This window comes from Prunus avium, chromosome 1 (genome assembly GCF_965620075.1).
Source record: "Prunus avium chromosome 1, drPruAviu1.hap1.1, whole genome shotgun sequence".
In the NCBI taxonomy this organism is placed as follows: Eukaryota; Viridiplantae; Streptophyta; class Magnoliopsida; order Rosales; family Rosaceae; genus Prunus; species Prunus avium.
In genome coordinates, this window is record NC_142284.1 from 52,775,599 (window position 1) to 52,841,712 (window position 66,114).

At 36.7% G+C, this 66,114-nt stretch overlaps 8 protein-coding genes and 1 long non-coding RNA gene across 11 annotated transcripts in view; 5 read left to right on the forward strand and 4 right to left on the reverse strand.

The window, feature by feature from the left end:
• Window positions 1-4,003: 4,003 nt before the first annotated feature.
• LOC110766292 (O-Glycosyl hydrolases family 17 protein) lies at window positions 4,004-7,348 on the forward strand. Of its 2 annotated transcripts, XM_021969593.2 has the most exons (3): window positions 5,130-5,266; window positions 5,782-5,963; window positions 6,083-7,348. In XM_021969593.2, the coding sequence occupies exons 2-3, from the start codon at window positions 5,791-5,793 to the stop codon at window positions 7,209-7,211; spliced, it is 1,302 nt and encodes a 433-aa protein (XP_021825285.1). In that variant the 5' UTR covers window positions 5,130-5,266; window positions 5,782-5,790; the 3' UTR covers window positions 7,212-7,348. The 2 variants fall into 2 exon arrangements, with proteins under 2 accessions (XP_021825284.1, XP_021825285.1); XM_021969592.2 differs by lacking the exon at window positions 5,782-5,963 and having other exon boundaries at window positions 4,004-5,266.
• A 59-nt stretch (window positions 7,349-7,407) lies between these two features.
• On the reverse strand, window positions 7,408-11,068 carry LOC110766293 (endonuclease V family protein). 2 transcript variants are annotated; one of them, XM_021969594.2, is made up of 9 exons: window positions 10,639-11,064; window positions 10,291-10,555; window positions 10,070-10,132; window positions 9,736-9,775; window positions 9,314-9,378; window positions 9,098-9,214; window positions 8,674-8,802; window positions 8,188-8,262; window positions 7,408-8,049 (listed from the first exon to the last, which is right to left on the reverse strand). In XM_021969594.2, the coding sequence occupies exons 1-8, from the start codon at window positions 10,716-10,718 to the stop codon at window positions 8,206-8,208; spliced, it is 816 nt and encodes a 271-aa protein (XP_021825286.1). In that variant the 5' UTR covers window positions 10,719-11,064; the 3' UTR covers window positions 7,408-8,049; window positions 8,188-8,205. The 2 variants fall into 2 exon arrangements, with proteins under 2 accessions (XP_021825286.1, XP_088102744.1); XM_088246618.1 differs by lacking the exon at window positions 8,674-8,802 and having other exon boundaries at window positions 10,639-11,068.
• A 1,246-nt stretch (window positions 11,069-12,314) lies between these two features.
• On the forward strand, window positions 12,315-21,839 carry DCAF1 (DDB1-CUL4 associated factor 1). Its single transcript, XM_021969553.2, has 14 exons — window positions 12,315-12,808; window positions 13,895-13,973; window positions 14,118-14,234; window positions 14,346-14,524; window positions 14,617-15,442; window positions 15,525-15,622; window positions 15,780-16,203; window positions 16,322-16,924; window positions 17,084-17,266; window positions 17,364-17,873; window positions 18,672-18,782; window positions 18,956-19,074; window positions 19,176-20,802; window positions 21,012-21,839. Exons 1-14 carry the CDS (start codon window positions 12,540-12,542, stop codon window positions 21,708-21,710), a joined length of 5,844 nt encoding a protein of 1,947 aa, XP_021825245.1. The 5' UTR covers window positions 12,315-12,539; the 3' UTR covers window positions 21,711-21,839.
• An 839-nt stretch (window positions 21,840-22,678) lies between these two features.
• On the reverse strand, window positions 22,679-26,056 carry LOC110766301 (Class II aminoacyl-tRNA and biotin synthetases superfamily protein). Its single transcript, XM_021969599.2, has 10 exons — window positions 25,466-26,056; window positions 25,278-25,385; window positions 25,034-25,147; window positions 24,624-24,914; window positions 24,425-24,535; window positions 24,181-24,234; window positions 23,531-23,610; window positions 23,302-23,417; window positions 23,103-23,217; window positions 22,679-22,925 (listed from the first exon to the last, which is right to left on the reverse strand). Exons 1-10 carry the CDS (start codon window positions 25,970-25,972, stop codon window positions 22,799-22,801), a joined length of 1,623 nt encoding a protein of 540 aa, XP_021825291.2. The 5' UTR covers window positions 25,973-26,056; the 3' UTR covers window positions 22,679-22,798.
• A 1,126-nt stretch (window positions 26,057-27,182) lies between these two features.
• On the forward strand, window positions 27,183-28,673 carry NAGK (N-acetyl-l-glutamate kinase). The gene has a single exon (XM_021969619.2). The coding sequence runs from the start codon at window positions 27,567-27,569 to the stop codon at window positions 28,551-28,553; it is 987 nt and encodes a 328-aa protein (XP_021825311.1). The 5' UTR covers window positions 27,183-27,566; the 3' UTR covers window positions 28,554-28,673.
• Window positions 27,492-33,093, reverse strand: LOC110766267 (DDT domain-containing protein DDR4). Its single transcript, XM_021969557.2, has 11 exons — window positions 32,719-33,093; window positions 32,518-32,628; window positions 31,588-31,674; window positions 31,452-31,489; window positions 31,279-31,360; window positions 30,953-31,059; window positions 30,714-30,873; window positions 30,539-30,631; window positions 30,293-30,416; window positions 29,946-29,988; window positions 27,492-29,631 (listed from the first exon to the last, which is right to left on the reverse strand). The coding sequence occupies exons 1-11, from the start codon at window positions 32,902-32,904 to the stop codon at window positions 29,058-29,060; spliced, it is 1,605 nt and encodes a 534-aa protein (XP_021825249.1). The 5' UTR covers window positions 32,905-33,093; the 3' UTR covers window positions 27,492-29,057.
• A 20,363-nt stretch (window positions 33,094-53,456) lies between these two features.
• LOC148297999 (uncharacterized) lies at window positions 53,457-54,836 on the forward strand. Its single transcript, XM_088249343.1, has one exon. It carries the CDS (start codon window positions 53,457-53,459, stop codon window positions 54,834-54,836), a length of 1,380 nt encoding a protein of 459 aa, XP_088105469.1.
• A 1,589-nt stretch (window positions 54,837-56,425) lies between these two features.
• LOC148298000 (uncharacterized) lies at window positions 56,426-56,947 on the forward strand. Its single transcript, XM_088249344.1, has one exon. It carries the CDS (start codon window positions 56,426-56,428, stop codon window positions 56,945-56,947), a length of 522 nt encoding a protein of 173 aa, XP_088105470.1.
• Window positions 56,948-64,178: 7,231 nt separating this feature from the next.
• LOC110764145 (uncharacterized) overlaps window positions 64,179-66,114 on the reverse strand; it is a 2,202-nt gene continuing 266 nt past the window's right edge. Inside the window, exons 1-3 of the long non-coding RNA XR_015832868.1 lie at window positions 65,891-66,114; window positions 64,773-64,812; window positions 64,179-64,488 (exon numbers count right to left, since the gene is read on the reverse strand). The exon at window positions 65,891-66,114 is cut by the window's right edge and continues 266 nt beyond it. This is a non-coding gene — a long non-coding RNA (uncharacterized LOC110764145). The remainder of the gene's footprint in view (window positions 64,489-64,772; window positions 64,813-65,890) is intronic.

The window sequence follows — 66,114 nt, forward strand, 5'->3', positions numbered from 1 at the left end:
TAGAAGATCCCCTTTAAGATCAAACAATTCCATCGAATTGAGTATGATTATATGTGTGATAGCATCTACTATACCAGGAATATCAATGAACCCAATTATTGAAATTGCTCAGGATAACATTTTTTAGCTTCTAGAATCTATTTCTTAGTTCAAAATCCCTCTTACTAACTGGAATCAAAGAATTAGTAGATCTGTTCTGCCCAAAATGGGAATGGGCTAGGGTTTATGAACTTATAATCTATAATCTGATGATCGAGTCGATTCCATGATTATAAGTTCATTCCATACCGGACCAAACCGGAATAGGGTTATATACATTTTAATTATGAGAAAGGGGTCATTCGAGCGTATCTAAATAGGTACTATGTTTACATATGGATCCCTACGTTGTTACATTCCATTTAGGATTAGGAATAGTCGTAATCGGACCTACTTTTTACATATCTCGCGTTATTTGAGATGAGACCCTATTCACTCACCTCTTTGGGCTTCTATTGAATCGAGAAATCGGTTTGATTGTCCATCTTTTTGATATAATAATATATTTGATAATATATATTTTATATATATAGATATATATAATATATAAGGCATCCTCCGGATAATTCAAATCAAAGCAATTGGATGTCCGACTCGGGCCTATATGACATGACTGATCAATAGAGACTCATATATTAACGACAACAGCTCACTAGATAATGTACCAAGTGGTTTTAGTATAGTCACATAATCATGACAGTGTTTTACAAGATTCTCTCTTTTATGGTATGGGGGGAGTAGGTTGTATGTCATCATCATTCCATATATGACGGTCATAGTCAATCTAAATTAAGGAGTTAGTTTCAATGTGATTATTTCTTTGTTTATTTGGTATGTTCACATTGCATTTTCATTTGGAATTTAGACAGAGTGTGACATATGAGTGCTAAATAAACAAAAAATATATATAACATTAAAACTAATTCATGTATTTGGACCGACTGTGATATGGTATGATGCACACACTACCTACCCTCTAGTAGGAAAGGGGGAAGAATTTTGTAAAATCCTGTCATGATTATCCGACTGTATTAAAACACTTGGTACATTATCTAATGAAATGCTGCCATTAATATATGAGTGTAATGGAACAACTAGAATCCGAAATAACATGTAATTGCAAACCTTAGCCATCCACGACTAATAATGGTTAGAATACATCTTCAAATACCTTATTCCATTGCTACGGCGTCAAGAAGCTAATGAATAAAATTAGCATGTGGAAATTGATGAGAAAACCTTATTCCATGGTTAGAATACATCTTCAAATACCTTATTACATCTTCAAATACCTTATTCCAACATTCCGACGGGTTAATTGATGAGAGAGATAAATTGTATGACGTAAAACTATTAAGCATATGTTTGGGTTTATTTTTGCACATATAGATTCAATTCAATTTTTATGTACAATTAGTTTTAGCATAACACATAGATACAAACAAAGAAGAAACCATATAAATTGACAAATATAATATATTATGTTTGATTAAAATCTTCTACATATTATTTATAGGTTATCTTTTATTATGTCGTCTCACAATCGAAACCCCAAGAGAACAAAGAATTTGTGGTTTTTGTTTTGTTAAGCTTTTATTTATTTATAGCGATGCATTTGAGGATAAGGCTCATTATTTCTCCATGTCTAGGCTTATATTTTCATGTTTAATGAAATTTACTGGTGTTGTCGAGTTTAGTATGTACGTTTTGCCCAGCCGACTTTCAAATTTTGAATCCGCCACTAAACTAGACAATTGTTGTGTGGAAACAATACTCTTATGCACCAAGAATAGAGGCGGTGTCAAGCATTAGCAACCAACAAGAATTCTATATGAGGACCTTATATATGGTCCTTAGGTGAGATCCTATTTCTTAACCGTTAGACAAATTGATTAGTCTAATCCAACAGTTAAGAAATGAGATCTTACCTGAGAGCCATATATAAGGCCCTCACTATAGCAACTAAGGGTCAACCAAACCAAAAGTCCATCTATAGGCCAGGTAAATTGCAAGAAATAGGCCGAATGAATCGAAAATGGATAATGCTTGGCTCCTGATATATCAGGAGCCATTCCTCCTCAACCATGACGTGGGCTCCTTCAAAAACCAACACGTGTGTCTTTTTTTTTTTTTTTTTTCCTCTTTCCTTTTCCCCAACGCGTTTACCCCAACTTTTTTGCTGGTTTCTTTTTTCTTCTCTCTCTCTCATTTCTCCATCACTTATCTCTCCCTTTCTCTCTCTCTTCACGCCGGAAACAATGGAGATCGGCGACTTTCTACCCTCCAGATCTGAGGTGAGCGAAGGCGAGGGGCTGGCTTGCTGGTCTTACAAATTCTCTAGCTTTGTAATTTTTTTGGGATGAGGTTGGTGATGAGGGTGGATTCCAATCCAAAACCAAATTTCAATTGAACCGCCGGTTTGCCGCCTCGGCGGCTAGTTTTCTCCGGCCGGAAGTCCAACAGAGAGCAGCTCATTTTCCATCTTCCCCATTTTCAACTCATTCTCCTGGATTCGGAACGGGGGTGGCGGTGGTTTGGGGAGGCTGCAGGTTTTTTTTTAGGTTAAAACCAGCAAAAAAGTTGGGGTAAAAGCGTTGGGGAAGAGGAAAGAGGGAAAAAAAAAAGAAAAAAAAAAGGCACACGTGTTGGTTTTTGAAGGAGCCCACGTCATGGTTGAGGAGGAATGGCTCCTGATATATCAGGAGCCAAGCATTGTCCATCGAAAATTACCTGCATTTGAATGTAAGCGTTTTACTATTTGGAAGTGATGGATTGAGCCTAACTTTTTTTTATTGATACGGTGGGTTGGGCCTAATCTAATAAAATAAATTGAAATAACACATAATAAAATAAAATAAAATAAAAAAGCATAACTGAGAAGTTATATAACATAATATTTTTTTTCTTTGCCAAATTCCTAACTTAATCGGCACATATAGTACCCCCTTTCTTTTTTTCTTTTTTTTTTCGTTTTCTGTAGTGACATGGGTGGGAGGTGGCGAAAACACCCAGCTTACTAGAACGCATTTGGATTGCAGAAAAGAATTTATGCGAAATTAATTCTTATGTCTTTTTATTTATTAATTATGGGAAATGATCCATTTCCCTTATTTAGTAAATCTAAAAAAATAAACAAAAAATATCATTTTATTTATTCTCTCATATTTGGCTCTTCCATAATTTTTTTTTTTTTTTTTTGCATTCTAAATTTAATGTTTTGTTTTCTGTAAACATAAAAAAAGTGCCAGCCAAATTAGGCTGGGACGTTACGTGTACCGACCGACCATGAACGTGGGAATGAATGCGGGATGCGGTAAATGCAAATGCAATCCTTGAACACGAAAAAAAAACAGCACAATGCATCCCATAATTGGCAAATTTTTTAAGTGTGGTGCCATAATCTATTGTTGGTCAAAACGCATGGTCGTATGGTGCATACCAGGATACAACTAGAAATGATAATAAACATTTTTTTTTTAAATACAAGCAATATTAATCTGAGTTATAGGAATGAGTATTTAAACTCGGTGTAAGGAGTACATGCATTCTATCCAACTCGATCAAACGATAATAAACATATAATTAGACCATAAAGTTCTTCACTTCTTTAAAAGGCAAACCAAACCACGTAGTCACCCATGGTTTTTAGTAAAATAATCAATAGATAAATAGAAAACCTTGGTCTGGGGTTTACTTGCATGATGCAGGACTTTTTATTTTAAAAGAGATCCCTTGATTTTTTTTTGACTCATCTGTGGGTGATGGATGCCAGCACCTAAAGCTAGGCTGCTATCTATGCACGGAGATTCTCTCAAATAGCAGCATGATTTTGTACAATTCAAAGTGAAAGCGACATATAGGTTAAAAGAAAATAAAGTTAAAGAAAAAGTTAGGACCATCTAGCATTGTCTACAATACAATGTCTTAAAAGGGAAGCTAGATATACTGGCAGCCACTGTACTGAACTGAAGTTACCCATCACAAGAACAAACAGACAGAGTGATCTCAACCGCTGGTCACCAAAGGTGAACTTCCTCGACTGAACCTTTGCTTTACTGTACACAATCAGCCGTGAAGTGAGAAGTCTAAAATATCCCAACTGATTCAAGACCCTTCCTTTTTTTCTGGTGCAAAGATTCAAGACACCTGTTTAATTATTCTTCTCGATCACCACGCTTATTCATAATTCCTTTTTATAATGGCCCAATCAATGAAGTACAATACTCATCCCACACCCAAACAAAAAGAAACATTCTTATTCGTCTTCTTTTTCCTCTTTCTTTGTTTGTAAGAAAGCAAGCCCTGTCGTGTTGTAACTTGCAATAACTTGCATTTTATTTATACATCACTCATTGAATTCATAATTTTTTTTTGAGGATTTTGTAGCAAATATTGGGTACTTTATGCCAAAACCAGTTTGATCATTCTCTTCCTTCCTATCAATCATTGTTTCTGCTTTGTGTAAACAACTTGTATATCCCAAATTTTAGTTGTTTAGCATTAACTCCTCTTCTGGGTCTGTGCCTTTGTGCTTTGCTTTCTTCTTCTGTATTCTTATAGTTCAATTTCGGTGCAGTCCTTGATTCTGTTCTTTCTGCTCCCCCAGTCTCTGTTTTGCTTAGTTTATATTTGATTCTGTTTTCCAGATCCCTTGTTTAAACAAAAAAATATTGTTTATTGGCTAGTAAAGAAGAATAGTTTCTTCCAAGTTTAGAACTTGGGTCGATATTTTCAAGCTTCAGCAGCTGAAAGTATCCAACTTTAGCATCAAACCCATCTGTTAAAGCCACTACTTTGCTTCAAAACCAGTTTTCAACTCGTACCCTCCTTCTTTTAAGCACCGAGAGCAAGTCTCTGCAAGTGTTTTGCTGAAGGGTTTTATGGGGTTGTTGAAAGCTGTGGGCTTTAGAGGCCTTACTGTTGCCTTGTTGTTCTTCAATCTGCTTGTGGGTTTAACGGTTGGCATTGGAGTGAACTGGGGAACTCAGTTAACACACCCTCTCCCACCAGCAACAGTGGTGAAGATGTTAAAGGACAACGGGATTCAAAAGGTTAAGCTTTTCGATGCCGATTCTTCGATATTGAATGCTCTGAGCAAGTCTGGGATTCAGGTCATGGTAGGAATTCCCAATGAAATGCTCTATGCTTTGGCTAATAGTGTGAAAGCAGCTGAGAATTGGGTTTCCAAGAATGTCTCCTCACATGTCTCCAATGGTGTAGATATTAGGTAAATAGCCCATCTTTCTCTTGTCCTTATCTATGCTATGTGCATATTTACAGATTTAAGTTTATTTTCCAAACATGTGAATGATTAAGCCTGAGCCTTAGTTTATGTATGTTTATAAGATAATTTCCTTGGTTTTAGCCTCTATGAAAATGAAGCCGTTTACGTGTGTGTGTGTGTGTGTGATCAAAAGATGTATGTATTGATAGGTAAGAGTATTGGCATAAAAACAAGTGGTTAATGAATCTATGTATTGATGTGTGTGTAGAGAGAGAGAGAGAGAGAGAGAGAGAGAGAGAGAGATTGGGAGGGTGTTATTTTGAAGCTATTCACTTCTTGGTGTACTCTGGCCAATATATGCCCAAACTGCTTATAGGAAATTCAAATTCTTCAGCTGCTATTTAATTCACTCTTCTTGATCAAAAGATGATCTGGAAAAGCGACAACCTTGTTCATTTTGTCTAGCTAGAGTCTTCTTTGATTTGACCTTGGCGTTGAGTGTGAAATTTTTTCTACAGTTTCTGATAATGCGGTTCAGTTCATTTGCATCTCCATATGAAAGTAGATCTGTATCACATGTTAGCAAACAAGCTTGTATTGAAACTTCAGCAAAGTTCCCAACTTCTTTCAAAAGTCTTTCAGAAGAGTATTCTGAAATGCTTGACATGTTATCAAAAGCAGGACTTCTGTTAACCAGAAGGTGTTCTTCTGCTTCATTGTTAGTTGTTACTGTTTTTGTCATACTAGTTTTCCAGTTCTGATCAAATGCGCAATCTACGTCTAATTTATATCTTACCTATTTCATACATTCTCTGCAAGGTATGCTGCAGTGGGAAATGAACCATTGTTGTCAACGTACAATGGAACCTTTCTTCCAACAATATTTCCTGCCCTTCAGAATGTCCAGTCAGCTCTCATAAAAGCTGGTGTGAGCAATCAGGTTAAGGTCACTATTCCCATCAACGCCGATGTCTATGACAGCAGTGGCTCGGATATGCCTTCTAATGGTGACTTCCGACCAGACACAAAGGATCTCATGGTGGAAATCGTCAAGTTCTTGAGTGACAACGGTGCTGCATTCACAGTGAATATCTATCCCTTCATAAGCCTCTACAATGATGCCAACTTCCCTGCCGACTATGCCTTTTTCAATGGATACTCAAGTTCCATTAATGACAACGGAAAAATCTACAACAACGTATTTGATGCAAACCATGACACCCTTGTATGGGCCTTACAGAAAAATGGATTTGGAAACTTGTCCATAATAGTAGGAGAGATCGGTTGGCCTACGGATGGGGACAGAAATGCAAACTTACAGTATGCTCAAAGGTTCAACCAGGGGTTTATGTCCCATATCAAGAACAATGCAGGCACCCCAATGAGACCTGGCCCTGTAGATGCCTACTTATTTAGCCTTATTGATGAAGATGCCAAGAGCATTCAGCCAGGTAACTTTGAACGCCATTGGGGGCTATTTTACGTTGATGGAACACCTAAATATCAGCTCAGTCTAGGCACGACAAGCTCGAATGGATTAGTAGCAGCAAGCGGTGTACAATATCTGGACAAGAAATGGTGTGTTCTGTCACCGTCGGCGAATCTTGACGATCCACAAGTGGCACTAAGTGTGAGCTATGCTTGTGCAAATGCTGACTGCACCAGTCTTGGATATGGAACTTCATGTGGAAATTTGGATATTCGTGGAAACATTTCCTATGCATTTAACAGTTACTATCAGATAAATAATCAACTGGACACTGCCTGTAAGTTTCCAAACCTTTCGGTCATCACCACGAGCGATCCATCATCTGGAGACTGCAAGTTTAGGATCATGATCCGATCATCTTCTTCATCTGCTTTGAATGCCGGAGCTGGTTCTGTTGAAAAGCCTAGTTGTTTAATTCTGTTTGTGTTAGTGTCTGTGTTCTTCTTTACAATTCAGTGATTTTTTAGGCTTTTTTTTTGTACATTATTAGTCTCAAATAATGTATTCACTACTCAAGGTTTTCAAGCATTGTCTGGGCTGTGTGAGCTTGATCTTTATATGGGAAGTAAATATTTACAGAGAGCAAGTTTGGACTAGGACAATTTATATACTCCAATTTCTTTATCCATAGCCTGCCTCAAAATCAGAAGGAAAATATCAATAATTGCTGACAAGCTCGCATTTCTCATTAGGTTTTAGAACAGTTTACCTAATGAAGTTTCCATTTCATATATATACAAAAAAATTGTGGCGTAATCACTGAAGCCAACAAACAAGCATAAAAAAAAGGCGCACGTAAATAATCTACCTATAAATTGATGAAACTAGCCTCGTCTCATTGGTGAATAATTCATAAAACCCCAAACGAAGGAAACAAATTACACCATCTGGTAGACTGCTAACACCAATCAAATCGAGTTTAGATAATTTGTTGACGAGGATTTCACATGGACCTCCATAATGTTACCCTCCAATTGGATTCATGTGGAATTTGGATGCTCGTGGAAACACTTCCTATGCATATACCACGGTAGCCCATCAGTTAGATATTCAACTGGGGAGTGGCTTCAAGTCCCAAACCCTTGTTAGTAAGAATAAAGAGCCATCAGCTGGAGACTGAAGTTAAGGATCGTGATCTGAACATTTTCTTCGAGAGTGGAACGCAGACCCGGGTCTCTTGAAAAGCCTGGTGGTGTAATCAAGGCCGGCCTTTTTGGGGCCGAGGAGAAGCATTAAAATGGGACCCGATGAGCATTCTAACACTGCATATATTGGTGTAGCAAAAATACAGCAGGCCCTGAAATCTCACAAATTTTGCCTTGTTAACTAACAACTGCAGTTTTCCCAATAAAACAAAGCAACACCAAAGTTGGAAATACCCTCATATGTTATGTATAATGATAAATAAATAAAAGGGTCGAAAAAGTGAACCTACCAGATTCTTGAAATTGAATCATTTGGACATTCTCGTTTGATGCTTCCGAACATAGTCTCTGGATCTTATATCAGCCTGCCTCCATATCAGAAGGAAAAATTGGAGCTTTAATATAATCTCCCCAACATTGTACATTACATTAACTAAATAAATAAAGCAATGATACTCCGTGGTTCAAACTCAGGAAATGTCAACATCGCTTAATGGCCAACAAAAGATTGTAGCAAACAGAAAGATAACACAGCAGGCCCTCCCTAGACTGCCTGTAACTTCACTTGATAGAAAATATTCATTTCACATCTAATAACTAACCGAAGAACTATATTAGAGATTAGAGACACAGGGCATCTAAGCATCGAGAGAAGGCCATTATATCCCTACTTAGTTTATACACTCAAGTTCAATTAACAGGTCCAAAATATTACTGGGGAGTGGCCATAGTGAATATGAAGCCACTCAGAGCACACGAACAGTTCAAGTTTTCACCTGCCGAATAGGCTCTGGGACACGAAATTTGCAAGTCATTTTTACAATCCTGATGGCAGTATCAAGTGCTATACGGTGACCAACTGAAATAAATATAGGCTTCAATGAGCCACCAGTAGATCTCACTGCCTGGAAAACAGAAACAGAATGGAGACACGGAATCAATTGAAACCGAGAACACAAGACAAAGTGCAAAAGAACTTCCAGCAAAGGGTGCAATTACATGTTTATTACCCACTTTTAAATCAGAGTATATGTCCATATTGTTTGGATCAACTAAAAAGTACTGCAAAATGATCTTTAACTTCCTTATATTATTGCATGCCAGCCTCTGAAGATTCCCATCACAGTTTAAATACCATACCATATTGTCAAAAGATTTAAACAGTTTTGGGAGGAGAAATGAAGCTTATAAGATGCTTACCACTCCCCATATACGCCCAGAGCATCCTTTCAAAGTAACAAAATCTTCAGCGTAGTCTTCCTTGGCTTTAAGAAGTTGCATCACACCAGATAGTGTTAGGCCATCCACATGGTGAAGCTGAATTGAATATATATCAAGAGAAATTTCAAAAAGTCAGGCAAGCAGGGACAGCCCAAATCATCAAAGTTGATGGATGTAGTTACTGTCAGTATTTACATTTTTTCCAATCCCAATAGTAGGTAGATTTGCCAGAATGCCAAGGTGACAAGCCAAGCCAAAACCTACAAAAGAAACTCTACATTTTTAAAATATTCTCCAGTTGAGTCAGGAAGCTAAATGCTTTTTAATCACAACTCAAGCTAAGGACAGAACACATCGTCTAAGTTATGAAAATGGAACTAACAGGTTCCAAAATGACCTCTTGAGAGTGTAGAAGCTTTCCAATTGTGAAGTGAGCAAAAGATTCACTAGATTCACTAGACCTAAAAGTGTAACCTACCCATATTTTCAGCAACTCCAGACCTTCAGTCCCATCATAGACCTCAAATTACATTAAAAATAAAAGTAAATAAACAGGAAAAGGCTTCATTTACAAAGGGCAAGCATCTATTCTATGGGGATTCTGTCAAAGGACTTGCCTCGAGGATGAAGTATTCCATTTCCATCTACCACTAGCAGCTGTTAGCATTAAAGATAATTATTGTTATTTACTCGAACTCTAAAATAAAGCAGAGTAAAATTACAAAACACACAGAACAGTTTGCAAGTCACCAACTTGCCAGATTTGGCATAAGGTTAATATTCTCTAATATATCTAAGGTAAGTTAAGAAAAGTTTATACGTAAATATGAAAAACCAAAATCAAATGTTAAAGCTTTCAAGAACATAAAATTATTCATGTAGCGAGATGAAGCGCAGTGAAGGGGAACCAAAAACAAATGTAGTAGGAACCAATACAAGTATTAGGATCACCTGTGGATATAAAGGATTAGCATTGGTTTTCATTTTCTCCAAAAGCTCAAGAAGCACTGGGGCCTAGATCAACATAGAAAAATCAAATACATCAAACAGTCAAATCACTGGCATATAAAATTCAAATACTTGCCCCTTTCTTGTTGCTTTTCTCAGCTTCTGTGATCAAAATATTGTTGAAACATGAACATCAAGATAAATCAAATAAAAAAAAAATGGACCTCTCTGAAAGCAAGGAAGCCAGGAAGATAAGGGACATGGAGGGTGACAATAGAGAAGTCTTCATAGACAATTTGGAGAGTTTGGAGGTCCAAAACTACAAGAACCCCGCATGCCATTGATGGGTCTTCCTTTGAATAGCTTATATCAACTCCACCCACATACTTCAACACCTCCTCCTCTTTCTCCATTGACCTTCCTGTAACAGCTAATCTCCATGTGAAATCATCTTCTGCAATCAACTTTTTCTTCAGAAAATCCTGGGTCCTGAAATTTTCACCACGATCGTGTCAAAATTGAATTGAAATGAGAATGTGTGTGTAGAAGTTGTGACTTATCGGTCTGCTTACTCTATCCAAGTTTTATGGTCTACTGAAGAAGAAGAAGGTGATGTCTCTATCGAGGCTTGTTCATGGGATTGCTCCTCCATGTGAGTATTATGGATTTGCACACAACCTTGCTGTGCGTTTATGGCTCTATGGAGCTCCACTGATCACTGGCAAGATGGAACCTTTGGACTGAGATGTGGCCTTCATTACCCAAAAGGTTTCTTGATCTACTAAAATTGAGCCCACTTAGAGATCACAATTTTTAGTTTTACCCATCGGTCAATTAACGTGGGCAAGCATAGAAAATCCACGCAAGAGAGATGGTGAGGTGTTGTGTCTAAATGTTGCTCAGCGTACATAAATTGACGGACGAATCTTCGTCTTGATGTTCTTAGAGTCCAAAGATATGTGTGTACGGTTTGTATACCCAAGTTTTGCTTCGAATATTAGATTTTGCTTCGAATATTACCCAGAATTTTATTCCGTTCAATGTTTCGTATACGGTTTGTACACCCAAGTTTGTCATTAGTGTTTTGTTTTTGACAGTCCGTATATAGGTTGGTTGCTCAGTTAGGATCGAGAATAACTGACTCCGCGATCGTTTTAAACTTGTTACTTTTCGCTTCTGTGGATATGAGACATGCACGTCACTCCCCTGAAATTGCAAGGTTGAGTTTGGTGCTCTCCGGACCTTTATATAGGAACTAGCAGGCACAAGATAAACTAGAAGATGGAGGGAAATAACTTGGATGTGAGAAAAGGAGCTTGGACTAAAGAGGAAGATGGTCTTCTGAGGCTGTGCGGATTTGTTTTTCATTGTAGTTGCAGTTTTTTGTTGTATTATTTTGCTTGTGAGAGTTAATGGTAGTTTTGCATTTGTAGTTGAGTGTTCTTGCATGTTATGTCTAGGCTCTCAGTATCTTTAACGTATTCATTCTGGCCATGTGTGGCTATGTTGGGAGTTACATTGTTGATGTCGGTGTACTCCCCCTGGACTAACCTTTGATGGTTACTATGCCACCATTTTTGTATTAACCCTAAAAATTGGGTATATTCCTTCAGGTTATGTATTAGGTGAATGATAATGGGTGATAGAGTTCAAACTTGTATAGAAATATAAGTAAAATTATGTAATTGCAATTTATTAAAATCATAAGTAAAATCCTAAGTGAATTAAAATCATAAGTAAAATCATATAATTACAAATCCGGCTGAAATCCATTACATTAAAATCATGTAATTGCAATCTATTAAAATCTCAATTGAATACACCCCCCTTAGTCCGATATGATCAATTTGACCAATTTAGCTTTTCTTTTTGTCAACTTACCCTCTCTTTTAATGGTAATTATAAAAATATTAAAAAATAAAAGGGAGTGTAAATAGAAAAAAAAATTCAGAAATTGATAATATTCAAATTCATAAAGTGTTGTGGTAAATTTTTGGTCAGTAAAAACATGTCGTAAGTGATGTGTTAAATTTTATTTTCTGTTAAAAATAATAGTAAAAGAAAGAAAATGCTCCTAGAAAAATAAAGAAATCACAAAACGGGTCAGATGACGCACGGTTCAAGTGAACGCCGGTAGGGTAGGGTTCCAAATTACCGGGTCGGGTTGTTTCCGGAACTTTCCGAGTCGACCTTTCCTTTTCGCACTCTTTTCTCCTCCACTATAAAATCGAACGCACACTACGCAAGAACAACTTTTGTTCCCCTTTCATTTTTTTTTTGTTTCCTCTCCATCTCTTTCGCTCTGCAAACTCCAAAAACCTATAAAATTATAAATAACAGAAACCCTGAAAATCCAATTCAAAAACATTAACGTAAATAAAACACACAAACACAGAAATATTCAATTTCAATTGTTAATCCCTTCGCGACTCTCTCTCTATACAAATTCATCTGTCTCTGTATTCGATAGCATATGGAGGCGGCCATGGATGAGCAGCAAACCTTAGGGCAAGGGCAAGCCCAGCCACCAGCGCCACCTCCACCGCCTCCGCCAGCGCCCGAATCCCAATCTCAAGGAGGCGAGGACGAAGACGACGATGAAGAAGAGGAGGTTAAGAATGAAGACGACGAATTGGTTGCCAAGGCCCAGAAGCTTATGGACAAGATCACTTCCGCGCCGGATAACCCTAATCCTACTGTTCTTCACGCACTTGCCTCCCTTCTTGAAACTCAAGAGTCTCGGTTCGAACCGTTTCTTCTTTTGAACTTTTGTTTTTGAAGCTTTATTATGTAAATTGATGCGAATTTATTCAAGAATTGAGTCTGAGATGCCACTCAGTGCGAGTTGTTGTTGTAATGCTGTGCTTTGTGTTTTCATCATTTGCATTTTCTTCTTATTTTTCTTTTCCTTTCAATATTGAGTTTTAAAAAAAAATTGTGACACGATTAATGACGATAAACTTACAAATTAAGAGGTTTTAGATTAATGATTTCAAAGGTATTGTGTGTGAATTTAATGGCTTTGTTGGCAATTGTATAATTATGTATTTGCTTATTGCCTTGAAATTGGTGATAATTTGAATTTTTGGAATGCTCTTGGTGACTGTCATTTACACAGTCGACGTTTCATTTCCTTGTAAGCAATACTTCTTCCGCTTTACTTAGTAATGCATGGCTTGCTGGTGGTATGATATTCTGGTAGGATTGGGTATCGATACTTGATATATAATCTTGATAGGTCATGTAGGGCAGAAGATCACAGAAAATGTAAATTTAGTTTGAAGACTTTGAGTTGCTGTAGTCAAAGTTAGGGTTTAAGGACGACATGGAATGTCATTGTAGTTATATAAAGAGGTTAGGATTTTTCAATGGCCAAGGCGATGGATGTGTTCAAGCAACTGTCTTTAGGATGCCGAGTCGATGATTTTAAATTTTTTCTGGTGTACAGGAATTATTATTCTTAGCATAGGAAAGTCAGTTGGCAGTCAGTTCACTAGATGTATTAACTTTGGGGTGTGCTTGAGTGGTTAGGTATGGATTTTGTCTGAATGGTGGCAACTTCTAATAGCTAGGTAATAATACTTCAGAATCCGAAGTTCTAATATCTTTTTTGGTGGGAATTATGATTGTTCTTGTTTATTTAGAATGCTTTGTCTGGTTATATATGTACTGTCAGGTGACTTTTCACTGTTTGTTTTGTTGCACAAGTCTGTGATCTTATATTTATACATTATTTGTGGCTGATTATTTATTTACATTGTTAAACTTTGTTCTGGTAAATAAACTCTGAACCTTACCTAAAGAAGAAAAAACTATCGTTTAATGCAGATACATGGAAGAGAATGGTCATTCATCCAGCAATGCTCGTGCTTCACATAACATCGGACGGCTAGGGAACTTAGTCCGGGTAACTGGTTTTGGCGTGTGGTTTCCTTTTGTAATTTTTATTTATTTATTTTTGGGATGGTTGCTAAAATGTATTCATATATTTGGATTATATCTTGTTTGCAGGGACCAAGCTTTTGTTCTAATTTTTTTCTCTTTTTGCCAGGAACATGATGATTTCTTTGAATTAATATCTTCAAAGTATCTGTCGGAAACAAGATACTCTGTTGCCGTCCAGGCAGCTGCTGGAAGGCTGCTTTTAAGCTGTTCACTAACCTGGATTGTAAGATTGTTGTTTTTCTGATACCATCGAGTTTCATTTATTTTATTTGTTCCTTAATGAAGATGATTATTATGGCTTGTTATCAATCTGACAAGCGTGAATGTGATACAGTATCCTCATGTTTTTGAAGAAGCTGTTTTGGAGAAAATAAAAGATTGGGTGATGGATGAGACTTCCAGCTCATCTGTTGAATACCAGAATTGGAAGCATGATTTGGGGGGCAAGGAGGTCTCAGATTTTGAAATGCTGAAGACCTATGCTACAGGACTTCTTGCTGTATGTTTGGCTGGGTATGCTCCTTCTTTGTATCTTTATTTTCCCTTCCTCATTTTATTCTTATTGACTAGTTTGGTTCACCTATCTTAATTTTTATTGAAAATAGTGGTGGTCAAGTAGTGGAAGATGTGTTGACGTCTGGATTGTCAGCCAAACTTATGCGTTATCTTCGTGTGCGTGTTTTGGGGGAGTCAAGTATTACTCAAAAGGATTCTAATCATTTAACAGAGAGCAAAAATACCTTGAATGCTGTTTGTGTAAGAGGTAGAGATGAAGGTCGGGGTAGGGTTCGGCAGGTTCTGGAAACAACCCATTTTGATGATCCAAGGATAACAGATGAGAGATGTTTAGATGACCAGAACGTTGAAGGGATTCAGGACAGAAGTATCAGTAGGCAAGCGTTTGGTGAAGAGCGTTGGGTTGATGGAGGAGAACCACCTGATGGATTGGCTGAGGGGGTTGAGATCTATGATGCAGATGGAAAGATGAAATTTGGAGATTTTGATGAAAATGGGAGAGACGACTCCTCAAGGCGCAGACCCAACCGTGGATGGACAAGATCTAGAGGGAAGGGAAGGGCAAATGAAGGTGCTGTAGAGAATGAACAGCTCTTGACCTCTCCAGGATCTGGTAGTAGGTTGGGGCAGGGACGGAGCTTTAGAGACAGGGCTGCATTGAAAAATTCCGATGTGAAAAAAATACCAGATTCTAGGAAGTGTTTGGACAGGAATACAGATGTTTTCTATCTGGAAAGGGAGGATAACGATGACTGCTTCCAGGACTGCAGAGTTGGATGTAAAGATATCTCTGACTTAGTAAAGAAAGCAGTTAGATCTGCAGAAGCTGAAGCCAGAGCAGCTAATGCACCTGCAGAAGCCATCAAAGCTGCGGGTGATGCTGCTGCTGAAGTTGTCAAAACTGCAGCTTTAGAGGTACAAAAGCTGTTATTGTCACTCTCTGTAACGGTTTTTGTTTAGTTTTCACTTCTCAGTTGTTTGCCGCTTAATTATGCAGGAATTCAAAATGACAAATAATGAAGAAGCTGCAGTTTTGGCTGCTTCAAGAGCAGCTTCTACTGTCATTGATGCTGCCAATTCAGTTGAAGTTTCAAGGTAGGTATTTCATTTTTTTTAAATGCAAAGAAGAGGTATATAGTACAGATACTTGATGAATCACATGCTGTGCTATCAACTTTTTTTTATGGCTGTACTGCCTTAGAATAATACTTCTTTACTGCGGGTTATAATTCTTCCTATGGATTGGTGGCAGGAGCTCGAGTAGCATCAATGCCGAATCAATGACATCAAGCAGCACAGAACCAGAAATCCATGAAGATGCTGAAGAATACTTCATTCTTGATGCCGAGTCCCTTGCACAGTTGAGAGAAAAATACTGTATTCAGTGTCTTGAGACTCTTGGAGAATATGTTGAAGTTCTTGGACCTGTACTGCATGAAAAGGGGGTAGACGTATGTCTTGCATTATTGCAACGAAATTCTAGACATAAAGAGGCATCAAAGGTTGCAATGCTCTTGCCTGATATAATGAAGCTCATTTGTGCTTTGGCTGCTCATCGGAAATTTGCTGCCTTGTTTGTGGATAGGGGTGGCATGCAGAAACTGCTTACTGTCCCTAGGGTTGCTCAAACCTTCTTTGGCCTTTCTTCTTGCTTGTTTACTATTGGTTCTCTCCAGGTAATCACACATGGTGTGAAGTTGGGCTGTTAGAGACTAATTTCCCATTTACTTGCATCATGATAATAATATCCATCTAGTCTTCATCTTTTGTGATGACCAATTAATCTTTTTTCAGGGAATTATGGAGCGTGTTTGTGCTCTTCCTTCGGATGTGGTCAACCAGGTGGTTAAGTTAGCTCTTCAACTACTTGAGTGCTCACAAGATCAAGCCAGGAAAAATGCAGCCTTATTTTTTGCTGCTGCATTTGTTTTCCGGGCAGTTCTTGATGCTTTTGATACTCAGGAAGGCTTACATAAATTACTGGGCCTTTTAAATGATGCTGCATCGGTCAGATCTGGAGTAAATTCTGGGGCATTAGGACTCACTGGTTCAGGATCACTTCGAAATGAAAGGTCACCTGCAGAGGTACTGACTTCATCGGAGAAACAGATAGCTTACCACACTTGTGTTGCGTTGCGGCAATACTTCAGAGCCCATCTTCTGTTGCTCGTGGATTCTATTCGTCCAATTAAAAACAATCGAAGTGCGGCTCGGAATCTTCCAAGTGTAAGGGCTGCTTACAAGCCACTTGACATCAGCAATGAAGCTTTGGATGCAGTATTTCTGCAGTTACAGAAGGACCGGAAGTTGGGTCCTGCATTTGTGAGAACTCGTTGGCCTGCAGTCGATGAGTTCTTGCGTTTTAATGGACATATTACTATGTTGGAGTTATGCCAGGTATAATATATTACATTAAAGTTCTTTCTGTGTGTGTGTGAAATTATTCAGGCCAATGTTATAATGTATTCCTATACCCTTGCCACATGAACTTTCAATATGCTCACTTACTTTTCACTTTCTGCCTTCTCTGGATATGCTGAATTTTGATTTCCGCAGGCTCCACCAGTTGAGCGTTATTTACATGATTTACTTCAATATGCATTGGGTGTTCTGCATATTGTTACGTTGGTCCCTAGCAGCCGCAAGATGATCGTGAATTCGACATTAAGCAATAATCGTGTTGGTATAGCAGTCATTTTGGATGCAGCAAGTGTTGGTGGTAGTTATGTGGACCCTGAGGTAAAGACGTTGTTTATGACTTTGTTATAACTGGATGTCCGTCTTGCTTTGCCTTTATCATTGGATTTATTCTAATTATCTATTTGTGTTTTTCCAGATCATTCAGCCTGCACTAAATGTGTTGGTCAATCTTGTCTGTCCTCCACCTTCAATCAGTAATAAACCACCATTGCATGCTCAAGGTCAGCAGTCTGTTTCTGCCCAAACCTCAAATGGTCCTGCTACAGAGACAAGAGATAGAAACACAGAACGTAATATCTCAGATGTAGTAGATCGAGGTAGTGCAGCAGCACCTGGTACGCAGTCCAACAGTAGCAATTCACAAGCTCCTGCTGCCACAGCAATGTCAGGATTGGTGGGGGATCGCCGAATATCTTTAGGACCTGCTGCAGGTGGTGCCGGCCTGGCTGCACAATTAGAGCAAGGCTATCGCCAAGCAAGGGAGGCTGTTCGCGCCAACAACGGCATAAAAGTTCTCCTGCATCTCCTCCAACCACGCATATATTCACCTCCTGCGGCACTTGACTGTCTCCGTGCACTTGCTTGTCGAGTCCTTCTTGGTTTAGCCAGAGATGATACTATTGCCCATATATTGACAAAGCTCCAGGTACATGACTTTTATACGCAATACTGACATGACAGCTTTACAGAATCAAAATTTTATTTTGTATATTCTTCCCTTGGATGTGGTTGACCCCTATCTTTTCTGCTTCGGCTCATTCGGTTTAAATGATGTTGCAAAACATCAGACTTTTTTAAAAAGAAATAAAGTACAGGGAAATTAGGGCATGCTCAGTTATTTAACACCAGGGATTCCTGTTTTTAATAAGTCGCCCCTGTTAGTGGGCCTTAAGGAAATGTACTACCACATCCAAAATGGGGGGCAAGAGAATGCGAGACTAAAAATTTCCTTTAGGAGATGAGTACAGTTTCATCCAGAACTTTAAATATTATGGAGAAAGAAATACTTTCAAAGTAAAAGTTTTAAGGCATTCTGGAATTCAGTATTCCTATAGAAGCTACATACAAATCTCTTTGTTAACAGATGTGAGGGTTTAGCATCAGTTGCAGAGAAGACTGAGAAGTGTTACGCTGTCTTCTTTTATTTTATGCTGCTCTGCTAGTTCAAGTTGAAGGTTTAGTTGGCCCTTTGCCTCAGACATAACTTTGTCGCTGGCTAATTTTTCTACATTCAACTTTTGATTTTGTTTCAAACATAGTTTACTTCCTTTTATTGTTATTCTTCACTGTTTCCATCAAGTTCTAAGTCATTAAATTCTTAATCATGGTTATTCTTCATTGTTATTCTACATTCAAATTTTTTTTTTTGTCATTGTCAAAAGTTAGGACCTTATGTTATATTAGTCAATCTTTTCCTGCTACTAAGTGCAACATGATGTTCTAGGTTGGAAAGAAACTTTCAGAACTAATTCGAGATTCTGGGAGCCAGACAAATGCAACTGAGCAAGGCAGGTGGCAAGCTGAACTTTCACAGGCAGCAATTGAACTCATTGCGGTAAGCATTTGTTTACAATTAGAAGTTGCTTAGAAATAATGTTTATTTAACAGAATCAGTTTTATTAATGAGATAGGGTTATTCCATAGCCTTTTGCCCGCACCCTTTTCCCTTTCCCCCAACCTGCTTTGTACTTCATGGTCAAAACTCATGCCATATTATTTTTGTTGTAGATTGTGACAAATTCTGGACGAGCTAGTACATTGGCAGCCACTGATGCTGCTATGCCAACTTTGAGGCGCATAGAAAGGGCAGCTATAGCTGCTGCCACTCCTATCACTTACCATTCCAGGTATTGAGTGATTCCTCGTATAATGCCAGTATTTGTTGAAATTTGTTGCTTTTGATTCTTCTGTTGACTTTTTCCCTCTTTATGTGTACTTGAAATGTCAGGGAACTATTGCTCTTGATACACGAACACCTTCAGGCATCTGGTTTGGCCGCAACAGCTGCTTCACTGCTAAAAGAGGCTCAGTTGATGCCTTTGCCATCCTTGGCTGCCCCCTCATCTCTTGTTCATCAAGCCACACAGGAAGCTCCCTCTGTACAACTTCAGTGGCCCTCTGGTCGCACACCTAGTGGATTTCTTACAAACAAATCAAAGATTACTGCAAGGGATGAGGAACCAAGTGTGAAATTTGATTCTGCTTTCTCGTATTCAAAGAAGAAACCTTTAGTTTTCTCTCCTAATTTTGCTCTACAGTCAAGGAATCAATCTCAGTCCCATGATTCTCACTGGGCATCAGCCAGGAAAGTCTTTGGTGCATCGAAACAGTTTTCTGCATCTGCCAATGCATCAGAAACTCCATCAGCATCCCTGCCAAAACCTACTTTTGATACAGAGTCCCAATGCAAGACGCCCATTGTCTTGCCAATGAAACGGAAATTATCTGAGTTAAAGGATCCTGGGTGTTTGCTATCATCAGGGAAACGTCTTCACACTGGTGACCAAGGGCTTCGATCTCCAGTTGGTCCTACACCCACTACCATGCGGAAGACCAGCCTACTAACTGATGCTGGTGGATTCTCTACCCCAACTGCTAACTTAAGAGATCAATATGGTCGATCAACACCAGCTTGTTTTCCATTAGAGTATCCTGATGATAACCAGTATGGTAATTCTAGCATGGGCCTGACAACACCATCCTCCCAATTTGGGCTGCAGAGTGACCCTCAGCCAAGCAACGCAGAGCGATTAACTCTAGACTCTGTGGTTGTTCAGTATTTGAAGCACCAGCACCGGCAATGTCCTGCCCCTATAACCACTCTTCCACCACTCTCTCTTTTACACCCACATGTTTGCCCTGAACCAAGACGAAGCCTTGATGCCCCATCGAATGTTACAGCCCGGCTTGGTACTCGTGAGTTCAAAAGCATGTATGGTGGGGTCCACGGAAATCGCAGGGATCGTCAGTTTGTTTACAGTAGATTCCGACCATGGCGAACTTGTCGGGATGATTCTGGTGCCCCTTTGACATGCATCTCTTTTCTTAGTGATTCCGCTCATATTGCAGTAGGCGGCCATGGTGGTGAGCTCAAAATTTTTGACTCCAATAGCAGCAATGTACTGGAGAGTTGTGCAAGCCACCAGTCTCCTATAACCCTTGTTCAGTCACATCTTTCCGGTGAGACCCAGCTGGTGCTTTCTTCAAGCTCCCAGGATGTGAGGTTGTGGGAAGCATCTTCAGTCTCTTCTGGGCCCATGCATTCCTATGAAGGGTGTAAGGCTGCAAGATTTAGCAATTTTGGGGATATTTTTGCAGCTCTTCCATCAGAGCTGGCCCGGCGAGAGATTCTCCTGTATGACATCCAAACTAGCCAGTTGGAATCGAAACTGTCAGATACATCTGCTAGCTCTACAGGTCGGGGACATTCTTATTCTCATATACACTTCAACCCTTCAGACACAATGCTGCTTTGGAATGGGGTCCTATGGGACAGACGGGTTTCTACCCCTGTTCATCGTTTTGATCAGTTTACAGATTATGGGGGCGGTGGCTTCCATCCTGCTGGGAATGAGGTATGTAGAAAGAAACCCTTGCGTCTACCACAGTAGGCTATAATTATATTGGTATTTTGCCCTTGCATTGTTTATGAGTTAACTCTGCAATTCTTATTGTATTCTTCTTATTTCCAAAGCAGTCATCTGCATTCTGCCTCGCAAGGTTGTATTCTCCCCTTTTTTGGTCATTTCTAATCTGAATTTATTTATCTTTTTCTTTTCAACAGGTGATTATAAACTCTGAGGTCTGGGATCTCCGGAAATTCAGACTCCTTCGGAGTGTACCTTCATTAGACCAAACAACAATAACTTTCAATGGGCGTGGTGATGTAATTTATGCAATCCTCCGGCGAAATCTGGAGGATGTAATGTCAGCGGTTCACACCCGACGTGTAAAGCATCCCCTCTTTGCTGCATTCCGCACGGTGGATGCAGTTAACTACTCTGACATTGCCACTATTCCAGTTGATCGTTGTGTCCTTGACTTTGCAACAGAGCCAACTGATTCCTTTGTTGGGTTGATCACAATGGATGATCAAGATGATATGTTAGCTTCTGCTAGGGTTTATGAAATTGGTCGCCGGAGGCCGACTGATGATGATTCTGATCCTGATGATGCTGAGAGTGAAGAAGATGAAGATGACGAGGATGAGGATGACGACGATGATGTGGACCCTATACTGGGCCCAGATCTTGATGGGGATTCTGACAGTGATGTTGATGATATGAGCAATGATGAGGATGACAGCGTGAGTGACCTCGACGATGACGACGAGGATGGAGATTTTATTATGGATGACTTTGAGGGAGGAGGTGGAATACTGGAGATTGTGACAGATGGCGAGGAAGACGACGATGACGATAGTCAATTTATGGAATCCTTTAGCAGTGGTGATGAGGATTATGTGGGCGGTTTTGGATATTAATTGTAACATAATTTTCTTAAACCCGATTAGATTCGTGTTAGTAGTTGACCAGATAGTGTAATTAATTGTTTTATTTTTGGGTTTTCCTTATGCATTATTTACCAATGAGAAGAAAGCTAGTTTCATTCATTAGTTTACACGTAGATTTTTCACCCGCACCTTCCTTTGTATGTTTTTTTGCTTGCTGGGTTCAGTGATTACACCATAATTAATTGTTCTGGAACTTATGGGAATGCAATATTTCAATTCTTTTGGGAGATTGGACACAGCTGGGAGATTTTAGAAATTTTATTTTCAAGCCATTAAACGCACCGTTTTGGTGGTATGCAATTTCATAATCGTAACCCAACCTGGAAAAGATATCCCCTAAAACAAAACACCAAAAAACAAAAACCCATCAATTCAATGGCATGTAGGGGTTATTGTAGTTTTGGACCTCCGAACTCTGCAAGTCGTCCATGAAGAAGACTTCGCTCTTGCGTTCCTGCCTGCCTTGCCTTCAGAGGGGTCCAAAGTCTTTTTATTTTGTTTTTCTTTTGTTTTTCTCAAGTGGTGAGCAAAACCATTCCCCTTCATTATAAAGATTTTCAGCACAAACATATCCGAACAAAGCAGATCAAGAATCACTAGATCAATGCTCAACAGAAACCCACATGATACAAACTGAAAAATACAAAAAACTACCAACACAGAGAACCATCAGAGAGAGAGAATATGACAGCATATAGAGAAAGAACAAAATAAACATTATGGATTTGCTCTTCTTTCACTTTGTTAGTGGTTAGACTGAAAAATAACTTTGTTAAAGAAAATTGAACTCCTAATTCTTAGGTTAGTCCACGTAAGAATTTTTTGTCTATGCGGTAGCGAGCTATCATGTATTCCATCTACTATCTACTTGCCTTCTAACCCATCCATCCATCCATTCACTTCAAATCGTACGAACATCAATAAAAACAACGCAATCATCGGACAATGTGCATTTTATCACTTTTAAGAATTGATTGTCTCACAAACTAAAGAACAGAAACGAAATTAAGTATGTTTTAGATCTCTAACGATCGAATTCTGCCAAAATGAAAAATACGCTAAGGGGCAATCCTAAGTGGATCACGAGGAAACAGAGAAGTTTTGCGGATGTTGTTCAAACCGCAGAAAAGCATGACAACGCGCTCCAGCCCTACCCCGAACCCACCGTGTGGAGGTGCACCATATCTGTAAGAGCCATCACAAGGGTTAACAAGAGCCGGGCCCAAAAAACTTATGCCAAACATATTTGAGCAGCAGAGAGGTGTATAGCATGGTAAAAAGCCAAATTTGTAAAGAGCTTTTGACTTGGAATATTTTAAAAAATGATATCAATAATAACATGGGAAGAAAAAATATGAATACCTGAAAGCATCAATATATGTTGAAATTGTCTTTAGTTCAATCCCACATGCTTGTGCACGTTCAGCCAGTAATTCTGGCACGTGCACTCGTTGGGCGCCAGAAATTATCTCCTCGCCTGAGGGATGGGAAATAGATAATTAGATTTTCGTTGATATTTAAAACCAAGACAACAATGCTGATACAGCCATTGATGATTTACCTCGAATAAAAACATCAAATGAATTACTGTAGGCATGATTATCGTGGCAAGGCATCGTATAGAATGGCCTCACAGCCAAAGGATAGCGGTGGAGTATGTAGAACTCAGTGCCGTACCTATGATCCAGTAAAATCCAGTTCAAACATTTATAATAACAGAATCTAAATTAACCGTGAGCAAACTAAAACATATACTTATGAAGATATAGAGCAAGAAAATTAAAAATTACTTCTCCAAAACCAGTTGCCCCAGTTTTCTCTCCACCTCAGTGTTAAGGTCCCCCATAGGATCCACTTCAACGCCAGCATCCTATACAAAGAGGTAAAACTTACAATAAAAAGAAAGAAAACTCTGCAATTGAAAGCAGGTCGTGCATGTTTTAGCATTCCATGCATGCAAAAAAAATCATATACATAAGAGTTTAGTCCAAATAAATAAACAAAGAAATATTCAGCTCATTTACGCACAAGTTTTAAATTATTCGGCCCATTCTTTTCACTTGTTGCCCACTCTGCAAGATAACTCCAGACTACCTAATTTGTTGGGTTGTTTTCTACAGCTCACGAACACAAGTTTCTGAATTACCAGCAATTGCCTACATGGAGCTTTCTAATCCATCTAAAGCTCTCCTAATCATAAAAATAAATAAATAAATTTACCACCGAATGAAAGATTAAACTAGTATGATAGTATTCTATCTCCTCTTCAGCTTCAAGATTTCTTAAAACTCATGCTTCCTAGAGAACCATGTAACTTGTGAACTGTGAAACAGCCCTATCAAAATCTACAATCATTCATTTAATTTCTCTATTTTATTCAGTGCAAAACATGAACCAATGAAAATAAGTAAATAAATAAAATTAACATCATATTCCTAACCTTGAGCATTTGAATACCCTCTTCAAATGTAAGGCGTAGAGTCTCTGGCAAGTACTGCAAATTTATGAAATGTCAATAATCAGAATCCAAAAACTTTATGGACACAGGCCTGAAATATTTGGTAACATTTTATTCTATAACTGACTGGAATATAAATGAGTTTATTAGGAAAAGATCATGCAGCACACCAAACATATCACATTACAATTATCATGTCAATAAAAAAACAAATAAGAATCATGACCTTCAATGGTTCGAAGGGATATTGTCTCCCTACAGCTTCAAGCTCCTTCTCACAAGTCTTGTTCAAAGTGTCGAATATTGTAACAAATAAACGGCCAACAATATCCATCACCTGCACGAACAAGCATATAACTACTCAGTAACTCACATCCATGATCATATTGTGTGCTACGAGAAAACCTTAGAAATTGAAGCTCTACCTCGGAATAGTGACTCTTGATCTCCATTTCAACATCAAGACCAATAAACTCACACAAATGCCTATGGGTATAGGAGTCCTCGGCCCTATAAACACCACCAATCTCAAAAACACGGCCAAAGTCACCACAGATAGCCATCTGCTTGTGAAGCTGAGGTGATTGGGCAAGGCAGGCAGGTTGACCCTTGTAGTCGAGTCTAAACACAGCAGCACCACCTTCGCTTGAACCAGCAATCAATTTTGGCGTGTGGATTTCAAAAAAGTCTTCAGATAACAAAAACTGCCTAAAGATCTACACAATAACACAACCAATTACATACAGAACTAAACTCTAACAAAAAAATTTCTACAACTTTACAAAGAGAAACAAACACAAAGCATATATCTGCAAATGCAACAAACAAAACTTACATTTCCAACTTGGCTCTGGATCCGGAAGATCCCCTGATTCGCCGGTGTTCGCAAGTCAAGAACTCTATTGTTCAAGCGTGTATCCTGATTAACACGAACAAGCTTTTCTCCAGCCTAAAACCCACCAAACGATCCAATTAATTTACATACAAAAAAAAATTCCAAATCCTTGACAAAATTTCAAGAATCCAATTAACAAAAACAAAAAAACCTCTCATCTGACTCTCTTAAATAGTCATTGTACCTGCAAAGCTTTTTCGATTTCAGCATCGCTTCGAGCTGCATCCTCAATGTTAATAGGTAGCACAGCAGCTTTACTCACACAGTACACTTTCCTCACTTGAACCTCCACCTAATTAAAATCAACATTTCAATTATAATCACGCATTAACTAAGCAGTGAATTTATAAAAAAATAGAAATAAAAAATTACCTGCTGTGTGGTGCCTTTTATCTCAACACTGGGAACAGAAACAACTCCTTCAATATCAATAATCGATTCGCGGCTCAAACCGGCAACGTACTTCACCGTCTGGCGGCTCACGGTATCAGGCTGGACCGTAGCCACACACTGCACGGTGAAGCCTCTCTCTCTGACGACCACAAACGCCATGTTCTTCCCCACGGCTCGGATCGTCTGCGCTCGGCCTCGAATCAGCACCGAGCGGTTCTCCAATGTGTTCGTCAGAGCGCCGACCTCGGTCCATCGGCTGACGTCCTCCACCGTCTTCGATTGTATCTCGTTGAGCGGGACGTCTCCATAGTTGGCGGCCAGCGGGTCCTGCTCGTCATCGACGGCGAGAGAGCGAGTGGCGGCGGCTAGGGCTTCTTGCTCTTGGCGGCGGCGAAGCTTCTCTTGCTTGGCGGCTTCCTTCTTGGCGGCCTTTTTGCTGATGGAAGCTGCGTCTTCGGAAGGGGGTTGCGATTCGGGTGTGGACATTGTCGGGTCGAGTCGCGTTCAGAATAGTAGAGTGGTGGACTGAGATGTCTCGACTGCTAAAATATTTGGAAATTTTGTGTGCGTTTTGTATTGTAGGATTATATATATACGAGTATAATTTAGGCTATAGAGGAATCTATCCTAAGTCGCCCAGAGCTGAGTGTAAATTCAGACTCTCCCACTGCAGCCCTACACGTGTCCATTGAGAGTTCCAATAATAATTGAAATACACAAAATTTACATTCTCCTTTTTTTTTTTTTTTTTTAAGGGAGCTGATTTCCCCACTCTCATTTTCTCTACTTGCTCCCTTTTGTTTTTTAATACTTTTTAATAAATTTTGTTTTTTCTCTTTTCTATTCTATTCTTACCCTCGTTAATTTCTTTTTAACGTTCAATATTAAAGCGGAAAAAAAAAACTTAATTTCTTACTCGATTAAAAATATATATATATATATATATATATATACTGAAGGGCCCATTTGGTTAAAGCAAAGTTTTTCACCAATCAATCCTTCTTGGGCCAATTTTCAACCATCAACTTTTATTGGGCCAAGCCACTTCTAAGCCTAAAGGGCCCATTTGGTTTAAAATTTAGGAGCTTGAAATGAGCTTCAAATTGCATTCCAATGTTTGATAAGTGCATTTGCAATTATGGACTCATGGGTATGCAAGTGAGCTATTATTTCTTATATGGGTAAAGATCTAAATAAAATTTCATTTATTTTCTCATATGGGGAAACTTGAAGCTAATTGGAGATCTGTTTGGATAGGACATGCTAATTTTTGCTTGAATGGATTGGGCTAATTATTGTAAAATGAGGTGTAGTGCCTCAAAATTAGTATTAAATTTCTTTTTTCCCAAACTTTGCACTAGGCTAAAGCCCACTCTAGCCATAGTGTAGTTTCGTCCTTGTGGGTATGGACTTCTCATGTAGTGGGAATTTCATACCCTTGGCTCACTTTGGGAATTTTTTTTGCCTTCACTTGGGGAAAACATTTAATGCAGATTTTTTGGACTAACTTACCCATGTTATTATTTGTAAATACCACATTTGACCCTTAAGAAACTCTTAATATTAATAACTATTAATAATAAAAAAATCAAGAATATTGTTAAAAAATTGAATAACTTTTCATTCATAATACTCCAGTAACCAAATGAGAGAAAATGACCCTACATTATCATCTTTTAGGAAAGTGTTTTTTTCCTTTTGGTCGAAGATTAGGAAAGTTTATTTCCAACAAGTTCAATGCGTGAACCAAGGGAACCAGAGAGTTACAGCCTAACCCGTGAGAGAGAGGTAAACAGGTAAGAAAATCTCCCTGTGAAATTCTTTGCCATCACAGAATCTGATTCGATTGCTACCTGGAACAATTTTGAGTAGGCAAAGATGCTGCTTTCGCTCGTTATCTGATTCGATTGCTACCGTCAACTTAAACCCTTGATTAAAAAAACTAGAATAAAATCGTGGGTTTTCGTTTTCTCCTTCTCCTTCCTCCCTGCTTTTTCAGTCTCTGAAAAGCTCACTCTCACTCTCACTCTCCCTCCACAAACCCTTTCCCTGCTGCTTGCTTCTACTGCCTCACTCAAAAATGTTGGCAGCTAAAACCCTAATAAACCCTTCTACGCCCCTCAATCTCCCGAACAAACTCACCCTCCGTCGTCCCAAACCCCCATTCTCTCTCTCAATCCGCAACTCGCTCTCTGACTCACAAGCCCCAACCACTCCGGGTCAGCTCCGAGTCGACATCCTCGCCGAGTCTCTCCCCTTTATCCAAAAATTCCGAGGCAAGACCATCGTCGTCAAGTACGGCGGCGCCGCCATGAAATCAGAGTCCCTCCAGGCCTCCGTCGTCAACGACCTCGTCCTCCTCTCATGCGTCGGCCTCAGGCCCATCCTTGTCCACGGCGGTGGGCCCGAGATCAACCACTGGCTCAAGCGCCTCAACATCGAGGTCAGCTTCCACGACGGCCTCCGAGTCACCGACGCCGCCACAATGGAGATCGTCTCCATGGTCCTCGCCGGAAAAGTCAACAAAAACCTAGTCTCGCTCATCGACCGCGCCGGGGTCAAGGCCATCGGGCTCTGCGGCTTCGACGGTCGCCTCGTCACCGCCCGACCCGCCCCGAACGCCGCTAAGCTCGGGTTCGTCGGGGAGGTTGCTCGGGTGGACCCCACTGTGCTGTGGTCGATCGTGAACGACGGCCACATCCCCGTGATCGCGTCGGTGGCGGCGGATGAGACGGGGCAGCAGTACAACATCAATGCGGACACGGTGGCGGGAGAGCTGGCGGCGGCGCTGGGGGCGGAGAAGCTGATTCTGCTGACGGATGTGGCGGGGATCTTGAGCGATCGAAACGACGCGTTTAGCTTGGTGAAGGAGATTGACATCAAGGGAGTGAAGAAGATGGTGGAGGAGGGGAAGATTGGTGGGGGTATGATACCAAAAGTGAATTGCTGTGTGAGGTCTTTGGCTCAGGGGGTGAAGACTGCTAGCATTGTTGATGGGAGAGTGCCCCATTCTTTGTTGCTTGAGATTTTGACTGATGAAGGAGCTGGGACCATGATTAGTGGATAGTTAAATGCTAATTGCTTTGATTAAGAGTGTAATTGTTTATGAATTTGAGAGAGAATATTGAGAGCTCTTTGTCATCCCATAATTTGCAATAATTATCAGCCGCTCTAAAATTTTACTATATGCTTTGGTGAGTTTCTACTGTTACCCAATTTCAATATCTGCATAACTTTATGTCATGAAGAACATTTTAAGTGGCATTAAGTGATGCAAAAATAATCAAGCTTCACATCCCCAGAAATCAGCAGATGAATTAGTATAAATCATCTGGCATAAATTAACAATGGTGTCCCAGTAAATACAAACAAAAAGGATTTAGCGGAGACTACACGGCATGAACAGATCAATTTCTGAAACTGAGACATGATGGATGCCATGGGAAACAAAAAAAGGTCCTCCTATTGCATTTACAAACGATTGTTCCAAAAGTTTCCTCCTGAATACAAAGTTTGAGGAAAATCAACTTACACTGTATAATGACTTGGGTGGTTCTGCTTTAGAATGCTTTCAGTTTTCACTGACCTCTTCTGGATCAGTAACTGGAGATTCATCGTGCCCTGCTATCTCACCATTTGCATGTTCCAATGAGTTCTCGTCATCAGAGTCTTGTCTTACAACAGAATCAAGAGCAGAGTTACAGATGGGTCTTTGTCTCGACCTACTCTTGGTGCCCAAGTTTCTGTTTTCCAGAACTGGATGGGTAGTGTCTCCAGCTAGTCTTTTACTCCATCGCACACCCATAGGCTTTAGGGCAATACTATCAGTTTGAGCATGGTTCTTGTCTGTCTCAGATTTGCCTGAGTCACTATGGTCACCCTTATCTTCATCCTTTGTTCCACCATCATCCCAATTGTTATCATCGTCATCACTAGCAACTTCTTCAAACCTGTCGCTCGCAGTGTCACTGCCCGCAGAGTAATCCTTCTTACCAGAATCATTGGCGTCACTGTCATTGGAATCACTTCTTTTAGCTGAATTGTCTTCTGAGTTTGTGTCTCTCTCCGGGGCACCATTAGTGTCACTGCTATTTCTTCTTCTACGCTTACCCTCTTGCCTTTTCTCGTCGGCAGTTCTCTTCCCACTGGACCCCAAGTAAGATTTACAATTGGTGAGAAAAGTAATATAATGTGGAAACAAACTAGCAGACTGGGCCACAAAGAGGCCGCATAAAGAATCAAGAACAAGTTTTAGAATAACGAACAGACATGAAAGAAAATTGTGAAAAAAATGTTGCATACATCCAGAACTATAACATCCTTTCAGTAGTAACCTTCATATGCCGATGAAAATCATTTTCCAAGAAAACAAAATGTACTTGAAACCATGCAATATGCAAGGAGGGTCACAAAAAATGGGGACTATGCAAAATATCCAGAACTATTACAGAAGTCTTACTTTGTTACTTTAATAGCCTCATGAATAGCCCGATCGTACTCATCTGCGCATTATTCAAAACAAAATCTCTCTTAGAATGTAAGGATAAAAAATAAGGAGATATGAAGTATAGGGTCATAACAGGATACATACAGAATAAATTAACAATCATTGATCATAACAGATAAAGAAATAAAATATCTGTTCTCAAGTTCAAAGCTTACCCTGAAACTCCTCTAATTTCCCAGACATCATTTATAAACAATCAGTTAGAGTTTAGGGCCAGTGTTTGATGCAATCAAAATTATTGGAGCAATTGACTTGTCACATGTTGAGAAGGAGCTAGCCAAACAAAATTTTCATCATACCAAATGTGTAGCTGACAGGCCTACGGTTGCGACAGGAACGAGTAGTTCCAGCACCACAAGAATTTCTCAAATTATTCAGATGCCTCTCTTGCCTTTCTTTCTGCTTTAGTGCCCTTTCTTTCTTCTGTAGAATACAACAGTTTTAGTATAAACAACACAAGCCTAAGCTGTTGCATAAGGTTCACTGCTAATGACGGTACCCACAATCTTAAAATTAACAGCCACAAAAGGATTGCAAAAGTTTACCTTCTGAAGTTTCTCAAGAACAGGAATAGCATTGGTTTCAATAGTCTTAGCAACAGAAACATCTGCTACAACTTTGCTTGATGAGAGTTCATCCTACCATGACAGGGAAGGGATAATTTCTTTTATGAGAAACAAATTTTATTAATAATACCCATAAAACAAAGTACAAACTTACTACAACTTTACGAAATTCCTCGAGATTGGTTGCCAGTGTTTCCCACTGGAGACTAATATTTGCTAGGTTTAAACATCTTTTTCCCCTGCCTTTTGCCTTTGACTCAAGGGCAGTTACTTCCTTGTATAATCTATGACCAATAATCGTAGTTCCCTCGTACCTGAAATGAATGCAGTAACTGGTATTACAACTGATTGTGCTATCAAAGGCATAAAATTAATAACATATCAAAATATTACCAATAGGAAGTTCCATTTCCATCTCCTCCTATCTTATTTTTGCGAAAGAAAGAAACTTCAGTTCCTTGTTTCAGAGCATCGTTAATATAAGCTAAGGCATCATCTTGCTGGGAACCAAAAAAAAGAGTTATTTATATCACACCATCTTTCAACAACAACAACAAAATTTACTTATATCAAACTCCCATATATACTTCCAACATATAATCACATGTTCAGGTATAATGCAATTGTAACATAAAGTTAGGTGATCCAATGGTTAAAAAGCATGCAAACCACCTAGACATATAGAAACAAATACAGGAAAAAGAAGTAGGACTTAGTACATCAGCTCTGAGTTCACAAAGTGCTTTTAAGAGTAGTAAGCGTTTTGTTGGATCGAGTTCCTTGTAACGAGATATCTCTTCTCTGCAAAAACAGCACAAATGGCAAAAATTATAGTTGATTTAAAAAAAACTAAATCAGATTAAATACGGTCAAACTAACACATTGTCAATACCCTTTAGCTGCCACTAGCGGAATCTCCCCTTCAGCAACCTGCAGTAAAGAGAAAATATATTGCTGCAGGTTATACACAGGCTATATAAAGAAGGGGGGCAAAAGGAGTCAAACTCCTAGATTCTAAAACAACTCACCCATGGCCACCATGTTGCTAGTTTCCTACAAAGCACAGTCACCCATGCATCAGAGCCATCCAATGCTTTACTTGCAGGTGGTATTCCCTGGAAATAACACAGGTTAGAATGAGATGAAGATGATCATATGTGGAAAAGGGAAGAAAACAAGAAAAGACGAATATTTTGTATATGTAGGGATTTCAGACCCAGCTGAAAACAAATAAAATTGTTTTCCTTATGATTTTTGAAATCGACATATTCCTACCAAGACTATCCTGTTTGTTTCTTAATCCAAAAACTCTCCGTAATCAGTAATAAAACTGACTTCATTTTTGTCTTCACCAAAACCAATTTTTCAGTCAATCATAGTCTAAATAGAGAAAGAATCAGCTAAGATATTTAAACTTGGGTAAACAAAATCAGTCATAACTGTTTGAATGAAAGAATATGACACAGTTCAACTATTAGATTCTTAAGTTAAGCTTTGGCAAAACAGCATTACTAGACTGAACATATATAGTAATATATCATGTAAATAATTAAATTCTTATATTTACCATATGTATCACATTCTACAAATCCATGACTTAAGAAAATCCATTGAAGACACAATTCTGCCTAATCCCCCAAAAATAAACAAAGCAAAAGAAACCATTAGACACCATTTCTCACCCTTGTCTTCATCCAACAATATTCCATATATAAGCAACAATCACATTTCTCGTTAAATGAAAACACCAAACACCAAATCAGATGCTCATTCAATGCCAACGAGTAATAGCAAAATGTAAAACACATTAATGCACCAACAACTATAAGCCTTTGCTCACACATTCTAATCGCTCCAGAGGCAATGGTGTTTCATATAAAGTTCTAAACAACTTAAGAAGCAAATAGTAAAATCAATCAAACAAACTAATAAATATGATAAAATAAAAATAAAAAAACCTTCAACAGGGCAATGTGAAGCTGAGCAAGTGCACCGCCTGGGTTTATCAAACCCATCTCGATCTCTTCAGCTGATATTTTCGCAGCCTTCCCAACCAATGGCTCAAAAACCTACCAAAACAACACCAACATTTCAAAACGAAAACAAATGCAGAATAATATGCTACCTCTCTCTGTGAAACCAACAAAATAGGATCTTACGATCAAGAAGTCCAGGACGGAGGCCAGTTCCCATCGCTGACGAAGCTTCGCGACCTGAGCCTTTAGAGGATCTTCCTCTTTTTCCTCTTCCTCCTCCAAAACCATCACTTCCACGTCCTCCTTCGCCGACCTCTTTTCTTCTTTGACGACGCCGTCCGCCTCCCGCCTCCGGCGACCCCCAGCCATACCGCACGGACAAAGATATGCTTAGAGAGAGAGGGAGAGGAAAAGAAGCGGATGATGAAATTCAATGAAAAGGGAGGGAGAGTTGTGGGCAATTAAAGTTGGGGTGAAATGTTGTTTCGAGGGTTTTCCCGCCTAAATCTTTTTTTTACCAGAGATCGTGGTTAAGGTTACATTTCTAGGGTTAATTTGAAGACCGACTTTTCGACTCTCCCTCTGTCTCCAGTGTTAGGTCTCTCTGTCCGAGACGGAACGCTGCGTTTCAACACAATTTCTGATTAAATAAATTAAATTAGAATTCTAATTATAAAACTTATGAAGGGCTCGTTTGGGATTATTTTGTTAAGAAACACTTTCACTAATAAGCATAAAAGTAGTATTAAAAGAGTATCAAATATTTAATTACAAATCAAAGCTTTCTCTTGAAAGTGATTCTTGGATAAGCTCTTTCTTGGTACTAATCTAAAATTTTATCACCCATAAACACTTTATAATTTTTCTGCCAAACACTATTAAAATCGCTTTTAGTGCTAGTTTGCTTTTTAAAATAATTTCTGTTGTGTGTTCTAAAAATAATCAATTGTAAAGTAAAGCAGTTACATGTTTAATAAAATAATATTTTTAAAGTGTTATGAGTATAAAAAAAATGTTAAATCATTTGGTAAAATATAGAAATGTGGATGAATATTAAAATGTACATAATGTGGAAGTCTTATGTGCTAAGCATGTGATAAAAGTGGAGATTAAGATGAAGATAGTGGTGGTAATAAAGGTAGTAATGGTGTTTCCATCGTGTTGAAGAAGACTACCTTATTTTTACGGGTTCTTCTGCTCCTATATAATGTTCTTGAATCGGCGCAATTCTCTTGATCATATGGTATGGTGCTTCTTCAATCTTCACTAATCTTCTCTGTGGTTGTTGGAAGAAATTTCGAATTTTTTTAATTTTCACCAATGCTTTAGATAGATTCGTTGTTTTGTTTTGAAACGTGTGTTTTTATATGTTCCTCGTTGCAAGCTTGTATTTTGTCCTATTTTGATTTAATATTGCTAGTTAAGTTAGGCTATTTGGTTTAAACTGGCTTGGGCCTAAGCTGTTGTCATATCCGTTCTTCCGGGTATACCCATCTCCCTTTTGGTCCAATGACACCAAGGAGCCACTAAAATATCATCTACCCTTCCAAGTTCCAGAGAAACTGATCCCGGTATAAAAGTGGAGATTGTGGCAAACATGGTCTTAGTTCAGCGGTAGAGTTGTTGTCGTGCATGCTAGTCTAGTGGTATGCGAGTTAAATTTTCCATGGCATCGTGTGTGTAGGTGTGAATAGCCCCTCTCCATTCCTAAACGTGGCAACCAAAAAAGTATAAAAGATTCCAATTGTTGAAATGCATTGTTGGATAACCTTTAAAAAAAAAAAGTTTTTCTATTTAAATCTCGCACATTTCTTTGTTCACCCCATATCTAAGTTAACCCCAACTTCTAATTCAAATTTTCTCAATCTCTAAGAAAACCCCACTATCTTCTCAAACTACCCCTAAATACACACCCAATAGAAAAATTAAAATACTCATCAACTCCACACCCCACACCCTACTATCTTACCCCTCACCACTCTATGTTCATCTCAACCCCATAATTACAGCAAATCTTTAATCACAACATCCTCAATAATTCTAAGAGGAGTCCCAAACCAAGAAATAATCTCACATTACATATCTCAATTGACGACTCACAAGCCACTATTTGCATACAATATTTAGGGTTTATGAAGAGAAGATTAGAGTGTAGTAGGTTTCTTAGATTGAAAGAGAATAGTAATCTGGCAATAGGATGTAAAGGATTTTGTGTTTTTCTAAAACTTAATATGAAGAGTGGTAGGGTGTGTGTATAGATATATTAGGGTTAAGTATTAAGTGGGATGACCTATTTTGTCTTTTTACACAATAATAAAACTTAAGAGCTTATTGATTTTAAGTATTGGGGTGAACAAAGAAAAATTTGGGGTTTAAATAGAAAAAAGATGTGTACATTTAAAATAGATATATTTAAGACATCCTGATGAACATAGAAAAACTGCTATATATACATAGAGTTGTGTATATCAGAAGATCACTCTCGCTTAGTATTGGCTCTAGCGTTCACTCTCTCTCTCTCTCTCTCTCTCTCTCTCTCTCATGGCAACCACTCCTGAACATGAACAACAAATGGAAGCCGTAGAGAATAAAATAGAAGAGAGAAAAACTTTACTTAAGGAACATGATGGTCGTCTCAGTTATCTTCAATCAAATGGCTTCCAACTTGGAAACTTCTACGTGGTCTTTCAAGGAGTTATTCTGATGGCAATTGCAAGTGGTGACTCAGTCTTCAGATGTTTAGACCGTAGCCTGCTCATCAGCGTTTCTGCATTAGCAACCCTCCCTAATTTGGTTGCATTGTATTTAATTGGAGAGGAATATATAAAAATCATCACCCAGCGAGACGATATCACACCATTAAACAAAACAGGACAGGATCAAGTGGTTACCGTTGGAAAACGTATTGATAGTTTTAGAAGGAATATGCGTATAATCTTCTTCGTCATTTGCATGGCTTGTTTTCTGGGCGTTGAATATTGATTTTAGTCTTGTAATAAACAAAAACTTTGACTTCCTACAACTTTACGAAATTCCTCGAGATTGTTGCCAGTGTTTCCCACTGGAGACTATATAGAAACAAATACAGGAAAAAGAAGTAGGACTTGGTACATCAGCTCTGAGTTCACAAAGTGCTTTTAAGAGTAGTAAGCGTTTTGTTGGATCGAGTTCCTTGTAACGAGATATCTCTTCTCTGCAAAAACAGCACAAATGCGGAAGTCTTATGTGCTAAGCAAGCATGTGATAAAAGTGGAGATTAAGATGAAGATAGCGGTGGTGATGAAGGTAGTAATGATGTTTCCATCGTGTTGAAGAAGACTATCTTCTTTTTACGGGTTCTTCTGCTCCTTTATAATGTTCTTGCATGTACGCAATTCTCTTGATCATATGGTATGGTGCTCATTCACTAATCTTCTGTGGTTGTTGGATGAAATTTCGAATTTTTTTTAATTTTCACCAATGCTTTAGATAGATTCGTTGTTTATGTTCCTCATTGCAAGCTTGTTCCTATTTGGATTTCATATTGCTAATTAAGTTGGGCTATTTGGTTTAAATTGGTTTGGGCCTAAGCTGTTGTCCTATTTGGTCCAATGATAACAAGGAGCCCCTAAAATATTATCTACCCTTCCAAGTTCCAGAGAGACTGATCTCAGTATAGAAGTGGAGATTGTGGCAAGTATGGTAGCTCAGTGGTAGAGTTGTTGTCGTGCGTGCTAGTGGTATGCGAGTTCAATTTTCTATGGCCTCGTGTGTGTACGTGAGAATAGCCACTCTCCATTCCTAAACTTGCCAATCAGAAAAAAGAAATAAAAAAAGTAACGGGTTATGTGAAAGCATGTTAAGATCTCACGGGATCTCTTATTAGTTGTGGCTTATTTTTTAACAAAAGTAGCGCGCAATGACTTTTTTTTTTTGGTCTGAACCACGAGGTGGTCTTGGATGGCCCCAATTATGGGTGGCACCTTTAAGCCTTAACCACAATTCAGACTAATCCCCGCTCACACCGGGTCGGCCCGTAAGGGGTAAAGTGCTAGCCAAAGTGGTGACTCCGTACAAGAGCAGAGATTGAACCCCTGACCTCTCTTAAGGAATGAGAGTGTCGAACCACCCACACCAACCACCTTGGTTGCGCGAAATGACTTTTGGATTAAACTTAAAGACATTATAAAACGACCATGACCATGGAAAGCAAGCAAATTGCAATAATGGCAGCGTATGGGAGGTGTCTCCCGGGGAATAAACAACTAAATAAAAATATATAATAAAGAACGTTGTTTTTGCATGTGAACAGAAGATAATTCGACCAAAAGATATCATGGTTCCAAGGTTGCGCGCATCATCCATTTTTTTAGTGATAGCTTTGCAGTGGGGACTTTCTGAAGCCAATACATGGAAAGTCCAGGGAAGAAAAGAATGTGCCGCGACATTTCCACCCAGAAATGCTGTCTCATATTCTTAATTAAAAACTATTCTATTATAAATATAGTTGCTTAAAAACTTCCTAAGTACCCACAAATATATACTTAATATTTCCTTCACACGTTACACATGAGATCAAGTTTTCGTTCGTAGAAATCACCTACTGCTGCTTGACATTTGTGGCTCGACCTTCTGGAAAAAGGCCTACGGGCTTAGCAGAGGACAAAATTACACAAATTTAAACTAACCTAGCCTAGTGTTACAGACATACCAAGAAAATTATTGTCTATTGGGGAGCATGGTTGTCAGAGACCCTTCAAACTAAAATTTAGACAAAGTTGATAAGGTTCCTTCTAATAAACAAATAAAAACATCCAAAATTATTACATGATAGTAATCAATCACTCGTTTGTATCCAAATCTATGATGTGATCGATCTTATGAATTCAACTATTCATTTTTTTAGATTGTCATTCAGATATTTTCTTTATACAAAAAAAAGGCAAATAAAAAAACGTTTGGTATGCCATCTAATTGTGATTAAATAAATAGAAAAGCACCATGTTTTCGATAAATAATGAAAATAATTGCAATGATAGTAAAATGGTCAAACGAGTTCCTATTTAATTTAATTTAATTTTTTTAGAAGGGATGACCCTTTAAAAAGCAAGATAAAAAGTATAAAATATTCCAATTGTTGAAATGCATTGTGCTAAGCATGTGATAAAAGTGGAGATTAAGATGAAGATAGTGGTGGTGATGAAGGTAGTAGTGGTGTTTCCATCATGTTGAAGTAGACTATCTTCTTTTTACTGGTTCTTCTGCTCTTTTATAATGCTCTTGCAACGCCGCAATTCTCTTGATCATATGGTATGGTGCTTCTTCAATCTTCACTAATGTTCTCTGTGGTTGTTGGATGAAATTTCGAATTTTTTTAATTTTCACGAATGCTTTAGACAGATTCGTTGTTTTGTTTTGAAACGCGTGTTTTTAATTTTCTCCATTCCTAAACGTGGCAACCGAAAAATAAAAATAAAAAGTAACGGGATGTGAGAACATGTGATGTCACAGGATCTCTCTTATTAGTTGTGGGTTAGTCTTTTGACCAAAAGTAGCGCAATGACTTTTGGATTAAACTTAGGCATTATAAAAAGACCATGACCGAGGAAAGCAAGCAAATTGCAATAATGGCAGCGTATTGGAGGTGTCTCCCGCGAAAAACTAAATAATAAAAAAAGACTTAATATCATAAAATATCTCTAAGGTTTACGAAACTATCAAATTGTATCATTAATGTTTTTTTGTGTCATTCGTGGTCTTCAAGGTTAGTATTTGTGACCATAAATTATCTCAAAAATTCCGTTAGTTTGCTGACGTGACATATATATATCACAAAATGTCCTTGAGGTTTGGTCTCTGCAAATTTTTTTAATTTTTTTCATTTAAAATTCATAAAATTTTGGTTTTCTTTTTTAAATCTTATGAATTTTAAATTATTTAAAAATGTATATTGTATTTTAAATACACATGACACTATATTATTGTAGATGTGGACTCCAAATATATGCCACATCAACAAACTAATGGAGTTTTTAAAAAATAATTTAAAATTCATAAAATTTAAAAATGAAAAAACCAAGGGTTTAGGGTTCATAAATAGTCCTCAAGGTTAAAATCCTTCTATAAATGGTTTTTTTCATTTTTAAATTTTATGAATTTTAAATAATTTTTTAAAAACTTCATTAGTTTGTGATGTGGCATCTATGTGGAGCCCATATCTTCAAAAATATAGTGTCATATGTATTTAAAATACAATATATATATATATATATAGATTTGCAAAGGACCCACTAGTGTAGTGGTTTGGAGTATTTACTCCCTCAAGCAAGGTCCTGAGTATTTACTCCCTCAAGAAAGATGAGACGCGACATTTCCACCCAGAAATGCTGTCTCATATTTTATGACCTGAAAATCCTGTTAATATGTTTTTGTTTAAAATAAACAACAAGAAGCTGAAAACAATTAGTAAAAATAAATGATTGTGTAAAGAAAAGGAAGATAAGTCTTTCTAAATTTCGACCAAAAAAAAAGTCTTTCTTAATTAAAAATATAGTTGCTTAAAAACTTCCTAAGTACCCACAAATATATTACTTAATATTTCATTCACACGTTACACATAAGAACAAGTTTTCGTTCGTAGAAATTACCTATGGCTCGCCATAAAAAACAAGTGGCAACAATTACCATTATATCATCAAATTTGGTGATTGTTGTGGGGGTTACTAAAGGCTTTAGTCACATTTTTTGACTTTTTTTGAAGCTTATACTAACCCCACAACAGTCACCAAATTTGATGACAAAATGGTAACTATTGCCACTTTTTTTTGTAGTGCTGCTTGAGATTCGTGGCTCTACCTTCTGGAAGAAGGCCTGCGGGCTTAGCAAAGGACGAAATTACACAAATTTAAACTAACCTAGTGTTACAGACATACCAAGAAAATTATTGTCTGTTGGGGAGCATGGTCTTCAGAGACCCTTCAAACTAAAATTTAGACAAAGTTGAGGAGGCTCCTTCTAACAAACAAACAAAAAAAATCCACCTAATCCAAAATTATTGTCTGTTGGGTATTCATTCTAATCTAATATGATAATTTTTTGTTGCTGATCAATATTACATGATAGTAATCAATCACCCGTTTGTATCCAAATATATGATGTGATTGATCTTATGAATTCAACTATTCATTTTTTTAGATTGTCATTCAGATTTTTTTTAATACAAAAAAAAGAAGAAGACAAATTGAAAAACATTTGGAATGCCATCTAATTGGGATTAAATGAGGACTTAATTTTTTATTTTTTTTTATGCATTGATAATACTTAAATGAGGACTTAAAATTGAATGGTTCATATAATAAACGAATCACATTATGAAGGGTTGCACCGTCCATACGATTGATTAGCGCTTGAGAAATATACCTAAAACACATTACCAAGACAGATTATTGTTTTTTGATTCAGAAGACAGATTATTGTTTGTTCTAATGGGGAGCATGGTTTATAAAGCGACAATATTAATTACCAAGATCAGACAAAATTCTATTTTACATTTTGGGAAATAGTGGTTTTGTTTAGATATATGAACACTATTTGACTCCTTACAAGTAAGGATCCATTATTCATTATAATCCATCACACTCTAATACATAGACAAAACTAAGGCCAGTTTGGCATTGCTGTGCTGTGAAAATAATCACTGTCAAATTTATTGTGAGAAAAAGCAATTTGGCGTTTGATAAACTTTTTGTTAAAAATGTTGTTACTATTTATTCCCCCATAATCAGAAAATGATTCCTGTATAATCATTAAACCCAACGCCTATTCGAAACTAATTCCAGCATAATCAGAAAATGAAAGCACCTCGTTAGCTACTTACTCTTTATATATATATAAACAAAACTACATAAAAGATTCCAATTGTTGAATAACCTTAAAAAAAGATGTGCACCCTAAACCCCACACTATATATATATTTCAGACATCCTGAACATAGAAAATCACTCTCGCTTAGTATTGGCACTAGCTCTCTCTCTCTCTCTCTCTGGCTGTTAATATACACAAACAATTTTGCGTGCTCTCTCGGCTGTGATTCACACACAAACACTTTTGCTGGCTGTACGCTAAATATATAGTGTGTGTACTCATGGCTACCACTCCTGAACAACAAATGGAAGCCTTAGAGAATAAAATAAAAGAGAAAAAGCCTTTACTTATGTGAAAACATAATATTATATCTCAATATTTGACTCTAACCTTTCTTTAACCGAAAGCAGCGCAATGGCTATTTTTTTTTTGTCTGAACCACGAAGTGGTCCTGAATGGCCCAGCGCAATGGCTATTTTGGATTAAACTTAAAGACATTATAAAAAGACCGAGGAAAGCAAAGCAATAATGGCAGCGTATTGGAGGTGTCTCCCGAGGCATAAACAACTAATAAATCAAATATAATAAAGAATGTCATTTTTGCATGTGAACAGAAGATAATTCGACCCCATCCAAAGTGGCGGGAGATTAGTTAATGTCACCAAAAGATGTCATGGTTCCAACGTTGCGCGCATCATCCATTTTTTGGTGCTAGCTTGCAGTGATGACTTTCTGAAGCAAATTGCAATACATGGAAAGTCCAGGAAGAAAAGATTAGACAAATTTCTTTTTCACATTTTGGAAAACAAATAGTGGTTTCGTTTAGATATATGAACACTCATTTAATCCATCACACTCTAAGACAAGTAAGGAGCCATTCCTCATTATAATCCATCACACTCTAATACATAAGCAAAACTAACTCATTAAAATTTTAAAAATAAAATTTTATGCACACATGTATAACTGTGATTTGTCTGCAAGGAGGAACATCTCCTTATATGTAAAGAGCCAAAGTATTTTCCTTTGCATTAAGTAACTGTCGCTTACTCTTTTATATATATAGTCCCCTTCTATTGAGGGACATTCTTTAGGGTCCCCTACGATTTTTTTTTCAATGATCCAAACCATCTATTTTTTAAATCTACATTCATAGATCATCATTGCAAAAAATTAGACAAATCGGAAACCGTTTCGACATACAATTGTGTTCTACAAAATCAATGAACACTGTGTTTCAAGAAAGTACTAAAATTTAAATAACTCAATTGAGTGGTCAAATAATATCGAATTCAAGTGTTTTTTTGTAGAGATGATCTTTGAATAATTATCTAAAAAATAGATGATTTGGATTAGTGAGGGTGTCCTTCAAATAAGCTTATTGTTGCGTCGATTCAGCTGCACCAAAATGGATTCAACTGCATCCTCAACTTGTGATACTCGCAAGTGCACGAGCCGTTCGATAGTATAGCATATGTAAGTGCGAGGTCGATCCCACGAGGATTGGTGATTGAATGATCCAATTCATTTCCCCTACACAAAATAGAAATGAAAAAGAAAATAAATAAAACAAGAAAAAAAGGAAATAACTCAAGCAAATAAGTTCCCAAGTTCAATTAGATTAACGGATTGATTCTAGCTAAAGTATGATTAAGCCATGGTGTTTGGTCCTAACCTTGTGTTCCTAATTCCCTAATTTGATCATTTGTTGTCTAACCTAAAACTAAGCATTAGGAACCCATTAAGCATAGAAGAACAATTTAAACAACCAAACATGTATCTAATCCCTGTTGTCGAATGTCCATACATACTCTTCCTATTCATAGTTCAATTCGAATTAAAGCATGGTGTCTACTCTTAATTCAAACCAAGATAGCTAACATGCAAGCCTAAATGGTGATCAATCATTCAAACTAGCATATTAACTTATAAGCATAATGAATAAGAACAAAAACCATAATTGAAACTTGGAAACTAATTAAACTTGAATACTTAAGAAAGAATGTACATTACAAATAAAAGTAAAGTAGAACTAAGAAAACTTGAAGGAAAATTTAGTAAACTCATTTTGTTACAACAATTGACAACTTGAAAGGAAACTAAGAGAATTTGAGGGGGAGAAGGGAAGGGAGCTCTAGAGAAGTGTTTGAGAGCTCCCCCCCTTGGGGTGTGTTTTGAAGCTTGAAGGCTTCTCTATTTATAGGGCTAAGAGGGAGGAACATCATGATGGATTCCCACACCATCCTTCATCTTTTGCTGCTGCACCTCAAGCATCTTCACATGGGTTCAAAGGTGATCAGTTGTGGCTGCCTTTGCTGCCAACCCATGTGGTTGCCTTTTGGTTGCTGAAAAACGAGTTTTCTGAACCAGGCTTGGTGTAGGAAGGCTAGAGGTTTCAAAACGTATCCAATGGAGCTCAAATTTGGATATGTTATACTAGACACCCATTGGAACAACTTCTATGAAGACTGTATTCCCATCGGAGCAGTAGAAGTGTGTGTTTTGGGCCTTGCAAGTTGGCTGCCGAACAAAGATTGGAATTGACTTCATTTCATTTCTTTGCTTCATATGCATGCACATGCTTTCTCTATAATAACTCCAGCATGTACCAACTTGTTCCTTTAGAATTTCATAGCTGGAATGCCTCCCCACTTCACTCATTATGTTGGGTACAAAGTCAGTTATAGTTGGGGTGAGGCACATGGCTAAAAGGAGGCACATGGCAAAAAGCTGGCAGCTGCAAATCCTCCTGAGCAAGGTTGAGTGTTGGACGGGCTAAGCACTCCACATATGTTCAATTGGGCTGAAATTTGGATATGTTATACTAGACACCCAATTGAACAACTTCTATGAAGAATGTCTCCTCATCAGAGTTGTGCAGATTGCTGAAATGAGACCTGCAAGGTGACTTACGAAACTGGACTGACAAGAAGTGTGGCCCAACTTTGGTTTTGTCTTTAAGCTCTTGCTCTTTGCCAATCAGCCCTTAACATGCATGGATTGCATCAAATGTGATCTCTTGCTATCTTAACCTACAAAACACACAAACAGAGGTAAGTGACTCAAAATAAAGAGAAACTAAGCAAAATCAATAAGTAAAGAAGGCATGCAAGTGTATGAAATTATGGACTTATCAAAACAGAAAATGGATTAAAAGCACAAGTTTAACTCAATAACATAACCAAATCATAAGCTAGAAGGGTACAAAATGATATACAATTATGAACCGATCACTTATTTAAGGGATACCCCAATAAAATCTCTCTCTCTCTCTATATATGCAGGGATGCACCTGCAGTATGTACAAACTAGGCTATAGCCAAGTTGAGTGTTTTTCTTTTCTTATAGTTAGTATAAAATACATATACTAACAAGAAGAATAAGTTGCAATATGAGCAGTGCCGGTCCTGAGTTTTCAAAGGCCCAGGGCGAAATTCTAAAGTGTGCCCTACACACATTAATCACTAACACTAACACTAGTATACTTTTTTTAGACAGTATTTATTCCATTGGTTTATCAACTGTTTTATCAACTAAGCATTGGTTTTTTTGAGAAAGTATTTATTCCAAGATATTTTTAGATTTTGAGCAATGTCTTTCATATTCCTAAACAATGAAAACAAATGTCCAGCTATAGATACCAGTGAGTCAAAGAATTTCAAGAATGCAAGTCAAGCCAATATCAAAGAATTTCTTTTAAAACTCTCATCATGGATCCTTTGTTCCAAAATTTCAGATCCATTTCAATATCCTATTCCTAAATTATGGAAAACAATGTGTATTTAATTTTGATTCATCCTACAAGAAAAATCAAAAAAAAGAAAAAAAGGAAATCATCCATGTTATTTTCGCAGAAGAACAATTCCAACAGTAAAGCAAGGTTTCTATTTGAAAAGAAAACCCCAAAATAGTACATCTATTAGTGATTCAAAGAATTTGAATGAATCAATCCAAGAAAACCCCATGATTTAAATGACTTAGAAGAGGAATCGATAGAGAAAAAGAGCGATAGAAAAAAAAAGAAAAGCAAATCACCCATGGTTAAATCGCCCATGGTTATTTTTTGCAGAGGACGAAATTGAAGAGTGAAACATAAATGAACTTACCATCATCGTCGTCAGGGAGAATTCGGTAAGAGTTCTTGTGAAAAATCTGATTGGGAGGAGGTAGGATAGGAGGTAGGGGGAGGAGGTCTAAGAAACGATGTGAAAAATCTACAAACAAATTATTAATAATTAAAAAAAAACATATTTTCCTATGAGAAGAGAAGAAGAGAAGAAGAGGAAGAACAAGAACAAGAAGAAGAAAAATTTAGAATAGATAACGTTAACCTGGAGGAGTGGAACGGGTAGCGCAAAAGGGTTCTTGAGGAGCGGAAGAGATGCGCTTCTTCCAAAACGCGAACACCATCTTTTTTTTTTTCCCTAAAAAATATTAAATCATTTTATAATATTTAATATAATACTTATAATAAATAAATAAAATTGGGCCCCCCTGAATAATGGGCCCAGGGCAGTCGCACTGACTGCCCCTGGTCGGGGCCGGGCCTGAATATGAGTTGTGCGTTGTCAACTAATGTTAATTTTAAGCATTTATAATCAATTGTTGTTGGCATTGTTGGTGTAAAATTGGACTCTTTAAATAAATAAAATAAAAATAATATGTTCTTAAATTAAATTTATATAATATTATGATGAATTCTATAAGCCTCTTTATAAGGTTTAGTCGAGCCTAAAATCTAGCCCATCCCATTTTGAAATCCTAGGTCCATCCATGTGTATATGTATATATAAACAAAACGACATACAGTAACTATTTCGTTTTTTCTGAATAGACAAGAAAACTTCATCAACTTGGTGAATGTGAGAAGCTTAAATGATATTTTCCGTTTTATCTAACAAATGGTGCTTTTTTTTGCCTGATTTTTAGAAGGGATGGCCCTTTAAACGGCAAGATAAAAAGTATAAAAATTTCAATTGTTGAAATGCATTGTTGGATAACCTTAAAAAAAGATGTGTAGAGTTGTTGTCGTGCATGCTAGTGGCTATGTTGCACGGACACGGACACGGGGACACGGAAACGCGACACGGCGACACGGCGACACGAAAAATCTCAAAAAACTAGGACACGGATACGGCTAGGACACGGCAATTAAAATAATAATAAATCCGAATATACTTACTAGTTATATATATTTTTAAAAATAATTGACCAATTACTCAATACTTTAATGTCACAAGTTATATACTATTTTTAAAAATAGTCCAGCCAAAATGATGTGCTCTGCTATGAAGGAACAAAGAAACAAAAAATCAAACAACAGTTCATAATTAAACTGAGAAAAAAATTTAAAAAATAAATCAGAGCCTCACCTCCTTCACTAGCAGTTCGTAGAGAAGAAAATAAGAGCCCTGTGTGTGTACGTGAGAATAATCCCTCTCCATTCCTAAAATGTGTCAACTAAAAAAATAAAAATAAAAATACAGGTTATGTGGAAGCATGTTAAGATCTCTCGGGATCTTATAGTTTATAAAAGCCCAAGAATATTAATGTGAAAACATATATAGCTTCAGGGGGTTTAATTATATGATATCATTTATGTGAAAACGTAATATTATATCTCAATAGTATTAGTTGTGGGTTAGTCTTTTGTGACCAAAAGTAGCGCAATGACTATTTTGGATTTAAAGACATTATAAAAAGACCATGACCGAGGAAAGCAAGCAAATTGCAATAACTAAACAATTTCTGATTTGAATGATTTTCAGAAGGGAAGACCCTTAAAGAAGCAAGATAAAAAAGTATAAAAGATTCCAATTGTTGAAATGCATTGTTGGATAACCTTAAAAAAAGAAAAAAAGAAGATGTGTACATTTAAAATAAATAAATATATTTAAGACATCCTGAACATAGAAAAACTGCTATGCATACATAGAGTTGTGTATATCAGAAGATCACTCTCGCTTAGCATTGGCTCTAGCGTTCACTCACTCTCTCTCTCTCTGGCTGTTATTTACTATACACAAACAATTTTGCGGGCCCTCTCGGCTGTGTTTGATTACACACAAACATTTTTGCTGGCTAAACGCTAAATATATAGTGTGTGTACTCATGGCTACCACTCCTGAACGTGAACAACAACAACAAAGGCAACAACAAGTGGACGCCCTAGAGGATAAAATAAAGTTTTCGTTTGTAGAAATCACCTACTGCTGCTTGACATTTGTGGCTCGACCTTCTGAAAGAAGGCCTACGCGCTTAGCAGAGGACGAAATTACATAAATTTAAACTAACCTAGTGTTACAGACATACCAAGAAAATTATTGTCTGTTGGGGAGCATGGTTGTCAGAGACCCTTCAAACTAAAATTTAGACAAAGTTGATGAGGTTCCTTCTAACAAACAAATAAAATCATCCAAAATTATTACATGATAGTAATCAATCACTCGTTTGTATCTTAATCTATGATGTGATTGATCTTATGAATTCAACTATTCATTTTTTTAGATTGTCATTCAGATATTTTCTTTATACAAAAAAAAGGCAAATCGAAAAACGTTTGGTATGCCATCTAATTGTGATTTAATAAATAGAAAAGCACCATATTTTCGATAAATAATGAAAATAATAGCAATGATAGTAAAATGGTCAAACGAGTTCCTATTTAATTTAATTTAATTTTTTTTAGAAGGGATGACCCTTTAAAAAGCAAGATAAAAAAGTATAAAAGATTCCAATTGTTGAAATGCATTGTTGGATAACCTTAAAAAAAAGATGTGTACATTTAAAATAAATAAATATATTTAAGACATCCTGAACGTAGAAAAACTGCTATATATACATAGAGTTGTGTATATCAGAAGATCACTCTCGCTTAGCATTCTCGCTTAGCATTGGCTCTAGCGTTCACTCTCTCTCTCTAGCTGTTATCTACCAAACACAAACATTTTTGCTGGCTATACGCTAAATATATAGTGTGTGTACTCATGGCTACCACTCCTGAACGCGAACAACAACAACAAAGGCAACAACAAGTGGACGCCCTAGAGGATAAAATAAAAAACAGAAAAACTTTACTTAAGGAACATGATGTTCGTCTCAGTTATCTTCAATCAAATGGCTTCCAACTTGGAAACTTCTACGTGGTCTTTCAAGGAGTTATTCTGACGGCAATTGCAAGTGGTGACTCAGTCTTCAGATGTTTAGACCGTAGCCTGCTCATCAGCGTTTCTGCATTAGCAACCCTCCCTAATTTGGTTGCATTCTATTTAATTGGAGAGGAATATATAAAAATCATCACCCAGCGAGACGATATCTTGATTCTATGCGATAGGGACAATCAAGCCTTAGCCAATCTCACGAGAGAAGAACCTCAACAGGTTACCTCTGGAGAACATGTTGGTAATTTTAGAAGGTATATGCGTATAATCTGCTTCGTTATTTGCATGGCTTGTTTTCTGGGCGTTTTCGTCGTCGTGGTTTTGGTTTGCATGAAGACTCTTCGCAAACCAGGGTCTAAATGTAAGTACTAACAAAGCTGAATGATATATGCTAGCTAGGGTTTCCTTTCAGCTTTTCGTGGGTTGTTTGTTTGGGATCAAAATAAAGCTTATAAGGCTTGCACTTAGTTAGTTATAAATTATAATTATTGTTTTGTATGGTTTTAATTTTTCTTTCCGCACATTTGTGAAATTGGAAATTGCTAGTGGAATTTTATACCTCCATCGTGTACGAGGATATATGATTTTGTGATCCCATCATTATGTACCAGAATGACTACGTACGAGTCTTGTTCTTCATCATTTGCCTTTTCTTCTTTCCCTGCATTTTATAATATTTTGACCATCAAACTACACGTCAGAATAAATATTTTCTTTTTGTTTGTTCTAAACGATCATATTTGTATGTCTCTCGTTACCATAATGAAATAGACCAATGGCAACGGTGGCACACGGCCCCCTCTCTTTGTTTTTCATTCAAGTGAATTATTGTTATACTTTGGAGTGCAATGGCCTAAGCCTTTTTGTATCCATCGATACATATACTGATTCTATTAACTTGAAGTTCTTGAATACAGAAAAATTCTTCTGGACCCGAAGAAAAAAAGGCCACAGTTTTGTAGGATTCTTAGGGATATCTAAGTTATTGTGTAAATTATTGTCTCCGTCTCTGAGATATAGAAAACCTATTTGCATGCAACCGATTGTAGACAAGAAAAATTTATAATTTATGATTAATAAAAATGCTCCTCTTGTTCATATTTAATGAAAACAAATAAAAAATTACAGGCATTAAGGTCTAAAATATCGATGGTATCAGAAATATCGGCAGTCCAAAAATACATAAATTTCAATGAATATATCAAAATATTATCGATATCGATAAAAATTGAATAAAAACAACGGAAATTGTAAGAAAAACTTGGAAATTTTTATTGGAACTTTCCAGTATGTTTATTTAGTCAATTATCTATTAGTTTATCACAAAAAATTGGAAGAAAATGCATTGCATGATGGGTTTAACTTATTTAAGTTGATTATATAGCGAGTTGACAAACACTGTGAGTGTAGAAAATATGTAGTAATTAATGAAAGAAGATTAAACACTCCATAATCATTTATATATAATGATTTACTACAATATTTTACCTTATACATTGTATGGTAAGATACATGAGTAACTTAGTACCACATAGAGTTCCACTTTGAGTATTATCAGGGGCAGAGCTAGAATTGTAAAGTTTGGGGGCCGAAGTAGAAAATACAAGTGTATAAAATACCTAAGTATTCAATATTACATGTTTAGAGCTAAATATTTCTAATTGAGTCATGTCTAATTTATTTTAGAGGAAATTTTAACTTAAATTATAAGTTGTTTATTACAAATTCTATATTTTATATGTAATATAATAGAGGAGAGATAAAAATCTGGGAAGGTCAGGGCTACTTCAGGCCTATGAGTGGCTTCGCCACTGCGTATTGTCACAAAAAACATAAGCAACATGGTGGTTATAAGGCGTTAGAGGAGTGAAATGGCAGGGGTCGAATTCCCTTTGCGTGTGTGCTTTGTGTTTTTTTTTTCTTTTTTCCATTACATCGATATTTTTGATATTTTCAATATTATAGTGATATTATAGAGATATTTTGACAAAATATTGCTGAAGTATGAGCGTGAGCGAAATTATTAACATCGATATTTTCCGATATTATCATATTTATACGATATGTGTATGGATACGTTCCGAAATATCCGTGACTCGAAAAAACAACAATATCCTCAATATTTCGTCAATATTATCAATGTTTTAGACTATGGTAGGCATGCGTAAAGAATCTCTTGGAAGAATAACCATATAACAGTCTTTTTTAATATGTTTACTAGTAGGACAGACTACTAGTCTACTAGTCTTTTTGATATTATTGATATGTCTACCAAGTCTTTTTTAATATGTCTGTCCACATTCGGGAGAATAACCATATACCAAATTTGATATGGTTACGTGTAGGGTTGGGCACGGTTCGGTTTGGCCTGGTTCTCCTGTAAACCCGAAATCGAAACTGGCACTGTTCATCCAATTCGATCCCGTCCAGTTTTTCATTAAAATACTAAAGAGAATCGGACCAACCCGGACCGGTTTATATCCGGTTCGGTTTTCGGTTTTCCAATTTGGACCGGCTCTTGAGCCCAATTGATTTTTTTATTCTAATTTTTATAGATTTAAGCCCAACTAAAGTTTTTAAAATTTTTGGGCTTACAAATTCACAATTATCCCAATTCCCTTCCAATCATCCCAAACTAAATCTAGCAAACATTAAATTTAAAATTACAACCCAATAACAAAACAAATACACATAATAGCAAACAAAATTACTAAAAAAATTTATAGAAATAACATACAAATTCCCGTGATAACAAAAACAAAACAAAAAAGCTCCATCTTCCCCTTGTTCCTTCTTGGAGGCTTCTTGGCAACACGAAGAGCCGCCTTCTTCAAACCTTCTCTGTTAAGATCCTCTCCCAGCACTTGCATGTAGAAAAAGAGAATTCTTGGTGAAAAACTAAAATTACAGCATTCGATTGCATAACAAAAACGAAGAGTTAAAGATTTGACCGTGATGAATTCTTGGTGAAAAACAACCTCAGTCTCAAATTCAGGAGCTGCCCCAAAAGAAATAATAAATATTTCATTTATCCTCATATATGAATCTAAATCAGAAATCATAAGCAAACATGAATCTAAAGAAACCCACAAAAGAAATTCGGCATATACACATAAAAGCAATAAAAAAAAAACCCAAACAAAGTGTGGAGACATAAGGAAGAAAAGAAAATCCACAGCAATGAAAAGTTAGACGAATAATGGAGAAAAAGGGGAGAAAAAAAAAATATAAACCAATAAAAACCCAAAAAAACAGTGGAGAAAATGGGGGAAAAAATGTGAAAAACAAAGAAGGAGATGCAAATAGGAGAAACACTATCACAATATCACAACAAAATGAGTCCACCACGCAAATTTGAGAAACACTACAAAAAACATAACTCCAAAATTGATATTAGGGGAAAAGACATGCTAGTAAATGGGGGCTCACCATCTATTGAAAAGAGGCAGCATGTCTAACATACATTAGCTAAAAATACACAGAGGGAGAAAGAAAATCGGAATGAGAAAGAGGTAAAAGAAAAAGAGAGAGAGAGAAGAAAGAGAAAGACAAAATACAAGAGTGAAGCTGGCGGCTGACAGAGGAAAAGTAGATAAAGGGAGAGCAAGGGTGGAACCATGAATTTTTCAACGGGTGGGCTAGCTAAAGTTATTAGCTTAAAATTTATTTATTATTTTTTTTGGTACTTACAATTTCTAGAGTCTTTCTAAAAATAAAAGTAAACAGTAAATCATATAAACAACGCTAGTTCATAACTCCATAGACTAATTTTCAATAAGTTTTAACATAAACCAAATAGGGTTTAACACCATATAGTGGATTGAACATCTAAGGCTTTTTACCTAGATTGACCTTAGGTTCCTTCATGCATTCATATCATACATGAATTTTTTTTTTTTAATGTAAAAATATTGACTAAGTATGAAAAATGGGTTTTCGGAACAATCAATTTCTCAAGATAATTTTTGGCGGCTTTTATTCCTCACACATCAAATAAGAAAACTTGATTTTATGGGATTTTAGTATGAAGTATATATTGACTTAATGAGCCATCATTTTTAGCCTAAATCGTATTTTGCACTAAAACCGATTTTTCATAATTTGATTTGGTGGGAATTTGATTTTCTAGTATTTTTATTTGAATCCAAATGGGGGGTACTTCCTTATTTACATTGTAAACTTAAGTAAATGGAGTAATATAAAAATAAATAAAAGTAAAATGACGAAGACATTACTTAAATGTTGAAAATGGAAATAAGGTAATTTGTACACCGCCACTGGCTAGGCTAATATTGAAAAAAAGTTAAATATATAGATTATATATATATATTTTTAAAACCACACTGGTCTACAGCCCACTATAGCCCTTAGTGTGGTTCCACCAATAAGGGAGAGGAAGGAAAGAAAAAGTGGCTTTAGGGTTAGGTGTTGGTTGATGGGCTTTTGTTGTTGGGCTTGGTTAAGGTTAGGTATTGGTCTTTGGGCTTGGGAAGTGAGGAAAATCCTAGGATTAGTAGTTGGGCCATTAAAATTTATTTATTTATTTATTTTAAATTTATTCCTGTCCGGTTCGGCTCTGTCCGGTTTTTAGAGATGTTAAACCAAAACTAGAACCGATCAGAACCAATTCGGTTCGGTTTTTGGTCAACTTGGTTTTTTTCGATTTTTTCCGGTCCAAATCGGCTCGGTTTTCCAGTTTCTCGGTTTAAATGCCCACCCCTAGTTACGCGTAAACCAGTAGGCATTGTAGACATATCAAATTTGACATTGTGTAAAGAATATCCAATAACCATATAACAGTCTTTTTAAATTACAAAATAATCTATTTATAAATAGATGCTTAACAACTTCAAAGTATCCACAAATACTTAATATTTTCTTTAGACACACAACTTGGACAAGTTTTCTTTCATATAAATAACCTAAAACTATTTGAGATTCCATGGCGTATATGGGAGAAGGCCCACACGCTTAGCAAATAACGAAATTAACCACAGCAAATGATAGGACCCTCCCCGAATTCTTCGGAACCCGGGACGAATCCTGTGGAAATTCCAATGCCGGACCCATTTACTAATACTATAGCCTCTTTTCCAAATTAAGGAAAAGGGGCACAAGACTTTCTACCGAAATTTCGGCAGAGTCTCCCCTAAAAAAATGGACATTTCTCAAAAAAATTGAACATGTTAAAACACAATCAAAATCATCCCAACAACAACATACACAAGATAATAACAAGCAATTTACGTAATAGGCCTTCGGCCTTCAAATAATTCGAAATAGAACCATCAGCAATGCTCTTAAGTCAAATAATACATTAAACAATGCAAATAATGAACTCAAACAAATTTATGAATGCCCACTGTTAGGAATCCAATTGAATATCCTAGTCCTGCCTTCATGTGGGGAATAAAACTTATAAAAGGGAGAATAAGAAAGTTGCAGCCTACAACACATAGGATTAAAAAAGAGAGAGAGAGAGAAAAAAAAAAGAGAATGCACACAGCTGGTGGAAAAAAAGGAAGAAAAGTTGAAAAAATTGTTTAACTGTTTCTTAGAGTTGTCGACTTTGTCACCAAACTCATATTGCACCCTTGCACTCGTAAAGGAACACTCTTGTTGTTGTTGCACTCACCTTCAAGGCTTAATTCAAGAAGCGAACCAAGCTCCTATATTTGTCAGGTATGGTAAGCTTCTCTCAATTTGTTAATGTTGAAATTTGAAATTTTTTTTGGATTTTATTTAGTATCAATTACAGATTTGCAATTGAGACTTATCAGTTTCATTGATTTATTTATCAATTAGGGATTTACAATTGGAGCTTATTAGTTTCATTTTATGAGTTATGAATTATCAAATAGGATTTGTAATTGATTTTGGTGTTCTTGCTTATCCAATAGGTTATACTTTAACTTTATAATGTCGGATCATCATCCAAATCCTACGAGATCAAAGACTATTCGGGATTTTTTCAAAAGAAATAATGAAGAATCAACTAGCATTCGTTCCAACCCTTCTCTACCTCCTCCAATTTGTGAGGAGCAACCTCATTTTGAATCTCAAAGAGTTGAATTTGAAAGTTTAAGAGCTGAGTCTCAAAGAGCCAATTTTGATCAAGAAGTTGATACCAATTCTCTTGAGCGTGATCCAGGATTACGTCCTCAAATAGACACATTTTCGCCTAATCAACGTGATAATGTTCAAAGAGCATATATTCTCTTAGGACCATGTCAACCAAAAGTAAAGGAATATCCATCCCATTTAGAAGGGAAACAAATGCGTCGATTTAATGGTAGTTGGTATAACCAATATCCTTGGCTTGAGTATTCTGTTCATAAAGATAAAGTATTTTGTTTTCCATGCTTTCTTTTTGACGTTGATCACTCACATAAGGCATTCACTGTATATGGATTTAGAAATTGGAGAAGAGTTTGTGGCAATGATTGTGCTTTCCTTACTCATGTAGGTATTATAAATTCACCACATCATTTTGCTATCCAAAAGTGGATGGATTTAAAGAACCCGACTCACCATATTGACAGAGTTGTGCAACCCCCACAAGAAGTTGCGAAAAATAGGTTGAGGCTTACAACCACAATTGAGGCCACTAGGTATCTAGCAAATCAAGGAATGGCTTTTAGAGGTGATGATGAATCTCATGACTCCTCTAATCGGGGTAATTTTATTGAGTTGGTAAAGGCTTTTGCAAGAATGAACGAAGAAGTTGAAAAAGTTGTGTTACAAAATGCTCATCTAAACGCCCAATATATTTCACATAAGATACAAAAGGATATCCTAAATATCTATGCTAACAAAGTGAGGAAGAGGATACGCGATGAAATTGGGGAAGATGAGAAATTTTGTATTCTCGTTGATGAAGCACTTTACGATTCTAAGAAGGAACAAATGGCTATTATCATAAGGTTTGTTAGTTGTGATGCGCATATTCAAGAAAGGTTTTTTGATATTGTGAGTGTTCATGACACTAATCCCTCAACTCTTAAAAGTGATATTTGTAAAGTGTTTAGTAAGCATAGTCTTTTAGTAAGCAATATGTGTGGTCAAGAATATGATGGTGCTAGCAATATGCGTGGTGAATGGAGTGGCTTACAAGCATTATTTCTCAATGATTGTCCATATGCATATTATATTCATTGCTTTGCTCATCGCTTTCAATTAGCTTTAAACATTGCTGCTAAAGAGGTAGGACTTGATTTGAGATTTTTTTCAATGTTGAATAACATTGTGAATTTTGTTTGTGCTTCTGCCAAACGCCATTTTGAATTAAAATTAACCTGACAAACTGAAATTGAAGACTTATTAGCAGCTGGAAGGCTTAGAACAGGTAAAGGGGCTAATCAAATTCGATGTCTGCAACGACCTGGAACTACTCGTTGGGGCTCACATTTTAGTTCTATTAGGAGTTTGATTGATTTATTTGGTGAAATTAAGACACTTCTAAAGGATATTAGTCATAATGGACCTACCTCACAATTTCGCAGGGAAGCAGAAGGTATTAAAATTTCTATGTTGTCTTTTGACTTTGTCTTTGCCTTGAATTTGTTGGACAAAACTATGAGATTCACTGATTTTCTTTGTCAAGAACTTCAAAGAAAATCTCAAGACATTGTAAGTGCTTTGAATTTGGTTGCAAGTAAAAAAATGGAGATTGATGAGTTGAGAAACTGAAATTGGCACTTAGGTGACGAGGGGTAAATTTAACTAAACAAACAAGACACAACAATCAAGAGAACACACAGAGCATGCCACAAGGTACCTGCAGCCCTAGAAGATTACTAGTGACAACTTAGGCACTCAGAAGGACCCGTCAATCTAGGCATCCCATGTGCTAGCAACAACTATGGTGAAAGTGTGTGAAGTCATCAATATCAAGTAAACAGCAAACAGCAGATATAGATGACTAGTCAAACACCAAGAACACAAACCCAGAAAAATTTACAGATATGCAAAACAAATTTTGTTTACCCAGAAATCCACCATTGGGAAAAACTGAGAGTCATCAACCGACTAGGCAATCCACTAAGTAGAAAAAGATTCTTACAAAGGAATACAAGCAAGCTCAAGCAAAATCTAGATCTATTTAGGAAGATGAGCTATACCTACTTTGTGCAATCTTCTTCTCCAACTTAGCAAAGCTTGAAGCTAAGTTCTTCATGGCAATGGCAGCTCCTTCTCCAGCTCGTTCATCCCATGGCACTAGATATATATATGAGAGAGTGTTTGATCTAGCAATATGAGGTTTTCATATTTCAAATGCAGTTTTCGAAAAATCAATTTGGAAAACTCAAAGATGAAAAATATGAGGGTTTGCTCTTGAGGAAGAAGCGATAGTTTCCAAGGAAACTTTCCAAAACTTGCCTACAAAAGTGACGGCAACCAAATGAAGAATTGTTTGGCTTTTACACACAAAAATTCCCTAGGTTAGAATCGTACAATGACAGCTGGGAATTTTGCAGAATAGGACAAAAACCTTTGGGTAGGATCCAGCTGGAACAGTGAGCTGGAATTCCTACTAAGGCAGAGGTTGACTAGTCATAATCTTCAGAAGTTGGAAAATGCAATGCAAAATTTACCTTTGTCAATTTTCTTGAACCTCCATAGGATAGTTGATAGTTAAGAACACCTAGAGAAGCTATTCTTAATCTAAACTTGAGCTTGATAAAAACAATAAAAATCCTATTACAAAATTGTCAAGGGAAGCCAAAAGAAATACTCAAAATTCATACATTAACAGAAACAATGGTTGGGATGATTTTATACAAAGTGTACGATCATTTTGTGAAAAACATGAAATTAGTATGCCTGATATGGGTGCCCATCATACAATGGGCACTGGGCGTTCTTGTCAACAAAAAGATTGTATCACAATGGAGCATTATTATCATATGGATGTATTTAATGTGGTAATAGATTATCAGTTGGGGGAGTTAAATACTAGATTTCCATATGACACTGTGGAACTCCTTCGTCTTAGCTCATCATTGGATCCCCGTGATGCTTTCAAGCGATTTAACATTGATGATATATACACTCTTGCTGATAAATTTTATCCTCAAGATTTCACTACAACTGAGTTGCAGGCTTTAAATCAACAATTGGGATTTTATAAGATTGATATGGATCACAATCCAACCTTCAAGAATCTTGATTCCATTCCTATATTACTTGAGCGCTTAGTGGAAACAAGATTAGCACAAACCTACTACTTGATTGACATATTGATTCGTTTGGTGCTAACTCTTCCTGTTTCTACAGTTACAACAGAACGAGCATTTTCTTGTATGAGACTGATCAAAAATCAGATTCGAAACAAGATAGGTGATGAATTTCTTGCTGATTGTATGTTACTTCACATTGAAAGAAAATTTGTTGATAATATAGATAATTAATCGATAATTAATGATTTTAATTCTATGAAGACTCGAAGGGTGCAACTTATATAGTGTTATTTGAAAGGTAAGGCTCATTATGTCCCCCCCTTGAGTAGGTGTATTATTAATTTTTTGTTATCAATTAAATTACATCATATTATCGAGTTTTCTATCTACTTAGTATGTTTATATGTAAGGTAAATTTAGCCCAGTCAAGTTTGAAATTTTTGGTCCGTCTCTGCTCTACACAAGAAATTATCTCTGCAAACTTACGCCTAGGGACCTCCAAAGGCTTGTACAAGTTTGAGTACTCTAATTTAGTTTTTAAATTTTGATGGTTATACTTTTTTTTTGTGCGTCAATTTTATTAACTTTATTGTTGTTGTTAATATTAGGGATAAATCAGACAATTCACTTCACATTTTAAACTATTGAACGTTTAAAATCAAAATTAATAACTTGGGCAGGAGACAGAATTTTTATATTCTTAATAGTCAATAAGTTAAACTGTTTAGTTTCTCAAGAAAAATGCAATTTTTATTAATTATTTCTTTGTTATGTACAATTGTAATTAATTATTATTTTAACTAAAGCATAGTGTATATTTTAAAAAATAAGATAGCAACGTTCACATGCGAGGTTTGAAATATCCAACGACAACAATGATATTTTCTTCACCTTTCACCTTATTATAATATTTCTTACAATAAAAAATTAACGCATTATATAAAAGTTCCACATTGCACGCCATTTGCAGTGTCAAAGAAGGCCATCCTGATCCAGAAAATCCTTAAAATAATTAGGCAGGGTCCAAAGTTTGATAGAAATTTGGTTTTATGGCCCGCCACTTTACCAAGAAAAGTAGAAATTTGATAGAAATTTTCTCTCTCCTTCTCTTTTGGCTATTAGACTTTTTATTTCTCTTTTTCTCTTTGCCATCCGACAGCAGCAAGTTTCTCCCTCTCGTTTTTAAGAAAAAGAATGATGGGTCATCAATTAGTACATTGCCTTCTAGCACTTCTTTATCTACTCCAATATGTGATGAGCAAATTCTTCCCGAGTCTCTCATTGTCGAGCCTCCAATTAAAATTGATTTTTATATTGGTTCCTCCATTGATACACAAAATGCAATAATGGCTTAGTTGGGGGTATTTTAGGAATTAAAAAAGTACAATAAATTCAATTTTACGCTTAATTAGGTAACTTTCCGAGTTGGATCCTAGTCATTTAGGTAACTTTCCGAGTTGGATCCTAGTCATTAGGTTTGATTTAGAAAAAACAGGATTTTATTCAAACAAATTTTTGTTCGTACGTTGTGGGTGAAACATTTTTGTTTGAGAGAGGGTGGAATTGAAAAAATAATAATTTTTTCAATTCATAAATGAACTTTTCTCTCATCACAGCATGACCTTAGAGCATCTCCAACCAAGTCTCAATTAAAGGTTCGAGATAAGGCCTTAGACCATCTCCAACCATGTTGGGGCTAAACTCAAATTTTCACCCTCCAAAATACAACTATTCATGTATTTTCAGGACTCAAATTTTTTTTCTCTCCAACCTTGCAGACTCATAATTTGAGTCCGCAACTTTATTAAATTGTTTAAGAATGATTTACCCCTAATTTTTTTTTCTTGTTAATTTTTCTTGACATTATTTTTGTTTCAATACTCATGATTTAATTTTCTAAACATTTTAACCTAAAAAAATTAAAATTCCAAAACATAATAGAATTTCACTTAAAAATAAAAACAAGTACAACACCATACGTATGCCCGGAATAATTCGAACCCTTCATTGAACCCTTCATTGAAGCCATTGGTTGAGATAACTTTCAACACCCTCTACACAATGCCTCATCTTCTTGTGGTTTCCAATTCACACCTCTTTGGGATTTTGGGGCCATTCTCAACAAGAATGAATGTAGAATGAAAAATTATAGCAAAGGGAGAAAGGAAAACAAAGAGAGAAAGGAAAAAAAATAATTTTTGGTGGATTATTTACCAAATGAATGGCTATTTATAGAGTTTGGAATAAGTTTTGGGGTTGGATCTGACTTAGATTAATTATAAATATTAATTTGACCGTTGGATTTAAATTTGAGCCATTGGATGTGAAATTTTACCGTTGAGATTGCCTAAAATGAATCAGAATCGTTGATTTTATAGCTGTTGGAATATATAAATAAATAAAAAAATAAAAAACAGCATAACATTTGAATGAAAAACTAGCCGTTGGTGCGCAACAAAGGAATGGCAATATGCTTTTCCCACTTGTCCAGCGGGCCCCGCATCAATTGCCCATCACATGGGTGTCTGGCATTCAATAAAAAAATGTAAACTAAAGCAGATATTGGGCCCACGAATTTATCAGTCCAGCGGAAAGCAGACTGGAATTCCAGTCCAGTTTTGACATTTCTCAAATTTTCACCTCCCAAAATACATGGGTTGGAGAAGATTTTTAGAGGATAAACTCAAAATTTGAGTTTCCACCCAAGGGTTGGAGATGGTCTTATAATTGACGTCCAAATGCTCAGCGTTATTTCCATTGTTTTCATTTTTTATTCATTCGTATTGGTCCCATAAGCTATGAATGATTGTTACAAATTCTAGCTTTCATTGGTCTCATCATATTATTTTATTCTTGATGGTCTCACTAGCTTTTATTTTTTGATGGTCTCTCGTTACCCTAATGATTTTGTGAATTTAATATTTTGAATTGAAATATCGGTGGCTTTGCTGTACAAGAAGAAAATAGGGAAAAAAAGAAGAGAGGAGGTAGGTTGGAGAAGGTGCCTGGGATTTTTAATTTTGGCCCCTCTCTTTGTTTTTCATTCAAGTGAATTATTGTTATACTTTGGAGTGCAATGGCCTAAGCTTTTTTGTATCCATCGATACATATACTGATTCTATTAACTTGAAGTTCTTGAATACAGAAAAATACTTTTGGATCCGAAGAAAAAAAGACCTCAGTTTTGTAGGATTCTTAGGGATATGTAAATTATTGTCTTCGTCTCTGAGATAGAAAACCTATTTGTATGCAACCGAAAACCTATTTGTATGCAACCGATTGTAGACAAGACAAATTTATGATTTATGATTAATAAAAAGGGAGATTCACTATTATACTCAATATATAAACCCATATTATAAAAAAAAAATCATATATGAAATGGACTTTAGAAACACACCCAAAGCCCATTTACAACATAACAAAAAGTATTTTAACTTCTTTTAAATTACAAAACTGCGATTACTTTCTTAAAACAAACTCAACCCCAAAATCTCATAAAAAAAAGTCCAAAACACTCAATAGGGCATCAAAGTAATTTAATAATCAAAATTAAATTAAATAGGGTCAGCTGTCATTTTTTGGGTTTGTTTATAGAAATTAAATGGTGTATGATTTATTTATAGTTTTGATGCTAAAATGGGTATATGACTAAATATATCTAATAAAGATGCTCCTCTTGTTCATATTTAATGAAACAAATAAAAAATTGCAGGCATGGTATTGTGTTCAACTTAAAAAAAACTAGTAGGTAGAACAACAAAAGAAAAATATCAAATTTGACATTGCGTAAAGAATAACCATATAACAGTCTTTTTTAATTACAAAATAATCAGAAATTATATCCAACGACAATGATATTTCCTTCACCTTTCACCTTATTATAATATTTCTTACAATAAAAAATTAACGCATTATATAAAAGTTCTATTTTTCACGCCATTTGCCGTGTCAAAGAAGGCCATCCTGAATCCTGATTCAGAAAATCCTTAAAATAATTAGGCAGAGTCCAAAGTTTGATGGCCTGCCACTTTACCTAGAAAAGTAGAAATTTGATAGAAATTTGTTACGAAAGTAGCTGCTCCCTGTAAAACCCATCGCCACCGTCAAACATGACACAGCCTCCACCATCAAAAACCCACGCCATAATCAAACCAACCACCACCACCTGCAGACCTGAAACAGCCTCCACCATCAAACTCTCCGCCACCACTTCCACAATTTGACATTCCCCGAGACACTTAGAGAGAGTTTGAGAGAGGTAGATATCTGAGATCAGAGAGAGGCTTGGTACCACGGCGGCGGCGAGACGAGGGAGAGAGAGTTTGTGTGTGTGCGTGTGTGTGTGGAGCTGATGGTAGTATTAGGATGATAGGCGTTGGTGGTAATTAGTGGTCAGTTTTGCACAGAGAGTGAAAAAGAAGAAGGAAAGTTACGACAATGAGGGGGTGTTTGTTTAGGGTTGAGGTGCGTTACCAGACGTGCCCTAAAGGAACAGGCCTTTGGTTTATTCTTCGTCATCATCTGAGATGGCCTTTTGTTTTGTCATATTTTCAACGAAAACAAATTAAATTTGGCATCTCGTTTGGAGGTGCTCTAAGAAAGCTTTTGGAATTACCGCCGTGGCGGGTTCAAACACTTGTTGCCCGACAAAAAGCTTGACTTGGGCCGCTAAAAGTTGACCTAACAGACAGTTTGTGGGGTTCTAGGCGTACAGCTCACCCTGTCATCATTAAATAATAACATATTTAAGAAGATTGAAAGCTAGTGGTATTAAAAAAAGGAAACAAGTTTTAAATTCTACAGATACCGAACGAACCCATTAGAATTAAAAATTATTCTATCACTTTGGACGAAATGCAGTAGGCCTTTTTCCTTTGAGAAACCCAAAGAAGAAAAGATTAGTTATATTACTGGTATCTCATCTGCAGGAAGGCCAGAATTCATCAACACCAAAGCTTGAGAAGACTGAAAATGGATCTTCAATCACACGAACAAGAGAGTGAATCGATTAAGCTGAATGAGAGGATCGAAAAACTAGGCAAAACAGTGACGCATCTGGAAACAACTATGATGCTGCTGGTGATGGGTTATATTTTCTTCCAGGGCGCCATATTCTCGTCGATTTTCCACAATCCCAGCAACATGTCGTGCGAGTATTGGTGGATTCCTTTCTCCCTCTCCGGTCTGATTTGCGTCATCTTCGCCATCCCATTTCAGTCTTATGTCAGAAATTGGGAGCGAACAAAACATTATTACTCCTCGACCTTTCTAAAGCAAGATTTGCTTCACCACAGGATGGTCACTTCCTCCTCAGTCGAAACCAGGATGCATGATATGCCGCAGCCGCAGGGAATATTGAAGAGCGATAGGGCACAAGTTTATCAGAGAAACGCATTCATATGCCTAGTTTCTTTAGCCCTTCTGGCCTACACCATCCTTATTTTGAAGGCATGCCGATCCATTCCCTGCCACGGAGATGCTACACCTTAGACATATATACATATGGTAAGTTCTCCCACTAATCCATTCATTTGACATGTAAAGCTGTATTATTCATCGATCCGGATCCTCTATTTGGCTTTTCTCTGCTAACTTCTCTTCTTCACACCACATGGCACTTCAGTTTTACTTTAGGGTAAGCCTAAAGGGAATTTATTTTTTATTTTTGGGGTAAGACACAAGAGTTACAGGTCAAAACCACGAGAACAGCCCCACCAGTAATATCAGACAGAGTTCAATACCTGGAGGGCTTCTCGAGGTACACCATCTACCCAAACGTGAGGTGAATTCATGATGGCCTATGTTTGTAGTAAAGTTTGGTTCTCTTAGGAGCTGCTTGAGGAGAAAAACTTAGTTGCAACCCGGATATCATGTTTTGTTATTCCGGTCAATAATAATGCTATGTCACGTGGAAGAGTTATCACGCGTGTCATAGCATTATTGATCGGGTATCTAACAAAATAGTGTTATCCCTATTTCATGAAAGTCTTTCTCTTGCTTGAGAGAAAGATGTATGAAACATGTTGCATGGAGTTTTACTTTGATTAGGGAAGAACAAAAAAAATTGCCTAATCGAACTAACCTCAAAGCATTTGTTGTAGCCGTCAGTCTCTCTTCTCTCTTGTTTCAATCTCTGCATCTCCCTTTTCCCTACAACTTGTGTAAACACATCTCTTCACAACTCACAATCTATCCTCTTTCCCTATGAAAACTAGCCCTTGCCAATTCCCCGAATTACAACAACTATGTTAACTTTCATCTCACAGTTTCCCCCTTTAAACCCTTGCACTTTTGTGATGGTTATACAATCTGAGTTTTCTTCAAAACACATAAAATTCTCAAATATGGAACTACTTACTGAAAAAGGCTTTTTATCGCAAATAGTTCATGAATACTAATAAAAGCCTATAAGCCATCTTTGTAGGTGTTCATGGTCTAAATGCTTACCAGCCCTTCATCTCCTACATATCTAAACTTTTGTTACAAAAGAAATATAAATTACCAATAATACAGTTAAAGTGGGAGAAAGAATGGGATTTTGGAGACTGATGCTTTGAAAAACTTTGAAAAACAAAAGGAGATAAGATCAAATGGTGCCAGACGTCAAATTTAACGTTTAGTCTTTGCCTTTTAAGTTTTATTTATTTTTAATTGCGTAGGGTATTATCTTTTATTTATTTATTTAAGTGTGACGTGTTAACTTTTTGTTTATTGGATGAAATATAAATGAGGTGCTATATGAAGAAGATAAGTTAAATTAGAGGATCAGATACCAAATAATATTTTTATACTAATTACCACTTACTTTCTTTAGTGTGAGAACGCGCCGTTCGGTAGTACCGAACCGAAGACTTTTGTTGTGAGGGTACCAAATAAACCAACGACGGCAAGGCTATTCTCGAAACTTTCCTTGGTGCTTCGTTGCTGATGTAATATTAACCCTTACAAAGTTACTTTGCTTTGTGGTTAATTTGGGCTTAACGCCCCATCCCCCAAGCCAAACTTAAAAGGAAGAAAAAAGAAGAAAAAAAACCCTGGTCATTTGAGTATTCTGATGTTCATCTTTTGGGGTTCGCTTGTAAATTATTTAATTTGATATGAATTCATGTATTTTCATATAAAGTCAGATTTGACCACTTGTCGTGTTTTGAATTTTATCAGGTGAAATTACATGGGTTAGACCAATTGGCAGGGCTGTGATCCCGGTCCTGAATCCCTCTCTTTGTAAATTATATTAATTTATATTAATTTAGATTATTATTTATATTTTTTGTATATATATATCATGTGAAAAGTATTTCAAACACAAACCTGACCCATTAACCTATTATATCCAAATATATGAATCTAAACTCATGTCTTGTTTAACCTTTATATAAGCTACAATTTTATAATACAATAAAAATCCATATCTAGTCTATTTCACAAACAAATGTCAAAACATGTTACCCCAAAAAAATGTCCAAAACGAAAAATAACTTCTAAGCTTACAAAATGTTTGAATAAAAAAGATCAACTACATATAATCCTCCGAATTTTGAGGGTTATTTCAAATTGGTATCCCAATTTTATGTTGAAATTAATATAATTTTGAGGCTATACATTCATCATCACCAATTTTCCTCTGCATTTCTTCAACTTTTACCACTATGAGTAGCTTCTTTAGTACAATTTTCTCCTAACAAGACCTACATCTAGTACTCCTCATCCAAGCCTTCCTCTCATCCAAACATACAATTGATGCACAATTGAAGTCTACTCCATCATCCCTGTAAATAAATCAAAATGACAAAGAAAAAAAGGCTAAGATTACACAAGCCAAAAATATAATAAAACAATTTAAACATGCCCAACCTTGTTAGCAGGCCTTGAATTTTCCCAAATTGAACAAATGAAGAAGGTTAGTATTATCATCTAATCTTAGTCCTAGTTTTAAGGTTAATGCTTTATCATCTAAATTTTGTTGATTGAACAGTAGAAATCTATACTATACATAAAACAAGAATGATCAGTTAACAAAACAAAAACCCAAAATAGATCACATAAGTTATACCTGTAATTTCGTGATGTCCCACCCAAAAAGTAATTTAAGCCTACAATTGGAGATGTGCCAAACATTAAGTAGAACTTCATTCAAGGCCATAAGCACTAAACAGAAGGCAAACAAAAGGAAAAGAAAAAAGCAATGTACTTTGAGAAGAAAAGGAGGACCAGGATAAATAAGAAAAACTTGCACAGAAAAAGGCTAAGACATATTCAAAGTACCACAATGATCGGCTATGAACTGTGAAAAATATATGAAAGAAAGCTATCTCAGATAGACAATTAAACTAAAGAAATCCAAAATTAATGTGCTAGGTTCAGTTCAAGTGTACCATAGTAACCATAATATGATATATCTCACTTTTATCTTCTTCTTCTTTTATTTTTTATTTTGGTTGTTAACAAGCAGCAGAAAAGTGAAAACAAAAATAACCAAAAATGAGAGTGGGTTTCCGAATGCAATTCAAGTGTACCATAGTACCATAATATGATACCATTTTTCTCATTTTTTATAAAAAAAATTCGAACTTTTGTTTTTAACAAGCAGCAGAAAAGTGAAAACAAAAATACCCAACAAAGAAAGTGGGTTCTGGAATGCAAACTGAGTACTTGAAAATGAATCTAAAGACAGAAAAATAGGGAGAGAGAGAGAGAGCTTACAGATAAGGTCCCCAAAAATGAAATCATATTTGACTTCTGCTAATAACGAAACCAACAAACAAAGGGAACATGAATGAACAACACTCAAATAAGAGAACAGGTTATATCTACATGTGCACATACCCACACACAACAAAAGACTCCCTATCCAACTTGCTTTCCCAAATTCATGACCATGCATTTTCACGGGAATTCCATTATTTCTGCTGCAATTGATGCAGTGTGACAGGTAGACAAAGACACAAAAAACAGGACTTTAAAAGCTTCAGACAGAAAATCAAAACCAAAATCTCAATCAACAACAACAGAAAGGGGAAAGGGAAAAGGAAAAGATCAACAGATTTTGTGTTACAACCTATGAAGATCCATACTCTATGAAACAAAAATGGCAGGAAATAGAAAACAATTAAAAAAATAAGCAAAATAAATAGATATAAATTAAAAAAACAGAAGCACATATACACTCACAACACGACGTCGCCAGACTTGGACCCAAGAACAGAATCGTGATCACACAACGATGATCCAACTCGTAACCACCACCGATAAGCGTCGCTTGCAAATCTCTGAAATCGCCCAAACAAAAGTCAAATAAAGACCAAAACGAAACCTCAAATTTACCGGAGAATGGGTCGACAAAGAGAAGGCGAAGCCTGGAAGAGAAGAGCTAGTGGGCTCGAGAGAGGGGAGAT

Coding starts and splice junctions, on each gene's coding strand:
- LOC110766267 (XM_021969557.2), bottom strand. CDS start 32,904: ATGGCTGGGGGTCGCCGGAGGCGGGAGGCGGACGGCGTCGTCAAAGAA. Junction 31,490..31,587: donor TAGCAACATGGTGGCCATGG/GTGAGTTGTTTT, acceptor TCTTTACTGCAG/GTTGCTGAAGGGGAGATTCC. Junction 30,632..30,713: donor AGGAATTTCGTAAAGTTGTA/GTAAGTTTGTAC, acceptor CTGTCATGGTAG/GATGAACTCTCATCAAGCAA.
- DCAF1 (XM_021969553.2), top strand. CDS start 12,540: ATGGAGGCGGCCATGGATGAGCAGCAAACCTTAGGGCAAGGGCAAGCC. Junction 18,783..18,955: donor CAGCAATTGAACTCATTGCG/GTAAGCATTTGT, acceptor TTTTTGTTGTAG/ATTGTGACAAATTCTGGACG. Junction 20,803..21,011: donor TCCATCCTGCTGGGAATGAG/GTATGTAGAAAG, acceptor TCTTTTCAACAG/GTGATTATAAACTCTGAGGT.
- LOC148298000 (XM_088249344.1), top strand. CDS start 56,426: ATGGAGCATTATTATCATATGGATGTATTTAATGTGGTAATAGATTAT.
- LOC110766301 (XM_021969599.2), bottom strand. CDS start 25,972: ATGTCCACACCCGAATCGCAACCCCCTTCCGAAGACGCAGCTTCCATC. Junction 25,386..25,465: donor TAAAAGGCACCACACAGCAG/GTAATTTTTTAT, acceptor GATTTTAATTAG/GTGGAGGTTCAAGTGAGGAA. Junction 24,235..24,424: donor ATCCCTTCGAACCATTGAAG/GTCATGATTCTT, acceptor ATAAATTTGCAG/TACTTGCCAGAGACTCTACG.
- LOC110766293 (XM_021969594.2), bottom strand. CDS start 10,718: ATGGAGGAGCAATCCCATGAACAAGCCTCGATAGAGACATCACCTTCT. Junction 10,556..10,638: donor GACCATAAAACTTGGATAGA/GTAAGCAGACCG, acceptor TGAAAATTTCAG/GACCCAGGATTTTCTGAAGA. Junction 10,133..10,290: donor GCTTCCTTGCTTTCAGAGAG/GTCCATTTTTTT, acceptor ATGTTGATCTAG/GCCCCAGTGCTTCTTGAGCT.
- LOC110766292 (XM_021969592.2), top strand. CDS start 4,920: ATGGGGTTGTTGAAAGCTGTGGGCTTTAGAGGCCTTACTGTTGCCTTG. Junction 5,267..6,082: donor TCCAATGGTGTAGATATTAG/GTAAATAGCCCA, acceptor ATTCTCTGCAAG/GTATGCTGCAGTGGGAAATG.
- NAGK (XM_021969619.2), top strand. CDS start 27,567: ATGTTGGCAGCTAAAACCCTAATAAACCCTTCTACGCCCCTCAATCTC.
- LOC148297999 (XM_088249343.1), top strand. CDS start 53,457: ATGTCGGATCATCATCCAAATCCTACGAGATCAAAGACTATTCGGGAT.